Genomic DNA, 72,089 nt, shown 5'->3' on the forward strand with positions numbered 1-72,089 from the left:
CTATGTTATGCTTTAATGCCTCATGGAAAGAGTTAGTCTTACTTTTTGCCTTGCATTTATGGAATGGTTTGCCACGGACTTTTGTTGGATGTTGTAATGCTTTATGAAGGTATGACTTTGATCCTTTTTGCTTTCTATGGATTATTTAATGGGCCATGAATGTATAGCAATACTAAAATATTACACTCTTTGCTCTATTTGATTGAGTGACTATGTTTGTTTTGAGCAAACGTAAAGTTTGAAACCTCGATTGAAAGCCTAGGACTTGTAAAATACAACAAATTTGTTGATGAATTGGCAATGCCAGATTTTGCCCATCCCCCATACTATGCTGGTCCTTTTTACTTTCCATCCATGATGTAATGGCCTATGAATGATATAGTAATACTCTACCTTTGCTCTCTTCGATCCAATGATTAGGTCTGTTTTGAAGTTACATAGACTTTGAAATCTTGATTGAAGTTTGCGATGCGTAAGATACAACAGAGTTGTTAAGCTACTGAACTCTTTCGAGCTTGCCCACTTTTTGGAAGGGTGAATGTTACATATTAATACGACACGATTTTGCATTAAAAAACAAAAAGTACTGGTAGGATTGTTAGGGGGGATTGGCAATTGGAAAAAGGAAAAAGCAATGGGATTGTGATGGATTGGCAAATTCCGAAATTTGAATGGAATGCGATTAGTGAGCCAAATTAATGGCAACGCCAATTTCCAAGGGTTTGCCAATTGTCATGGACATGAGGGTGGAGGGGTGAAAGACTCAAAGTCACCATGCGTGGCACGACTCGTACCGATAAAAATATGATCGCAAGTGTAGGAGGCCCCGACAAAGCCCAAAAAAGCCTTCGCGGGAGGGGGGTCAAAAAAAGGAAGAAAGCTTCGCTTGGATTTTTCTTCTGTAGCACAATTCTCGTTTCTTCTCCTCCTCTTCCTCCTCCTCCTTCTTCTCCATGTGCTTCTCGGAGAGAAAGACGCACAGAGAGGCACACACAACCACAAAGAGACACACACACACACAAAGCCGGCGCCTACCTGCTCGCCTGGACGTCCATCGTGATCTCACTAAGACCTCCTGATCCCCTTCCCTCACCATCCACCGTCAGACTGACCATCGGACTTGGCCTTACCCCATGGACGGCGCCCCCGAGGCCTTCGACAAGCAGTCCGATGGCAACGCCGTTGACCTCGAGTCCAACGGCGGTTCCTTCCTCCACCAGCCCTTACTCCGCCGCGGCTTCAGCGGTGCTCAGCCCAATGAGACGTCCCAGATGGCCATCATCGGCGCCAAATCATCTCACATCGAAAGCTTGGATTACGAGTAAGCGTAACTTCTTATTTCTGATCATCATATCGCCATATAGTCTCACGCGTCGAAAGCTTAGACTGTGAGTAAGCTTATATTCTTTCGTTTGATCAATATGGCAATGTCTAGCACAGGGTTTTGTGCTATTAACATTAGAAATTCTATAATCAAAGCCGGAGTTTTGGACTTATGCTGATAGCATCCCCTTCTTCAAAGAAGATCCTTAGTAAAAGGACACTAGTGCCTACATGCAAGAGGATTTCAGCAAAGGATTTTGTATTTCGATGCAGCTTTTTATTGATTTTGCCCTTCTCACAGCATTAACCGCGGCATTTTAATTCTTAGAGCAGCTGTGCTGCATGCATTGGGATTAAACCTTATCAGTTTGAGGGAGTCAAGCACACATATATAAATGTGCGCATGCACATAGACCATAGTGAACAGGGAATGGAAACGGGGACGCTTAAGAAGGGCAGGGAATAGGACATCAAGATATAGATGAAAGCAATAGTTTCTAAACAATTTAGAGTAAACACTTAACGACACGTCAAAAGCATCACTTTAAAGATCATATTACACTAGTAAAAACAAAAGGAACAGTGCATATTAAGTCGTAAGACTGCTTGATGCTACATATGAGACTTGAATACGTGAATATAGGCTTATGAAATTAAGCTACAGATACAGACAAATCTGGCAGTGCAAATAGAGCATCAGGATGAGAGAGAGAGAGAGAGAGAGAGAGAGAGAGAGAGAGAGAGAGAGAGAGAGAGAGAGAGAGAGTGAGTGTGTGGCAGGCTGCATATACAAAACGGGCATGAACAGTACAAACTATGGTGGACAAGCAAAAACCATGACGAAATGCAGGTGGAAGGCAGTGTGGAAGTGTGACATAACAAAGACATCGTCTTTTTTGGCAAAGTAAGTCTTTTGGTTCAAAAAGTCACCAGCCTCTTCTATTTGGCCGTTCCCAACAAGGGGGAGTGGATTGGAAGCATTCCTAATTAGGAATGGCTATTGGGAATGTTATAAACATAGGAAAACATCCTTTTTTTTTTCTTGATTGAAGATGGCATTCCCTTGTCCCAAGGCTCCATTTCCTTTGTTGCATGCCGTTGTGACACACACACACACACACACACACACTTGGTAAGAAACTGCCAAAGGAGCAAAAAAAGCAGAGTCTTATGTCTAAGAAATTTAACAACTAGTGTTAGGTAAGGGACCACAAGCATGAAATGAGTGGGGAAAGATTCAAAATATCATCTCCGAGTGAAAGCAAACTAGCCTCTAGGCACATTAGACCTCGTGATTTGTTTTGTTAGCACAAGTTGGAGATGCGATCACATTCCATCCATTCTATTTCCTTCGATACTCATTATTACACTTTTTGAGGCTTTTTAAAGTGTTTGATATCCCTTGTTGTTCATCCTTTAGAGCCACCAGTACTTTGCCTTGCATGATGGCCAATTTGCTTCAATCTATGTCAAAGAAAATAGGCTTTTGTTGAATTTTCCATAGACTTAATCATCACTAAGGTTTAGAAATACCAGCTTCCAGTTTTATGAAAAAGTAGCATAGGTTGCTCTCAAGGGAGAATATCTAATATAAGGCTATCAAGACAAGTAGTATGGCCAAACCATTTTTGGAACCCCTTGTAGAAGAAGGTGTTTGAATTGAGGAATTATATATCCCCGATTTACTTACATGTGTAACAACCAGTGAATAAATAAGTCAACTGAGGCAAAAAAGCAAGTATGCTTGTATCCTAAAAACACGAATCTACATGTTTTTCCTTGGTGGAAGATACTCAATTTAGGACCAAAGAGTGCTCTACCAACAAGTCCTATCAATGGGTGCTCATACAGTATGAGATAAAGAAGTGGTGCTTTTAAGAGTCATTAAAACAAATATGATACGGGCAAATTCCTTATGTCCTCATCATAGTGACATGGAATGGGAGAAATGGGGCCTTGGAATGGGGGAATGTTGTTCCATGACACTCTAGGGAATGCTAGGTTTTAGCTTCCCTGTTGCCACCAATTGACCATCTTAGCCTAGTTTGTCTTAATATTTGTGTGTACTATTGACCTTGCTACTTGGGTCTTGGTCTTTTATTATGTATGCTTTAGCCATCAGATATTTATGGCTCTTAAGTCTTTACCCTTTAGACTTTTTTAGTAATATGTACTCGTTTGCAGTGTTGACAGGTCTTAATATATAATGCACTGCTCATTTTGTTTTTAACAGGGCAATGCAATTTTTAGAGAGTGCATTTAGAGTATCTTTGGATGTTTGTGAGGTTGCTTATTTCATACTGATGAAATGTTCCTAAATTTACGGATATTTTAATGTCTTGTTCCCTCCCCGTTCTCAGACTGTGGTCTCCCTGTTTCTGTATTCCCTTGGATTACTGCAGTGGTGTAAGCTTTTGCACAGTTGATGAATTTCATGTGAATTTGTGGACAAAGTCATTTGAGCATTTGTTATGGAGCTGCCCTCTTACTGGGAAATTTGTCATAGTTTTTTAGGGTTTCCATATTTGGCATGTAGTGGATAGGATGATAATTTATTCGTTGTCTCCAAAAGCTCTATGGTCCTTAAATCTGTGTCGCTAATAGAATTGAGTTGCAGATTTAGAGTTTTGGATGCAGGAGAACACGATAGAAAAGACTACTGCTGACAAAAAATAGAAGTGCACATGCAATTGTGTTTCACAGAAACACACTTTATTGAGCTGTTTGGAATGTTTTGAATGTTTCATTCTGATGAAACCTATTATTTAATGCCTTGAGAAACATGTTTTCTGAAAAATTGACTCTTTAAAGCCAAAATTGTGGGTTATGGTTTTCCAAAATGCCTCTTACAAATGATGTAGAATTAAATAACAATCTTGATGAAAACAAAGACTTGGAGATGAAAGCGCCATGTATTTGTACGAGCTTGACATTTTGAAACCGTTTCCCATGTTTTAAACATATACACAATCTCTTGTTTTCAAAAATCCAAGCTACACTGGTGTGCAGAGGAGGAGGGAGGAGAGCGTATTTTTGTGCAGTTTTCTAAAACTTGGATTGTCTGTTTTGGTTTTTCTCTTAGGATTATTGAGAGTGATGTCTTTGTTCAAGATTGGAGATCTCGAAAACCTGTTCAGATTCTCCAGTACATCACCATCAAGTGGGCAATGGCATTCTTAGTGGGCGTTTTCACAGGATTGGTAGGCTTCTTGATCAACCTTTCTGTGGAGAATATAGCTGGTTTCAAGCTGTTGCAAACATCAACATACCTGTTAGAAAGCAGGTTAGCCAGTCTAAGTCAGCTATATTGAACTCACTGTGATCTTAGACTCACTTCTCATGAGTTCCTTGAATTCATAATTCGGAAAGAGTAGTAATTCACTTTTCTGTTTATTTGGTCGAGTGTAGAAACAAGTTAGGCAATCAAATTTATGCTTAAATATACAGCTCCAAATGTGAGAGTAAGTTCCTTTTTTCTTGCACTTGGTAGAGGTTGAAATTCAATAAGCATGCAGTAGGGCTTGGAAGTCCATTTTATAAATAATCATTTACTTCTGTCGAAATTTTGCTGGATGAAGAATAATTGTCTTATAGCTGTTGTAGATGACCCTGATCAGTTATTTGTCAGATCAAGCTAGAGCTCCTTGTTTCGTGCTGTCACAAATTTCACCAGACATCTGATAGCTTGACTTGGCTCACAGATCTGGTTACATGGCAGTGACATGTCTATTGTGAGAGACTATGCTCAAGCTACAGTGTGTATATATGCATGATACACGAGTTCTTTATGCCCCTTGCATTGATAATATTGTGTTTGCAAATTGTTTATTTGGTCTTTGGTTCAAACAATCATTAGGAAGTGCAATTTCAAGGTTGTTAATCTTTCAGATGCATGCCTGTGATTTCAGTACTTAAAGAACCTTTGTGGGAACCCCATGGCATGAGTAAGTAATATCATGTATACATGTATATACTATGCTTATTGCCATTGGTGAGCCGATCAAGACCTTTACCACTTTGGCATTCTTCGTATGATGATGATAATGATGGTGCTATTTTTATATTTGACTTATGGGTCACCCATTCTCCTTGAGAAGATATAGTAGGATAATTTGCTTGCCTGTTGGAGCCCAAGGAAGGTGTAAATGATTTGGGGAGAGAGTCCTACGTGGTTTAGCAATTGGTTCATTTGGGGAGCTGCAAATGAGCCTTGACATCAGACGAAGGCAGCAAATGAGATGACTGTTTCAATTGTCATAGCAAGGCACATTTTGTCCAAACGGGCAGGGACAAGTCTACTGTGGGAGTTGACTGCAACGAGCCTTCTCTTAAGGGTATAAAAACCTGAAGTTGTAAAACGTGCACCCATTGTGGGTGTTCACACACAAAAAGAATCCTTTCTATGCAAGAGGGTGATAGGGTGTGGATGTGTTGATACCAAAACAAGAAGAGGAATACAACGCTGTAACAGATTAGAGGGTGGTTAATAGTCAGGTTTATGAGGATGGCATCACATCTGGCATATGTGTGTCATGCATTCAGTGGTATGAAAGTTATGATTGGACCATGGCCCATGATTCAAATTCCAAGATTAATGACACGTGACCCTGATATTTTTCTTGATTTTCTACATTGAAGAGAGTGGTGTTGAATGCGGTTACAAGTTGTGGATTCTAGTGTGTGAAGCTACACATTTTCATTGAGCCCCCGGGGGGGTGGGGGGATCCACATGCTTTCAAACCCAAGTATTGCCAAAGCATGATTGGCCCTTATCATATGTGTAAAATATGCACAGTAGGATAAGTATGGCGCAACCAGCCATCAATTATTGTTCTGAGTACACTGTACTAGTGCAAGGGGATCAAAATAATATCCTCTTTGTTGTTAGTGTTCTCCTCAGTACTGGTACAGATCTTATGCATCAACAGCTATGACTAAGCTCTTTGTTAAGATCTGGACTTCATAAAGGGTAAATAAAGATGATGTTTTCAATTCAAAAGCCCCTTTCTGGCCTTGTGCATACAATCCTTTAGATGAAATCAGACTTGGGGATCTGTACATTTTGTGCATCTATGAAATTCTATTTGCTCTGCCTTGCACAGTCTGCAGTATTTAGGGTGATGGGCCAATGATATAGCTGTTTTTCAAGTATTCTCATAGATTACGGTGTAATGTGTGTGTGTACATGTCCTTGACAGCATCGGTTTTGAAGTGTCAAGGCCTCATGAATTCTTGTATGAAAGCAACTTCACTCAATCTTATTTTTATTATAGTATTAGGACATCATTCAAAACAATTTGTTGTGACTTTGCAGGTATTTGCTAGCATTTTGCCTCCTTGCTGGAAGCAATGCCTTGCTTGTACTTTTTTCTTCAGCCCTTTGCTCACTTGTTGCACCAGCTGCAGCAGGGTCAGGGATCCCTGAAGTAAAAGCTTACTTGAATGGCATTGATGCTCCCAATATTCTTGGTCCTCGGACCCTAGTTGTAAAGGTAACTATACTTAGCATTTGTTAATTCAAGCGAAGGTTACTCTCAAGAGAAAAATGGTGCATTAATGTATCAAATCGAGAGAAAAAAATGTGGAAGTTAACATGTAGCTTTCTGAAGGAGTGCTTTGTGGGAAGTACAGATTCTAGGAACTTTAGCAACTGTGGCAGGTGGTCTTGATGTTGGCAAAGAAGGACCCATGGTACATGTGGGGGCTTGTTTTGCATCACTTCTCGGTCAGGGTGGCTCAAGGCAGTATGGCTTGACGTGGAGGTGGCTTCGGTTTTTTAAGAATGATAGAGATCGTCGTGATCTTGTCACATGCGGTGCTGCCGCTGGGGTTGCTACTGCTTTTCGAGCACCTGTTGGTGGTGTTCTTTTTGCTTTGGAAGAAGCATCATCTTGGTACCTACTCTCTTTTTCATTCTTCAATGTCTCAACCGGTCTAGATCACTAATGTCATAAGCAAGAAGTTGAATTTAACATACCAGATGAGCCAAATTGTTTACAGCTGTAGACTGATGAACTGTACATGTTGCAGGTGGCGCAGTTCACTGCTATGGAGGGCCTTTTTCACCACTGCAACTTGTGCTGTAACTCTTCGTTTAGCAATTAATTACTGTCAGAGTGGCAATTGTGGAATGTTCGGAACTGGGAGCTTGATCATGTTTGATATGGAAATGGATGAGACATATGTGGGTGCTAGAGAACTGATACCAGTTGTAATATTGGGTGTGATTGGTGGCTGTTTTGGTACCTTTTTTAATTATGTGAACGGGAAGATTGTTAGACTCTACTCTGGTTGGCATACAAGGTATATGCTATGACAATATTCAGCAGCATATGCCTTTTTTATTTTTTGTTTTTTGTTTGTTTGGTTTTTTTTTTTTTTTGGGGGGGGGGGGGGGGGGGGGGGGTATATAATCAAAGATGTGAAAAACACCGTACTTATGGTGTGCAGGTATGGAAACTCGGTAAAAATAGTTCATGCGGTTGGTGTGGCCATGCTCACTTCTGTGATCTTATTTGGACTACCATGGGTGGCCACATGTATGCCTTGCCCTTCTGACCTCACTGGTGACAGTGAAGAGTGTCCCTCGACCGAAGGAAAGTACAAGCAATTCACATGTCCTGCAGGCTATTATAATGATCTTGCCAGTCTTTTTTTGAATACAAATGACAATGTGATACGAATTCTGTTCAGCCTAAATACTCCTGGTGTTTTCCGTTACAGCTCTCTAGCTATTTTTTTGCCTGCAACCTTCTTCCTAGCTCTGATTACCTATGGCACTGCAATTCCTTCGGGTCTGTTTATACCAGAAATTATAGCTGGGGCAGCTTATGGTCGACTTATTGGCAAATTTATGAGATCATTCAGTGGATTAGAGCATCAAGATGAGGGCTTGTATGCTTTTCTAGGGGCTGCTTCACTTTTAGGAGGGTCTATGAGGATGACAGTGTCGCTGTGTGTGATTCTTCTGGAGCTCACAAACAACCTTCTTATGCTCCCACTTACCATGTTTGTGTTACTTATTGCAAAGACCATTGGGGACTTTTTCACGAGTGGTATATATGATCAGATGCTTCATATTAAGCAGGTGCCACTCCTTGAGGAGAAACCAGAAGCCTACATGAAGAATTTAACAGTATCAGATGTCTGTTCCTGTCCTCCAGTAACACTTTCAACAGTTGAAAGAGTAGGCAGCATCTTGGAAGTTCTGAAGTGCAATGAACATAATGGTTTTCCTGTACTGGAACATAAAGAGCTGCCTGAATCACCTGTTCTATTTGGCCTTATACTGCGTTCAACCTTGCTAGTACTGCTGAAACGAAAGGAGTTTTTGAGCACGGAGATGCCAGATACAGGCAAGCATACCACACAGTTTCAGCCTGGTGATTTCTCAAAGCCAGGGTCTGGGAAGGGCATTAAGATTGAGGATATTCAACTGACTGTAGAAGAGCAGAACATGTATGTAGATCTCCATCCATACACAAACACTTCACCATATACAGTGGTTGACAACATGTCGCTGGCTAAGGCCTTTTCCCTTTTCCGTCAGCTTGGTTTGCGACATCTATGTGTGGTTCCCAAAACTCCTGGGGTAAGTGTATTGAATTTGTTCCTAACAAATTTTGGATAATGATTCTGCTTTGCTTTTGTACTTCATGATAACTGAAAATGTTGTGGCTGTCTTTTGCAGCAATCTCCAATCACAGGAATATTGACAAGGCATGACTTCATGCCTGAGCATGTTCTTGGACTGTATCCTCATTTGCAACCCAAGAGTGCACATCTGCGATTCCAGCCGTCATTGTTGAACCTGCCATGAGACTACCAACCATAAATGTTGGGGCTTTCTTATGCAGCAGCCTCCAATCAGAGGAATATTGACAAGACAATGAGCATGTTCGATGCTCGTCATTTGCAACCCAAAAATGCAGGAGTGTGATTCCAGCAGTCGTTATTGAATGGGATGAGACGGCACCAACCTATTTCCTTGCGCATTATTTATTTCATTCATTTTTTGCAAGCACATTGCTTGACATTAGTTCGAAGTCTTGCATTTGCACTGTTTAACCGAAGAATCGAAGCACAAAGTAGGTGGTGTACAGGCTAATCTCGTTGAAGCCAAAGGGGCCTTTTTGTGAATACAAGTTTGTACCCCGATGGGTTAAGATTTTGTGAAGTTACCAATTGCATTCTCTGCTCAATTTTGACAAGAAGGACAGTCTCACATCGTTGTGATTGGGATGATTGTTGAGATTTTATGAAGTCAAAAGTATATGGAAGATTTTGTGGCTATGGGGTTCAAAGATTGCTCGCTACTATGCAGAACAAGGCAAATTGTAATTTTCACTTAAGCGTGTTGCACGTGTAACCTCTCACCAGAACTTTGAGAGATTTGGATTTGTGCTCTTGTGAATGTTAGCAATATTGCGTAGTGTGCTTATTGTAGCTTAGTGAGCTTGTGTACAGAACACTTTGTGATAAAATTGGCCATATGTGTTTGCATTGTTTTTGATGTGCTTGAGGTACACGCTCTTGTTAGTATGGTGATATATTTGCTTTGTGATAAAATTAGTGATATATGCATGGGGTGTTGTATATGTAGCTAACGCTACTTGTGAAATATGCAAATTTTATGATGAGATGACAATTTGAGGCAACTCATTGTGTATCTTGAAATCTTGAGTGAAATTCTTTGATCTTTCCTTCAACATAATTAGAGATCTTTAGGAAGATTTAAGTCTCCAACACTTAATTGTATTTAATGGTAAGTAAGGTGAGGCTATAGAGGAGAGCGTTGGCAACAATCTACAGTAAGACCTAAGTAACATTTCACAAAAAAGGAAGCGAGATGACTTTGTAGAAGGTCTCTAGATTGATACTCTCGATGACTTTTGAGTGGCAAAGCTAGCATTGAATTGTGTTCTCTCGATTTGAAAGAGGATCTTTGCCTTAGGTTGGAGGCCAACCCCATAGAAGCTCTTGAGATCCTTGTTGATATTCTTAGGCGGAACATGGAAGAGAGCTCAAAATGGTTGGCCAAGAAAGTCATTCTTGAAGCAACCAAGCGATGTGGTAATGTCCTTAGATTTCAATAGAAGGGTAGTGTTGGACTTTTTCATTGGATACCCTTCTAAGGCAATGAATGTTGCAATGTGGTTCAACACAATTGTCAAGGATAGCATCTCAATGGAGCAAATCTATTATTCACATACATCTTCCTCAACCACCCAAGGTATTGTGTTTGACTTAAGCATTGGTTATGCATCAGTTACGTGTTGGGCTTTTGCTAGCTCTCGCCTTCAAAATAGACCAATGCCGCCTTATATTTGATTATATGCTTGTCATGGAATTTTTGACAGTGCGAAAGTGGGATATGCTTTGTCTCATGGAAGAGTTAATGCATTGTCTAAAGAATGGCAAGTGATAAGATTTTTTAGTTAGTGGACTTTTTCAACTTGCTCATTGTCTTGATAATATGAGTTAGTCAAGTGGAGTCTTGGGAGTTAATGACCACATGGTTTTGAGTAGTGATTAGTACTAAGTTGAGTGACTTGTTTTGAGGGGGCTGTGGTGAAGAATAAATTGAGATTAAGAAGACCATTTAGTGTCGCCAATAAAACTAATTGGGTGATTGTTTTCTAGCATGGCCACAAAGGTGAAGGTGATGGCATGCTAACTAGTAGAGGATATAAGGGAAAGGTGAGGGGAAGAGCTAAAGAAAGTAAATAGGTCAGAGGCTTATGCATTGGAGAGGAGAGAAGTATATTGGGACTATTTTTGAATAGGGAAGATATAGTAGCAAGTTCTTGAAGATTTTCATCTTTTACAAGGTCTTTGAGGCAAAATTTCACTCTTGGTCTTGAACATCCAAGGAATCTTCCTTGATCATCAAAGAGGAGTTTTGATGGGTTTCTGTTCTTCATGTGGACTATTTTGGGCTATGAATAGCAATCAAGAACAAGGTAGCAAGTTGGAAATGGAGATTTAATGCTCAAACATGGTTTCTCGTGAGTTTTGTTGCTTGATTCTTGATCTCTACCTTTGTTAGACATAGGTTAGATAATAAAGGTAAGAGTTTCTCTTGGATTTGGAGTAGCATTTATGCCATATTTTATTACTGTAATAAAATTATAATTATAGGGATGAAGTGCTTTTGAAGTCCCATAGAGAGTATTTATATGGATTTACCTATTCCAATTTATGTATCTTGTTTATGGTGGTGCTACCTATCATGTTTCATCAAGAGATTGATGTATGCATAAGATTTTGAGGTGTTACGAACTTTTGGATTATGTTCTGTCATTTACCAGTATGTTTTGAGCCATAGGCTTAGTTGTATTGGGCTATTATCCCAAGTATATGTTTCTGCCTTTGTCTTGGTAGTTCTATGAGATATATTACAAGATGATTGCTCTGTTGAGCTTCTAAAATGAAATCATTGGGATTCATTTTTCTTTTGTCTCACTTGATTCTATCCATATTGTAAAATCTCTCTTTTTCTTCTTGTTCCATCTTTGAATCTTCCTATAATATTCTCTCTCTTACCCTTGCTATAGACCTTCAACCTTATACGTTGTGGCATTGGTAAATCTGGCGTGAAGGTTGCTAGAAGTAGTGTAATCATGGGGGATTCATGAAATGTTGGTTTAATAGGAGATATTATGCAGTAAGTGGTCTTGTTACTGCAATCACTTCAACATCAAGCCCAACAACAAGGTGGGATTTTGAAAAACTTAATGCTACAGTTATGCATGCTTTACAAGATGTGAGACATGAGATGAAGTAGTTTAATGGGTAGAATGTATCAGCCTATCTATGGGTATATGCTGACAAGATTATTTTTCATGGGTTTTTTCGGTATGTATAGAGTCGAGATATTTTCTGTCTTACTGTGTATGCATTGCAAGAATGGTTGGTTGAATTATATCAAAGAGATGTTGGGGCTGAATTATATTGAAAAGATACTAATTTGGTTGTCTTTAAGAAGGTTCTCATAGAGGATTTTTTCCTCGAAGACAAATGATTATTTATACGAAAGACGTTTACAGATTAGGTGGAAAAACCTAACAAGGGTCTTGTTGCTACAGTCTTGTTGCATGAATTTGAAAGCTGCCATGCTTAATTGGATATGAATGACTAGCCGTCATTGGAAAGTCAAATACTTAGTCATTCTTGAAAGTTGACTCAATGTTGCAAGAGAAATTGATGATTGGCTAAAAGATGAAATCTTAGAAATTGGACTGAAATTTGAGTGGGCAGATGTCACCAATCTTGTAAATATGATTGTGAAGCGATAAAGGATAAGATTTCTATGAAAAGTCTTAAAATTGCAGCAAAGCCATTTGCTTCTATGACTAAACAACTCGTTATGCCTATTGGTCCAACCCAAAAAAGGAGATGTTATGGATGTATTGGTGAAAAGCTTGCATGATATGCACTTGAATATGAGACCTTCACTCAAAGGTTGTAAAATTGGATGAGAAAGTGGAAGAGAAGGGGCGGGTAGCAACCCAAAGGCTTGTTAGATAAGGGTTTAAGAGGATGTATATGATGTGATAACTTACAGCATGAAAAGTGTGAGTGTATGGCTTATTGTGATGCAGAAGCAAAGAAGGTGGTGTTTTGGAAAGATGGGAAAATTCATGCAATTGAAACAAGGTTGCCTCTTGAGCCAAACTTTAGGAAAGGGAGTATGTAGAAGCGATATGAAGAATTGGCAACAAGAAATGCATTTGTAGCAGTACATGATGCTGCATATGGATTCGAACTTTAGGAAAGGGGGTATGTAGAAGCGATAGGAAGAATTGGCAACAAGAAATGCATTTCTAGTAGTACATGATGCTGCATATGGATTCGAACTTGAGAAATCATATGGTTCTTTGCATGCACGTAAAGATGATGCAAAATCTATAGTATGGTCATGCACTTTGGCCTGTGCAGAGAAGGGAAAGACAACTAGGGCTGAATTGATAGGTGCTAGTTAGAGTATACAAGATAAAACTGAATGGGATGCTCTTGTTAATTCATTTACTGCCTATGTATATTTGGCTAAGGTGCATAATATGGATGCCATTGTTGAGGAAAAGAGAAGAAGATGTAGGTCCTTCCATTGTAGGTTCTTCAAAGCGCATGAGACGAAGTAAGATGGAACAATAGAAGGCTATTGAAAAAGCTAGTGTGGAACATGTTATGGAAGATGTCTCGTATGAAAAGAAGCAAGAGGGAAAAAAGAGAGACAAGTAGGTTGGTTACAAGTTGCAATTTGACATAAAGAACAACAATTGACATAAAGAAAGTGCTTGAGAAATGCATTCTTGGACGTAGGCTTGAATATATGCTTGGTGAAGTTTTTGGCATCACTAAGCATGAATTCCATGACGAGATAATATATATCATTAAGTGGAAAATGCAGTTTGTAGGAGAACCTACTCAAGCATTGTTGCAAGTTGAAGAAGACATGGGTTCACATGGTATTCAATTGGAATCTATTGATGATTTCATTACTGTCAGAAAACATGCTAATGCTGAAAATGGTTATATAAGGTGGAAAGAATGATGTTATGGTTAAAAGTATTATGGTGGGTAGAACTATACATAAGGGAGTTGTGCAGCATTAGGTTCATGAGGAAGAGGATGCTCACTTTATCCCTAACAACCACTACTCTCGTACGCATTGGGCAAGAGGTACAACTGAACTATTGTGCAGATAGGTGAGTGAAAGATGCCATGCATTGCTTTCTTGGACCATCGGTCGAAAAATTAATGTAATGGCATGCAATCTGTATGAGATTGGTGGATGGCCAATGGATGTGTATCTTGGTTGGCATATGTGGGCTGTAAACAACTCTTCTAAAAACCAGCCTAAAAGACAGTTTTCTCTTTTCTTGGAGGCAAAAACATCTTCCAAGCAGCACTGCCATAGTCTCCATTTACAACAATGCTATCTAAAAACCCTTACATTCTCTCGCATTAGACAGAATCTGATAATCTCTAAGCGTATTCGGATTACATCAATGATTGACATATACACTTGAAAACTCAACTGTCCTTCTATCATCTTTACTTCACACACGAGCATAAGAAAAACCATAATCTATCACCTTAATTTCCATCCTTGATCCCACAATGTATGGCTGCCCCAAGATAACTAGATAAGTGTATGAATGCTTGAATCAATAAGCCTTTCGTCAAGTCTAGCATTTGAAGCTTGGGAAAGCTACGACAATTCCATGAGGAGAAAGTTAAGATGCAATTTAGGATTAGCATTAGAGCCTTGTAATTAGACCTACATTTGATAAATAAGCGAGATTGAAGTTTCTCATGTAATTCACATGTAACATTAGTGAAAGGTTGCGCCTTCCATGAGATTAGAGTTGTGTGGTTACAAAATTTTCCAAATTCTTTTCTTTTTGTCCCAAAATTTGAATTGGGCTAAGGTTTTTTAATACTTGTTCCTTGTGTCTCACATGTGTATCTTGATGTGTCTTAAGATAAGACAAATCCATTCTTTGGCAACCATCCTATCAGTTTGTTATGATTTGTCTTCTTTATTTACTTTCCAATCTAGTTGTTAGGTTCATTCTTTAAAAATCAGTGTTGAAGAATTTGAAATATGTGAACAAGGAAAAAAAGTAGCACCCCATGTTTTACTTTATAAAGTCCCCCCAAACTTTCCTAGTTGCAATATAATCATTTTTTTCAAACTACAAGAAGCAACTGTTTCTTACCTGATTTCAATGTTAATATAAAATATTACAATTATGTGTCATCTACCTTAACAAATGGCATCTTCTAAGGGAAAGACAAGGTCCAAGTGCTTGTATCTTCACTAATATGTTTTCAAAGGCCGATGGAAAAGACAGCAATAAGGATGCATTTCAAAAGAATCTACTTATCTTCCTCCTTAATTCCTTTGATAATCAAAGAAGCCATGAATGTTGTCAAGCCTCAAGGGAAAAAATCATCTTGTTTCCACACTTTATGGTTACATAGCCTTCCATCAATATGTGACTTTATTATGCAACTCGGCATTAAAAAATCGGTGTTCCATCAATATGTGACTTTATCATGCAACTCGGCATTAAAAACTGACATAAAAATTGTGATGTTTTAATTTGCTAACAAAGTAATAGTGGAGTGTGAGGCCATATGAAGCCTGTTTTCATGAACAACTCTATCAAATCATTTATGTTCCCTGCAATAATGTGAGTAATAAAGATAAAGTTGCAAAATCTCCTAAAATAAGCAATCCAGGCTATAAAAAACTAGAAATTGAGCTAGTTCTTTTGTAAGTCACCTATGGTTTAGGGTTTAACTACTACAAAGTTAAGAAGGAAGCAATAAAAATAAGGAAGCTCAACCACAAATGTCTTCTATATATAATGAAATTATGAAAGCATCACCAATGCTAAGGGAGCATCCATAGCAAGACCACTTTTTCTTCTTATATACTCCAACTATCTTTCCTCTAATGGCTCTTCTCAATCTTGCTATAGTATTTACTTTAGTTACATTTCTATAGTGAAGAATACTACTCATGTAAAAGAATACCTAGTCCTCCTATAGTTAACATGTATTGCACTTGTATAATAGCGCATATGTTGTAAGCATTGCATTTGCTTCTCTTGAATAAGCCATGGAGTAGAGTATTGTGTTATTCTATTGACAAGATGAAAGATGAGTATTTAGCTATTATTAAATAACATACTCAATTCTTTTTTATGAAAGCATAATTTATCATCAAATTAACTCAATGTAGCTTTTCTTATTGAACTAAATGTCTAGATTTTGTTGATGTGATAAGACATAAGATATTGAAACTTTACACAAAATTGCTGATATTATGAAAAAAGGTGCACTAGAGCTTGTGAGCAATGCTCATTTAGGCTTCTATATATGACTTATTTCAATTCTCATCATAAGTGTCTATGGAAGTAATGTCTTCCTTAAGCCAATGGTGTCGTAGCCCAATAGTTTGTGTGGGGACTGAATTTGTCGGGTGTGTGAGTTCAATTGTGGGCCATGCATCTTATGTAGCATATTGAGATATTTGTTCTTGTGTGACTGCATAGTAGTAGCATGCATTATATAGTAACATGCCTACAGACAATTGAGTCCCACAAAAAATTAGGTTGATGCTCACGAAAAACCAAGGTTTAATGTAAATTTAATTGCAAAGTTTCAAAAAACACCTTCAAAATTTGAAGAAAATAGTTTAAAGGAAAGACCTTAAAAATTCAAAGAAAATGGTTTAAAACCTTGAACTTAATACAACCATGTTAAAATGGCAAATACATATAATTTAATTGAAAAGTCTCTTCAAAGTTTTGGGTCTAAGATTTTTGTATCTCCTACCTAAATGTTATTGTGAACACTTTAGCTTCTCACAACATTCTTCATGCTAATGCAATAACCCCACATTCATGCACTTAGGAAGAGGCCTTAGTTCATTTTTTTCCTCATCATCTTCCATAAGAGAGAATGTGTCATCCATAATTGAAATAGTATCTCCCCTTTTTAACATAGGTCATTAGTCATTATGACCTACCAAAGTTGGTAGTGCATCCATAAACTCTAAAGCCCTCTTGGTTTTGAAAAGATTGAGCAAACCGTCGGGCATGCCTTGGCCTCACAATTCATCATGCGAATGGCAACCTAGGATCTTTGGCCCATCGATCAATAACAATAATAACACAACTACATTAATTACCCTTTGCTCCCTCGAACATTATCATTCTCATCAAATCATCATCTTGTTTTAGCTTACATTAGCTGTTGATATTAAGTGTGAAATTTGTCTAGTATGAACCTTCTATGTGAACAAATCGTTGTATCTGTCACACACACACACACACACACACACACACACACACACACACACACACACACACACACACACACACACACACACACACACACACACACACACACACACACACACACACACACACACACACAATGAACCTTCTATGTGAACAAATCGTTGTATCTGTCACACACACACACACACACACACACACACACACACACACACACACACACACACACACACACACGGTGAAAGGTGGCCAACTAACATGGTTGAACTCTTGAAAATAATTTAGAGTCTAACGTGCTAATCATTATGTGCATAGCCCAATACTTTCACTTCTTTGGTGATAACTCCATCTCCCTCCCAGGTTTCCTCCCCTCATCCTTAATTGACCACAAGGGTGGTCTGAGGGCCCTCATTGTTTGCAATCTCCAACTTTGCTGCCATGAAGTGACAAGCAAGTTGCTATGGCACGCTTAGCAATCCATTTCTCCTCTTTCTCTCTCCTTTTTTCCCTCTCTATTTCTAATTTTTTTCTCCTCTCTCTCTCTCTCTCTACCTTCTATTTTAGTTGATTTTCTCTCCTCTCCTTGTTCTCTCTCTCTCTCCCTCTTTTTCTTCTCTCCCTCTCTCTCCTGGCTTCTCTCTCTCTCTCTCTCTCCTCCCCCCTCTCTCTTCCCTTTTCCTTCTCTCTCCCTCTCCTCTTTTTTCCTTTTATTATTATTATTATTATTATTATTTCTCTCTCTCTCTCTCTCTCTCTCTCTCTTCATTCTCTCTTTAAATCATTTTCTTTTCTCATTCTCATTCTCTTTTCAATTTCATATTTTCTCTCTATTATTCTCTCTCCTTTTCTTCTCTCGTTGTTTTTCTTCTCTCTCTCTCTCTCTCTCTCTCTCTCCCCTTTTCTTTTCCTGCCTCTCTCCTCTCTTTTTCTTCTCTCCCTCTTTATTTTCATTTTCTTCTTCTCTCATTTCAAAAAATTTTCTTCTCTGTTAAATTTTATATTTCCTCTATTATTCTCTCTCTCTCTCTCCCCTCGCCTTTCTTTTTTTCTCTTTCTTCTCTTTTTTATTCTCTTTTAAATGTTATATTTTCTCTCTATAATTCTCTCTCCCGTTCCCTCCCCCCCTCTCTCTCTCTCTCTCCTCCTTCTTCCTTCTCTTTCTTCCCCCCCTCAATCTCTCCTAAAGTATATAAATTTTATCTTTTCCCTATCTATAATTCTCTCTCTTTATGTTCATATTCTCTCTTCTTCTTCTTCTCTTCTCTCTCTCTCTCTCTCTCTCTCTCTCTCTCTCTCTCTCTCTCTCCCCCCATGTCTCCTCTCTTTTCTTTCTCTCCCTCTCTTCTTTTTTTCTTTTCTTTTTCTTCTTTTTCTTCTTCTTCTCTCTGTCTCTCTCTCTCTGTCTCTCTCTCTCTCTTTAAATTCTTTTCTTCTCATTCATTTACATTTTATATGTCCTCTCTATAATTTTTTTCTCTCTCTTCAAATTCTCTCTCTTCCCTTTTTTCTTCTCCCTCTTCTCTTTTCCTTCTCTCCCTCTCTCAAATTTTGTATATTCTCTCTCTATAATTCTCTTTCTCTCTGTTCCCCCCCTCTCTTCTCTTCTTTCTTTTTTGCTCTCTTTGTATCTTTTGCTCGGTTTTTTTGTTCTCTCTCTCTCTCTCTCTCTCCTCATTTTTCTTTTTCTCTTTTAAGTTTTTTTGTCGCTCCCTTTTTTCTCTATATATTTTTTCTTTTCTCTATTTTTCTCTTTCCTCTCTTTTCCCTTTCTCCCCTATTTTCTATCTCAAATTATATCTTTCCTTTCTCTCTCTCTCTCTCTCTCTCTCTCTCAAAAACGGTAAAAAAAGGTTTAATTTAAAAAAGATTATTCTCTTTCCTCTTTTTCCCCCTCTCCCTCTTTTTCTCTTTCTTCTTCTTCTTCTTTACACATACACACTCTCTCCTATTCTTCTCTCCTCTCTCTCTCTCTCTCTCTCTCTCTCTCTCTCTCTTTGTGTTGCTCGTAGTATTATCTCTTCTTCTCTCTCTCTCTCCCCTCTTTTTTCTTTTATTCTTTTTTCCTTTTAAATTTTATATTTTCTCTCTCTATTCCCTCTCTCTGTATCTTTCTCTTGGTTTTTTGTTCTCGGTCTGTCTCTGTCTCTCCTTATTTTTCTTTTCCTCTTTCTCTTTCAAATTGATTTCACTCTATATTTTTTCTTCTCTATTTTTCTCTTTCCTGTCTTCCTCTTTCTCTTCTCTATTCTCTCTCTCTCTCTCTCTTGCATTCAATGAATTTAACAATATTTTCCTTGACTTGCCTACCCTACAATGCTTAATGATTAGATTCTACGACTTATCACTAGAAAAGGCACAAGGAATGGCTAGATTTGTGGTTAAACTTGATAAAAGTGAGATTCTAAAATATACAAAACTAGAGAGGGTCTCTATTACCTTGATGAATAGAGCACTTTCGTCAGATTATTACAATCACTCAATGTCATTCAATGTTCAATCGGAACACAACATCTGGTGGCTAGAAGCATTCGAAGTAGATACAGAGGATTTTTATATATTGTATTGGATTTTTCATCGAACACCAATACCTGATGTTATTAAGAGACAACAAGTAGGAGAATAGCTATTTGTTGAAGGATTTGGAAACTATAAGATTGAGTGGCACATAGCTGGTGACTTAAAGACACTTAAATGTATGTGCAATGTATCAAAGGGAGCCAACTCTAGATCTCCTTGTCTATATTGCATGTTCCCAGCCAAAGAGTTGAACTCAAGCAATTGGAATAGAGCTCCCTCTAGGCACAACAAGGATCCACAGTTTAAGCCAGTCCTAGATATTCCTTTAGTGAATGCCCATATTTGTATACTTCATGCACTTTGTAGGATAATTGAAAAGCTTGTTCATCTTTATATAGGATTTTCATGGAAGTTGAAGCCATTATCAGCTAGAACAGATGCTATAACAAAGATTAAAAAAGTCTTATTTGCAATTGGTTTGCATGGTGGTAATGTTGTTATTGAACCAAATCTTCAAAAGTCTAAGGATGGCAATTGTGTCCCCAAAAAGCCATCTATTGGTGGAGTGAAGGCTAGACGGTTCCTAGACTTTCATGGGAGACTTGGTAAGATAAACTCTAGGAATGATGGCTCAACTATTAGATATAATCAATGGAAGTGCCTACATAATGCAATTAAGGATCATGCTGATAATGGACAAGCTCGGAATAAAAAAGCCAATGTTTGAGAAACACTAGACAAAGTATTATTTATTGTGATAAAACAGAGTGGAATGATGATGAACTCAAAGACTTCAAAAACCAATTGAATCTTCTTAAAAAGGCAATGACAGAAGCTTGGGATAATCAACACTTCACTCACTATATGGTAAGAAGTTTGCATATGTATGTCTCTTTATTGTTTGACTTATATAGGGTTTTCTTATTGAATTTCTTTATTTGTTAACTATGTAGCATATTTTATACAATTATGTTCTATATTTTTTTAAGAAATATGGATCTCTATCTATTTGGTTAACCCAAGGTATGGAAAAATCACATTATCAAGCAAGAATAAAATACTTTAGATACATAAGACATGGAGGTGGAAGATACAAAGCGAACAGTTTATTAAATGTCTTTCAATGATTCTACATATAAATTTGGCACAAATTCAAGCTCAAAGACACAATAGCATCATGTAATATATCATCGTTGGCAAGGACTATATCCATTATTATCCAAAGAAGAAAAGAGGGATATTTAAACTATTGTGCAAAGCAAAGTATTTTGAATGGTTACAAACTAGACAAAGAGATGGAAAAAGATGGGTTTCAAGAAACCCTTAACATATTTTAGTTTGACTTTATTACAGAAGAGTCTTTAGTTTCAGGGAATTCACTGGGTCCTCTAAGGGAATCCATTGTCTCATCCCACTCGATGAGACCTCTACATTTCCGTAACTCTTGTTTCCTATAGCCTGGAAGGAGCTTCAAATTCTTGACACCTCCTACATGGGAGAGCAAATAAGAGGCAAGAACTCCAAAGTATCATGCCCTAGATCCACTAGATCCAGGCATGAAGCCAAACACTCTAACAGCTTTTTCATTCTCCACCAAAATTATCTTGTCTGAACCTCTATTGAAAGCTTGGGATCCTATCACCTTGGAGATAGCTTTCAAAGCCATTATTGGTAAGCTTGGAGAGCTTGACAACCTGCTATGATAAATTGCAATTGTTTGATTATTTAAGCTTCCAGTATAATGACCAAGGCCTTGACTTTTGCCAAGCTTCAATGGCCTTGAGCCCTTGGCTCTTCCAAGAAAGTTGTCTGCATCTTCAATTTCTACCTGCACAATAAACCACAATAGTATAAGATGTGACGACTAAGAAATATGTGCAAATAAAGGCACCAAAATGTGCTCAACATGGAAACATCCTTTGCAAATTGATACTTTGCTTTTGTACTCTCTTGTAAAATTTCAAATACGAAGCAATGTAAAATGTGTAGTCCAAAAGGCTCACATTTAAAAAAATATTGAAAGGAAAAGGGAAGGTCAAACACCTTTTGTCTCATTCCAAAAATAAAGGGTCTTTAGACCTTAGCCAATGTATGCAACTTGATTTTATAATTCAAGAAAGGAAAAGGAGGTGGTTGCAATAGTGGGATTTGGGGAGGTGGGAGGTTGAGGTGGTTACACCCTCTCTCTTCCTTTTTCTCCTCTCACGCTTCATTCCTCCCTCTCCCTCATTTGGCACAACACTTGCCTTCTTGTTCTTGTCTCTTTCTCTTATGCTTCATGCTCATTTTTATGGAGAGTGAGGAAGAAGAACAGGGTGAGGATGGTTCAGGTTTCTCAATTTCTTGTGTGCCTTTTCTCTTGTGTGTTTTGAGAAAGGAGTTCTTGGTGAGGAAGAAAGGTTTCTTGCAAGTTTTCATGGCCAGCAAGTGTGCTTGCAGCCTCTCTTAGCCAGTTCGTGGTTCTATTTATGCAGTTGCAGGGTGCTCTTCATTTGGTGCACTGGCCGGGAAAGAGGTGGCTATGGAGCTTGTAAGAAACACAAATTTTGAGATTCAGCTATGGAAGGTTTCAGATAGTTTCTCTCTTCAACAATGAATGATGATATTTAGAAGAAAGAACAAGAATATGATGGAGAGCACGATGCCAATATTCTCCCTCTCCCCTTTTGTTGAGAATCTGCCAATCACACCCTATGTATGCCCCTTTGTATGGAACAGCTAGGCTAGGAAGATGCAGTCCATTCTAAGAAGAGAGACAAAATCCCATATGCACAGTGGATGTTAAGTGCTACCAAAGAACTCTATATAATGATGTACTTGAGCTATCACTTTCATATGATGATAATGCAATAGTACTTGTCTCTTTCTATCAAGTGTCTGTGTCATTGTCAGTACTACAAAAGAATGTCTTTATGAGTCCAAGTCTCAATTTTGGAACCTAATTCACTTGTGTAATAACAGTTGTCTTCTTTGTCAATGTCATCATGAGTTCTCTCTTCATCTTCCATCCTCCATAGCTTTCGCAGTTTGCCATGCTCTAGATCCTGCATCGTTAACATGGCATCAAAGCCCAAATGGGCATGGCACTGCTCCTCCAACTCCAGTTCACTCTCATCTAGCTCAGTTTGAGCTCAGTCCAGCTTAGGCCAAGTCTAGGACCTCATCTCCTACTCTTTCTTCTCACTGCCCTGCTTGGCAGCCATAGCTACACAGCACATACCCTGCTTTGAGTACTCATATCTCCTCATAGAGACCATATCTCTTCATGATTCCTTCTAGGGGAATCTTCCCCAACACAAGGCACTCCTCCCTGGCACCTCAGACCTAAGCATTGCACACCCTGGAGCTCAACGTTGTCAATCTTCTCAACTTCTGTTTTGGGTGTCCTCCATAGCCAACAGGACCCAGCTCACTTGGAGCTTCTTGATCTCCTCATCCAGGCGGAGATAGCCGACATTTTCTTCTGGGGGTTTCTTCCCTTGCTCAGGGCGTATCACTGCATCACGATACAGATCAACATTACACGCTCCCTGCCCCGCCATTGCATGTTTCCTTGCTCACTGTTCAGAACTGCGCACTTACTGGTCGTACGCTTTGTGTGATCAGCACCGGCCGCGAACAGTCCTGCGACCATAGGGCTTTTGAAGAGCCATATCTAAACCTTTTTCCACTCAAAGGGATCGTCAAATGCCTTCTTCTGCGCGCTGCTACGTTGAAAAAACCAGTCAGGTTCAAAACCCTACTGTGGAAGCCATAGCTTTTCTACTTCAAGCCTTCATTTCACTTGAATTTCTCACTTCTCTAGAGTCAGCAAAACCCTTGCCACTATGATTTGATCAACTTTCCCATCAAATCATCAAGGAGGGGAGATTTATGCTTGGAAAATTTGAAAGAGTTGAAGAAATCAAGCAGCTCAAGCAACAACCACATCAAGCTCCTTTTCCAACTCATCCTTCTCACTCTTCTCACTCAACTGAAGGTTTTGCTACTCTGATCTACTCCAAAACTCAGTCTTCTGCAAGAAATCAAAATATTAAAATCAACAAGAAGAAGGGTCAAGAAGATCCAGCATCAACATCAGGCTCATCAAGAACAGTATCTATTGATACTTATCAAGTGTTATTTGACACTATTCTTCTTGTATCCTTTGATACACTTAAGTACAACACTCTTACTGATTTATCTCAGATTTGAAGCTGATTCTTGGTCATATCAATGACAAGCAAGAAGATTTCTATGTGGATACACTTCATGAAGAGTAACATGACTTGTGTTGCTTATTTACATGACATAGAAGATGTTCTTACTCTACCTGCAGAAGGAAATGGAGCTGCCTACACCAAAGAGAAATCAATGAATCCATTTGAAGATTCTGAGGACATGTCTACCACTTTGCTTGAGGGGGACAATTGAAAGAGCAAACTCAAAAATGCTACAAGCAAAGTCAATAAAGGAGTAGACCAAGAAGATCATGAAGAAGAGAAGAAAGACAAGAAGATTTTTCATGCTGACAAAGAAATAGCAGATGCTGAAAAAGACCACAAGGGCCTATCGGTCCTTGTCTCTCATTTTCTATTTTAAAAGCATTGTACCTGCCTTAATGTTCCTTTCATAAGCTTGTAAAAACTCCTCATGTAGCCTTGTACTATAGCCTCTGTACACTTTGTGAGGCCCCTGTTACAGCCTCTGGATGTCCACCACGTTTATGGTATCCACACTTAGCATTTTCTGCGATAGCCTCTGGTGTTTTTGCCATGTTTGTGGTATGCCCACACTTTGCAGGTGTTGCTCTCACTAAAGCCTCTATACACTTTGTACTTTCAGGTCGTGATTGAGGAGGGGTGTTGAGAATCTTCCAATCGCACCCTATGTATGCCCCTTTGTATGGAACAGCTAGGCTAGGAAGATGCAGTCCATTCTAAGAAGAGAGACAAAATCCCATATGCACAGTGGATATTAAGTGCTACCAAAGAACTCTATATAATGATGTACTTGAACTATCACTTTCATATGATGGTAATGCAATAGTACTTGTCTCTTTCTATCAAGTGTCTGTGTCATTGTCAGTACTACACAAGAATGTCTTTATGAGTCCAAGTCTCAATCTTGGAACCTAATTCACTTGTGTAATAACAGTTGTCTTCTTTGTCAATGTCATCATGAGTTCTCTCTTCATCTTCCATCCTCCATAGCTTTCGCAGTTTGCCATGCTCTAGATTCCGCATCGTTAATACCTTCTTGGTTGCATCTTTACCAAAAAAAGATGTGTTGTGTCCAATCAGACGAACAAAACATTTCAATAAGAAGAAGATGGGTTGCTAGACCCTATTCCCATTGTGTAAAAGAATAGTTCAAACAACTCAAACCACATGCGGCGGCCAACAACCTCTGGACATGGAAGGTGTGCCAATAATGACTCCCTTCCTTTAACCCATTCTCAAAAATACTATGCCTCTCAATCGCCATGCTCTTAACTTCCATCTAGCCTTCCAAATTCCGTCTCCTTTCTGTGGCAATACTTACAATTTTCTCCTCTCGTCCAAATCTTCTTTAATTTGTTAATTTGTGCCATGCTTTGTACATCTTGTCTGCTCCTTTCCCCTCATCCATTTCTACCAGTCACTTCCTCTTCAATCCTTCGCATCGTGCCTTGTTCAATGCCCCACCCTCCATACCTTGTCTTGGCCTATACTCGTTCGCCAACCCTGTGTGTGTCTCCAAATGCTTGTAACTTTCGATAGCCATCATCAGCAAATCGTTAACTCACCTCTTCTTCTACTCACTGTTGACACTGCTCCTGTACAACACCTTGCTATCCCCTATCTACACGAAAAGTCGATATCTCTGGCGGTTAGTCGTCATGGTATTTTGTGATCACAAATTGATTTATCTTGAGGCGGGTTCTTTTTCCTTATCCTCTCACAATGAAATCTATTTTTCTCATATAAATTTGTGAACCTTAATGCATTAACCTTATGAAAGTACACTTATTAAAGCCTATTCATATGCAATATCTATCCTAACATAACTTTCCTCACCAAGACATGCCTTCCTCAAACATACATACCAATTTTTATCCTTTTATTTCATGAATTTTATTTCTTGTTGTTTCTCTTTTTAACATTTGCAATAAAACTCGCCTCTCTTTTCTTTCCAATATGAGTCGGGTGGGAGAGCTCCAAAGCATTATGTCTTGGAAGGGTGTGCTATGTAGCGATATCTTTTTTAGAGTATTTATATGCTTCATGTTTGGTTGTCTTTCACTCCATGTTAAGTGTGTAGCCATTTCTTGTGTTCAATTTGTTGAAGAGCTCTATCTTTCGGGTTTTACTTGTGATGTTAATTTGGTGTGCCTTATAACCTAGGCTCAACGTCCTAGTTGTGTATTTCTATTTTGTGTGTTATTCCCTTCCTTATCCAATGGAAATTCAAAGATCCAAGAAGAAAATGAAGATTGAAGAAAGAAGATGAAGTTTTTTCAAGTGCTGATTGTGGTTTTTCTTCAAATTTGTTCGTGGGGATGCTTCACACTTAAGCATGGGAGGAATGATGACTAAGCAATATGTGCAAATAAAGGCACCAAAATGTGCTCAACATGGAAACATCCTTTGCAAATTGACACTTTGCTTTTGTACTCTCTTGTAAAATTTCAAATATGAAGCAATGTAAAATGTGTAGTCCAAAAGGCTCACATTTAAAAAAATGTTGAAAGGAAAAGGGAAGGTCAAACACCTTTTGTCTCATTCAAAAAATAAAGGGTCTTTAGACCTTAGCCACTGTATGCAACTTGATTTTATAATTCAAGAAAGGAAAAGGAGGTGGTTGCAATCGTGGGATTTGGGGAGTTGGGAGGTTGAGGTGGTTATACCCTCTCTCTTCCTTTATCTTCTCCTCTCATGCTTCATTCCTTCCTCTCCCTCATTTGGCACAACACTTGCCTTCTTGTTCTTGTCTCTTTCTCTTATGCTTCATGCTCATTTTTATGGAGAGTGAGGAAGAAGAAGAGGGTGAGGATGGTTCAGGTTTATCAATTTCTTGCGTGCCTTTTCTCTTGTGTGTTTTGAGAAAGGAGTTCTTGGTGAGGAAGAAAGGTTTCTTGCAAGTTTTCATGGCCAACAAGTGTGTTTGCAGCTCTCTTAGCCGGTTCGTGGTTCTATTTGTACCGTGGCAGGGTGCTCTTCAAGATGTTAGTAGATAAATATTCAAAAATATTTGTGTATAATGCATAACATACTCTAATAGAAATCATAATGGATGTCTTAAAATTATCTTTCATACCTTAGGATTTTCATCTTCTTCAAGAAGACTATCATCATATAGATTTATTGAACTTTTTGGTTTCTCATTTAATGGAGACTTCAGTTTCTCTTCATACCCCATGTTATCAATACCAAGTCTCTGTTAAATTTGTAAGTACTCTTCCTTTGAAGGTATCCCCTCCTTTTCATATTTCATGATCTGATTAATATAAGAATGCAAGGTTACAGAACTGTCTTGAAAATTCTCTTCCTCAACATCAAGAGTTGCTAGAAATTCCTCTTCATAACCTGTAAAATTCTTATCATTTTGACCCCATGCAGCAAGGATTGCCAAGCACTAATCTTCTCTAAGATAAAGAATATATTGAATATCATTTAGCAATACATATCTCTTTTTGTTGATGAGATAATTGGAAAATGTTGGGACACATTCAAGAGGACCTGTTTCAATCTCTGCACTCAACTCTATCTCATTTTCTTCCACTTTTGTAATGTTTTCACTTTTAAACAAAGCAACATCAAATCCCTGCACTAACTGGTTCTCAATATCCTCCTGAAACATTTCACCCTTCTCTTCAACTTCTTTGTCTTTGCATGCAATATCCTCCATCTTCTTCTCTTGTATAGTATCTGAAGAACAACTATCCATATATTGAAGATATACAAGAAATCCAGCATCCTTCTGTACAAGAAGACATTGTTGCTGATTCTAATGAAAAGGGCAATCCACTTTCCACTTCTTGAACTCTTCATCAATAAGGCTAAACCTTGTTTGCAAAGTTATTCTAGCAGCATTAGAAGCTTCCATTACAGCGCTATAATGGACAAATCTCTCAATCTCTAGGCCTTCCACATGTCTATCATAAAATACCTTAAAATCATTCAGTTTATCTTCAAGATCTTTCAAAAGCTCTTACAAATCAAAGGAAACATTGAGCATATCTCTGATGTAAATAAATCTAGATGAATTTTCAGTTGTATGAAGAAAATCAAGCAGCCTTTCATCACAGGTGACCTCTAGATCCTCCTCCTCCATTCCCTCTGATGAAAACTTCCTTTTAGTCATCCTGATTACTCACAAAAGAAAATCCAGAAAATAAAAATAAGGGTCATAATATACAAATCCACATTTGCTCATATACAGTAGACTAAAGAAAGATTGCTAAGAAAATTAAGGAAATACAAGATGAAATAAATAAATTAAAACTTCATGCAACAAAGAAAGCATGCAATTCCAAGTCTCATCGATCAAACTTTGTGTAACATTTTCAACTCATGAAATGCGAAAATAATGATTCAGATCGCCTCACAATTCACAAAATCACGATTCATACGTCACTTATAAAAAAACTTGATGAATTCGCGTTTTATACATATGGAGAATTTGAACAAAACAATGCCTCAAAAACATAAAAATCCCATCGTTTTACATGTTTACCAGACCAAGATGATACAGTAGAGAAAGTATGAAATTCCAAGTCTCATCGATCAAACTTTGTTTAACATTTTCGACTCATGAAATGCGAAAACAAGGATTCAAACCGCCTCACAATTTACAAAATCGTGTTTCACAAGTAACTTATAAAAAAACTTAACGAAATCGTGTTTTACACATTCGAAAATTTTGAACAAAACAATGCCTCAAGATCATCAAAACCTCATCTTTTTGCATGTTTACTAGACCAATATTACTAGAAAAACAAAGTAAAATCAATACAAAATTTCTAAGTTCCTAATGTATCTTTCTCCTTTTAAACCAACTAACATCTTCAGCCTTAAAATTCAAGATTGCAGAGAAAAATATTAAGAAAAGTGTAATACCTGATATTTGCAGGCCTTGCTCCTGAGAATAGATGGTTTCTTGTAAGCATATGCTTGGTTTGGCTTGTGATGCTTATGAGATAAAAGCTGGTCGAAGACAAGACAAGATACATGAGAGAAATAGCAACCAAGATCCGGATCTAAGTATTCATATATATATATACCAACGGCCACCACACATTTGATCAAAAAGTATGTTGCACTAATTCGGAGGACGTTCTCTTTAAATGAAAAAGAAAAATAAAAAAACATAAAAATCAGAGCTATAAAAGCGCTATCATGTCGAAAAAGTAAGTGACACGTGGTACAACTTCCCAAGCAAAACAGTCTTCAGTCGCACATGCGAAATTAACTACGCATTATAATAGCCACACGTGTAAACCAACATCGTTATAAACTCGATTTCTAAACCGCAAAAGAGTTTTTTTAAAGACAAAACCCTCTCTATGCTCAACCACACAAACACAACACTAATTTGATTGTAATACAAAATTATTCTTCCGCGCAACGCTACCAAAGAAGGTTTCATCGACAACATATGCACTCAGCACTTAAAAATATAAGTTTTTTTCTAAAATATGAGTAAGTTCTAAATCACTTGAACACTCCTACTAAATCATCTCTAAAAATGCCAAACGTATGAAACACAATGGATACTAGATTTCTCTTGTCCACATGATGCCTCCTTGCGTTTCATACGACTAAGGCCTACAAGTTTCTGTTGTAACATGGGTGCTAAGTTTCTTTTGTCCATTAAATTCATACTCACGTTTCATGTGTTTAACTTGATGTAGGTTATAGAAATTTGAGGATAAATTTCGACTGTGTAGTAAATTGAAAGCATAGAATGTACCTATTGAAAGCTATGAATGAGAAAAGGAAGGTAGATCCCCAAAATGGCTATGGATATGCCTCTTAAGGGTTATGAATGAGAATAGGGAGGTAGATCCCATAACTGGCTATGGCTATGCAAGCTAGGGTATGAGTTGCAATGAAGGAGAGATTGAGGACAATCAGAGGCAAGGATATTCCAATGTCTATAAATGTAATGACAATAGAATTCTTTATTCTTCATTAATGTCATGCCTCTTAAATAGCCATATATATGATAGGTAGGATCATCAGCATGTCTTAATGGACAACCTTAGGGCATGGATACCTTTCTCTAAAAGTGGGGAGTGACTTCATGAGCTACTTCACCTCCTTAACACTATACCATTGCTTCTTAATCAACAAAATTGCAAATTCCAAACCAAGCAAAAAATCGAACTCACTTCATGAATCAAGTTTGTTTCATTGTATACTAATGGGTAAGAGTGCATAGCCAAACAATATCTCATGTTAGCTTAAGTTAAGGATAAATTTCGACTCTGTAGTAAATATAATGTGTAATGGTAGATGAGTTGAACACGACTAGGATTACCATGTTTGTCATGTAACATATGAAACACGAATGGTGTTATGTTCTTTTTTTCGAGTAAGACCATATCGCGTTTCATCCGTTTTAAGCCTACATTATTTCCCTTGTGCTGTGTGAAACACGATATGATGGGTTCTCTCTGTCTTCAAGGCCTACTCACATTTCATATGTCTTCGTACCGTTTTATTGAGATTGTATTTAGACTTTATGATTACTGTTTGCCTACTGCCTTGTGATTGAAGATATATTGATACGAGAGATTAGGAGATCTTTCATAATTTATTAGTATTGTTTGTTTTTTTGGAGGTTCTAGATGGCTAGAACTAAGTCCATTGCAAGGAAGTAGAAAGTTGATCCTAGAGGTCTTACTTCAAAGATACATAACTCCTCCAAGCCTTCCAAACTTTCAAGAAAATCAAAGCCAAGAAGAAGGCTCTCATAACATGTGAGGTGCCTTAAGGAGATTAGAAGTGTAATTAAGGCTCTAAATAATATAATTTCAAAGCTGTCTTTTCAGAGGCTTGTCAGAGAAATCTGTTAACAAGCATAGTCTACAGAGTTTTAGATGGACTAGGACGATCTTGATTGTATTCAGGAGATTAGATAGGACTTTTTTATTGAGTTTTTTCAAGATTCTTATATCTGTACAACTCATGCACATAGACTTTCGCTTATGGATAAATACATAATTATTCTCAAGAGATTGAGATACAAGTTTTCAAAGGTCTTTGAGCCAATCTCTCTTTTTGATGTTAAGGCTTTCAATATTTTAAATGTGCCTTAATGTAGAAAAATAACAATAATATTGGTTTGAAAGTTGAAGATGTACACATGAAAAAGACACAAAACAACATAAGAAAGAGGAAAAGGCCTCGGTCCATAGTAGAGCAGGGAGATAAACATAGGGAGTTTAAAAGAAAGAAGGAAGAAGAAAAGGAAGTAGAAAATCTCCCATGTTTTGAAGAGTTATCTACCCTTCTTGAAAGGGCTAACCCTAAGGGCTTCAATGTTTTTTGCTTATTACCTTCTAATATTAATAAGAGATTTGATATGATATTTTTAGACTCTGATTGTGTTCAAATCCTCCAAAATAAAGTAAGAAGTAAATGACTCGATTCTTCTTGTTGGGATGAGGTATAGTTTACCAAAATTTGTTTAAACTTCCATATTTCTATAGCAATAGACTTTCATGTTGATACTTACTATCTCCATTCCTTTGCTAGGTATGTAATGCATGAGCTCCCCTTCGATATACAACAAAAGATTGAAGTTCTTGATCTATCAATCTCATACTATATGAAGAGTGAGCTTGATACAAGTGCTTTTGACCATTGGTTCAATTTAATTGACTTTGAATCTTTGAAGCTTCTTCTAATTTCATACAATGAAAAGTAAGTAATTTGATATTTTTAAAGATTTTATGAGATCTTGTTTTACAAGATTATTGAAATATTTTTGTTTTCAGTTCTCATTGGAGCCTAATTGGAATAGACTATGTGGAGAGGCAATGTTTCCTCATCAACTAAAGGAGGGAAAAAAATACATGCCAAGCTTTTTACTAATTTGAATTTAGAGTAAATATGTAATTATCATTAATTCAAATATATCATTAAATAAAAGAGACAGGGACTATATATTATTAATGCAAAGAATATTGTAATCACGAATATAAGAGGCTAAAACTAGATATTGATAATACAAATTAGTAATATTATTATATGCGTATCTTTTTGTAAAATAATTTTTTGCTTTTTATAAAATAAAAGTTCCGTTACGAAAGCTTTGCTCCTATTGGTCTAGAACAATCTCTTTCTATCTCCTAAAAGACATTTTCGCAACCTCAAAACTCCCCTAATGATCACGATAATGATGATGATTATTATTATTATTATTAATGGGTGATGCGATTGATTTATTAATGTGCCAAGACCCCCCAACAGGTGAGGCAAATTAAGACTGAGCTGTCCCTAGGAATTGAACTAATTCACCATAGCCATAGCCTGTTGAAAGCTTCTTCATCTACTTCTTCTCCTGTTCTTTAATTCGTCAATGTCATCAAATCAAAAGACTTTGTGAATCTTCCATTACAACAAACACAAATTCCTTCATCGGCCAACTCTTATAAACATTGTGAAACAACAGAATTCATGTTAAGGCCAGTACATGTCCATATGAAAACAGTAAACAGCCATCATATCTCGCTATTAACATTGAATTTGGAGGCTAAGTAAACCGCAATGGAGACTGATGGATCGCCATATGCAAACAAAATGGCTCGCCATTCTGTTATATGTCCCTGAAAATCCCCAGACGATGTGCATCTTTCGCCCTGGCTCATGCACTGTATCTTGGCCTTTCGACCATTGTTTGCCTTATGCATCAGACCCTGAAATGGGAAGGCCTTCGTGTATCCACTGGTTGAGACCATCTTTGAGATGATACACACGTTTGAACCCAGCTTCTTGCAATTCATAAATAGCTTTCAAAGATCTAGAAATGCCAATCCATTGAACATGGCTATGCATCAGTTTGATAATCTCCAAACCATCCATACATTATCTTGGGCTAGGTGAGGGTAGTCACCAAATAAACCCTTGTTAACACATCTGACTTTTATATGCCGTCAAATTTCTACTTGCATCATCATACTTATTTGACATCATACCTCAGGATTTCACAAATGATGGAAACGGAATGCAATTTCCTACAAAAACCAAGGTGTCTAAAACACTTACATGAACCTATGATGCATGGTTTGAGCCAAAAAGTCTAAGATAACCCCTTCACTCCTTCCTGTACTGATTCTGACACGACTTAGTTTACTACATTTTGTTGTTTACTTGGCTGTCGCATTTTGGGCCCTGTTGTAAATGTATAGGTCCTTAAGAACATAGCTATATTGAGAAATATTCCCCTAATTTGTACTGGCTGCACATGTAAAACAAAGATGTGTACAAAGGCCAAAATCAATAAACAAGAGGCAACTCTGCACATGCAAGACAGAATCCACACAACAGCTAAGAGTACAAATACTAATCGGTAAAATTCTGACGGCTGAAAACATTATGTGCTAAACATTGCATAGTATCAGGCATGCCTGCCATGCAATGCAGTGTAGTAGAGTGCTGACGATGTGATATTTAACCTGTCATAGCAATCCAGCCTCTTTCAAGCTGCTAGCACTATTTCTGCCCGTGTACAAAATTAACAGTGTCCCCATAATCAGCCTCCCTCCCTCTGAGTCATGCTGATGCTCATGAGGGTGAACAGCATATGTTATACGGCAAGCTCATAGAGGATGATGTAACTTTGGTGCGTGATGGCTAGGCCAACTTCTTCCTGCCTTCGGCTCATTGGTTGTACATCATTCGATCCGGATTTGGATTCATGGTATAGCATACACATGCATCCACTTGAATGCACACACACTACTGAGGTGTTCATGGTGCATATTGATTCCTAGAGATGGTGTTAGAGGTTACTTTGTAACCTCATGTGCACACACTAGTTGGACCACTTTTGCTCCTCATGGGACCCTCATTTTGGGTTTTCCTATATGTACCAGTTCTGTGTTCTATACTTCCACAAGTTTTTGGCATCTCATGGTAGAGACCTTGTACATAAGAGTTGTTATCCTTGACATGGATGGGAAGTTACTATTGTCGCACCTCACTATGGTGATGGTTATGGTATCTTGTCATATTCCACACTAGTGGATTCCACTCCAAGTATGTTTATGCAAAGCCATAACATGTTTAGTCCCTATGCTCATTAATTTTGCTCCTACACTTCTGCATTGCATCATTAGTACAGTCTAGAGGTGTTGGCCTGGTTTATTTCATGCTGTCATTTCTTTGGTGTGAGCACCATCAGAGTCTAATGGAGATGGAGGAGCTTTAACTGCATTTGAGCGCATTTCAGTTCTAGATTGTCTAGGAGTGTGTTCACACTGGCCGATCATTAAAATTTCCAGCCATGTGCATAGTGATTTTATGCTGCCCACAGCTTATGTTCACACTGTGATGTTGGCAATCATGTTTTGCTGCATTAAATGCAGCGATCAGCATCAGGCGGCCACTTTTTGGGCCAACCAGTGTTTGTTGACACTGGTCACTGGTCAGACAGGTTTTCAGCATGCTCATGCAGCAGGTCAGCCAATTTAGGGGAGGATTGCCCACTTAAGGTGGCTACCCACACTTGGCTAGTCATTCTTCTATCTCCCCCTTTGCAGGTGCTGCACACTCTCCATCACCCAGTGGATAGTCTCCGTCATCCGATGCATTCTCCATCGTCAACCTGAACTGGTGCTCTCATTGACACTTCCGGCTCCGTGCAGGGACTGATCAGCTGCTTTACTTTGTATTCAGCATTCTATTCAGATGACTGCAGTTCTTTCCTTCTCTCTTCTACGTTTACATCTCTCTCTCTCTTCCCTTCTCTCTTTGCGTTCATGTTATTCTTCCATTGCCATTCTCACACGTTATCATCACCAAAAGAGAAGACCTAGAGGTTCTATATGTGAGAGTGCACAAAAGAGAAACACAAACATGGAGAGAACAAAGAGATATCACGAGAGAAGAGAATGAAGTGATAATCTACATTGAATCTGAATGGAAGGCTGAATACAATGGCGGACTGATCAGTCCCTTGTCAAAAGACAATAGACAGTAGGGTTTGTGGGGAAGAACATGGAGTGAACTCAGCAAACATTGAGAAGAGAAGAGAAGAGAGAAGAAACTTTGATGAATGGAATGATGAAGATCTGAATCGTGGAGTGAATGTGATACAAGGGAACAAGGGTGCTGTTGCACAAGGAAGATGATGAAGACAGCCACGAACCACGAACCGCAATGTCCTCCTGAAGGGGTGTGAGGGCAATGGAGAGGCTAGAGAGAAGAGGTGACGGACTGAATGAATCAGTCGTAAAGAATGAATGAGAGAGTGGCCTATAAATAGGCACAGTCAATCTAGGATGGCACCCCTTTTTGGGGTTGCAAGCCCTAAACACAAAACGTAGAAGCGTAAAAAAATGCAAACTGCGGATGAAGGGTTTCTCAACACCTCCTCTCAGGCCCAAAAAGGGAAAGAAGAGAAGAGTGAGGTGGAGATGCAATGCTATATGTTGAAGAATGCTCATGCAGCACGTGCCACTTGGACAGTGTCCCTCGTGGGAAAATTGTTCACTTGCCCAAGCACCCTAGTACAAAGATGATGAAAACATGCAATGCAAGGAATGCCGGGCTTTGTGTGGTGCCGAGAACCATAAGTATATGCCCGTACTCGATCTCAGGAGTTGGCTCCATATTGACCAAGTGACCAAGGCAAGAAGAAGAGGAGGAAGAAGATGTAGAGGATCCCTAAGATTCAAGATTTCCACCTAAAAGGTAACTTGTAGGAAAGAACAATAGACAGAGTGAACTAGAGAACCCAAAACTCAACCTTGGGAGAGAAGCCACTAGCTCCGTGCATCCATGCAAGAAGGAATACGAAGGCCTCGTCACTGAGTCGTGGCTGAACCTCCAAGGCCCTGATCTAGGTGGATCCTCGAGATCCTGGGTATCAATAGGTGAGATGACCATTGGAAGGAAGCCACCCCATTCAAGGGTAGAAGAAGAAGGTAAGAGGCCTCCTCTAGAGTGTGCGAAGGATGGACCGGTGGGTGGGAACCCCCTTTGAAATTGATGGAACGGACTACAGAATTGTGGGCCGTGGTAGCCACTGTATCCAAAAATAGGTGGGAGAAGATTGCTACTAGCATAGCGACGATCTCCAGGAGGTCATAGTGCCAATCGATTCTCCATGTGCTCGAAAGGAATTCTGATTGCCGATGCAAAACGATCTTTGTGGCCTAGAAAGGAGAGGTGGAAAAGGTAGTGCCAGGTGGGAGACGTATATACTCTCGGGGGAGGGGAGCAAAGGTCGAAGTCAGCAAGCATCGGTGGTGTGTCCGGTGATGCCACAGTAGAAGCACCTAGTAGTTTGGTCATCTCTTGGTAAAGAAGCCATGGGTACCAGTATGCCTTGCTGAAGAAGGAAGAGGTCAGCCGCGAACCATGAACCGCAATGTTCGCCTCAAGGGGTGTGAGGGCAATGTGAAGCACGAACCGCAATGTTCGCCGCAAGGGGTGGGAAGGTAGTGTAAGGGTTGAAAGTGAGCTGCCAATGGGAGGAGGATGCTACTAGCAGTAAGAGGTTGCAACCAATAGAAAAACGCAGGTGAGGTGAAAGAAAGACTAAAAACGCAAGTGAGGAGAGAGAAAGACTAAAAATGCAAGCTATAGGAGAGAGAAAACAATAAACGCAAGCTGCAGGAGAGAGAGACTAAAAACGCAGGAAAAACCAGCAGTAGCAGTCAACATGCTGAAATCAGCTCCGAACAATGTGTGGTAGGCTGAAAATAGGCGCCAAACTATTATAGACAACAATGGCCAGCTTGGACCGCGATGTCCTCCGCGTCCGAGGTGTGGGTAGCAAGCTGTAATACCTGAAATCTGCAAAAACGAGATTGTTTTCTGAATGGAGAGTGATCAACAACAGTCGCTCTGTTGTAAGCAACTATAAACTCCGGGTGGAAGCCTGGAAACAAGCGCCAGACTGTAGATGACAGCAAGGAACAGCTGAGACTGCAATGTCCTCCGAGAAAGGGGTGTGGGCAACAAGCTGAAAACACCCGAAACAACAAAAATGAGATTTTGATGCAGCGGAAGAAGAAGAGAAGTAGATGCCAAACCTGCCACCGGTCTTTGCGGTCACTGGAATGGAGGATCTTTGCCGTTGTTTGAGCAGGTCCAGCTCTAATACCATGTCAAAAGACGATGTACTAGTGAGACAGTAGGGTTTGGGTAGAGGAACGCGGAGTGAACTCGACAAATGCTGAGAAGAAAATAGAAGAGAGAAGAAACTCTGATGAATGGAATGATGAAGATCTGAATCATGGAGTGAATGTGATACAAGGGAACAAGGGTGCCGTAGCACAAGGAAGATGATGAAGATAGCCACGAACCACGAACTGCAATGTCCTCTTGAAGGGGTGTGAGGGCAATGAAGAGGCTGGAAAGAAGAAGTGACAGACTGAATAAATCAGTCATAAAGAATGAGTGAGAGAGTGGCCTATAAATAGGCACAGTCAGTCTAGAGTGGCTTCCCTTTATGGGGCTGCAAACCGTAAATGCAAAACGCAGAAATGCAAAAAAACTCAAACTCCATGCAGCCCAAGGTGTTAGTAAAGGCACTAGATCAGGCTGATGATGATGGCTGAACTAGAGGTGGAGAATGCCAGACATGGAATGTGCTGAACCTGCAAAAGAAAGATGAATGAATCTACCAAGTGGGGGCCGGTGAAAAATATGCAATAGTTGATTGCATTTAATGATGGCGGATCAGCTGTTTAGCGAAACGGAATGCCGGCACAAACTTCAATGCAGGCTGCCCAGGACACAAAAAATCAAATTTCCTAGCCACCAAAAAAGAAATGTAGATAGCTGGTGCCAACGTGAACACTCCTAACACACTGAAAAAGAGATGCACACACCTAGATTGGGCTAAAACATTCAGAGCTCCTCTATCTCTATTAGACTTTGATGGAGCTCACCAGCAAGAGATGTCATATTGATAAAATACGAGCTAACACCCCCTCTCAAATCATGGGAGTGTTTGAAGACCCAAAGACCTCATGTGATGAAGCATAGAAGCTTGAGACAATGGCTTTGTAAAGAGGTCCACAACATTGTCCTCTGTGCAACAGTAAGCTACCATTAACCCGAAATCCACAATCTGTTTTTGTGCAGAATGATACTAAACCTTGATGTGCTTTTTGTGAGAGCATCAAACACACGGTTCTTCACTAGATCTAAGGCACTTTGGTTATCCACATGCAATAGGGGGGTCCTATCTTTGGAAAGCCTATCTCCACCAACAACCAACGGAGCCAAACTACCTCCTAAGTGGTAGAACAAAGTGCTCAATACTTTGCCTCTGTAGAAGATGACACCACAGTAGGCTGCTTATTACTGCTCCATTTTATAGCTCCTAATCCAAGGGAGAAAGTAAAACATATACTTGAGCATCAAGACTCCACGTCACTTGCCTAATTTGAGTCACTCCATCCAATGAGAGTAGCATCCTCTCTATAAATGACCCCATAGAATCGAGTTCCCTATAAAATAGTGCAACACCTACAAAGTAGCTCTCCATTGAGCTTGAGTAGTAGAAATCTTCATAAAAGAAGACAGTAATACCACCACAAGAGAAATGCCTAGCCTAGTATGCATAAGCTAGATCAAAGATCCAACAAGACACTTGTACTGAGTAGCATTTGGCATCTAGGATAGGGACTCCCTCTCACTAGTTATAGCTACATCCCCCGGGGGTGTTGTGGGAGTGTCTTAGTCGAGGACAAAGAAGCACCCGTATGAGCACCATCAATCAAATAATTGGAGGTACTTAGCACATATCCAAAGAATAGAACTTGTAGAAGAGTCCTCAATGGTCACATCCTGGGTGAAGACCACATGAGTACCTAGCTATGCCAAACCATGGACAAAAAGAAGCTTGAAACCTAAATCTAGTATATAAAGCATTTTGGTAGATGAAGCATGTCTATTTGGCAAAAGGGGAATAGTTTCCACTCCACAAAGGTATGAAAGAGTTGTTACCAAAAGTGATGAAACCCCATCTACAATGAAGATCCTAAAGCCAATCCTATCGGTAGGTTATATTGTTGAGCTAAAAATGCATTCTAAACTTAAGTAGTTCTTGTTGGCACCTCTCTACTGTCCACACCCCCTTCATGGGGAGGATATCTCGGTTCAAATTGTTCATTGCTGATCTACACATGGAGCCTGCTGCCAAAGCTCTCTCATCAGTTGGCAAACTTATTCCAGCCTGCTGTCATCAGTTGGTTGGTTCCATTTACTGCTGATCCTGGCTTTCTAGCTTGTGTTTGGACCTGCACAGCTGCTACAACAGCTGATGTCACCATTCTAGCCTGTGTTTTGCTGTTCTGCCCTGCCATACAGCTACAAAACATCATCTACTGCTGTGTTTAGGTGCTGCAGCTCTCACCTCCACTTTTCATGGCAGAACTCCACTATTAGCTGCCTACATGTCACTAATCCAGCTCCCTACTATTGTGTTTGCTACACTAAGCATCATATATATATTCAGCATTCAATATTCACCCATTATCTTCTTCAATGTTTGAGTTACCCTAACCCTAAATGTGTTCTTTATTAGTCCATGCTTTGTCATATGATTGTGTTTGTTATCTATAGACAAGCATAACTTTACATGGCATCAAAGCTAGGTACTCAAAGAAGAAACCCAAGCTTTTGATTGGAGAGCTCGTTCATCAGAAACAAGTTCATAGAGGAAAGATGACTTCGAACATCACTTCAGTTTCTAGAACCCTCCATGCAGAGACCTAAGGAGGAGTGACCTTCACAACTTGCTCCACAAGGATCCAATACAATAGGAGAGACATCGGACAACCAAGTGCAAAGACCATATGAGATTACATGAGCCGAGTATGATCTTATTCTTATGCATAAAGATCAACAGTTGTTAGAAGGCAAACCATTCATTTTTCCCTTTAGATTCAGTGCACAAATCTAGATTTTTCAGGAAGGAAGGACACTTAGCGTGGGATAGGCCATTCCATTAGAGAAGCCAACATGGGGTACAAGCCTTTATTTTCTACCCCTCCATTCACTCCTCTGCTAGGTATGCCTATTTATAGTTCATCTTATCCAATTTCTACTTGATTGCAAGGTTTTGGTGATACTCAAGAGGATGAAGGAATTGTTCGATTGATACACAATAGTTTGAGTCCTGAAGAGGACCGTTATCAGCATGTTAATACTAGAAGAGATGCTTATAAGAAAAAATCTGTTAACCCTTCTATAAGTTCTTCTTCTCATACTTTTCCTTTACATTTTGCTTCTCAAGGTCAATTTGAAAGAGGTAAATGAATTCATTCTTCGTTTCCATCTTCACCTGCATTTCATTTTCAAATGTTGAATTCAAATATTCAATTTAATTCATTCACTCACACATCATCACCTAAATTAAATTTTCCACGTATCCTATCCACTTTATACACTACATTACCATTCACACCATTCATCTTTCTTATGCATACACCACCAATGAGATCTCACATCATACCTAAGGGATCATTAGACATAGACACATCCTTTAGAACCTTTTGTTTTCCGGGTGGTGTAAATTCATCTATGCTGGAGGCTAGACCTCTGTCTTACACACTTTTAGGCTTTATGCTTTCTCGAGTATGGATCAATTTGTACATGATTTACCCAAATGGCTTTACCTAGTGGACCAACTAGTTATGTCCCTGTGCCTTAGCTTATAGTTGGCCAAGGCTATTACCTTGCTAGTACTAGCAAACCATGCATGACTTTTTGATTCTTCCATAGAATTCCATCTTGAAGAGCTCGAGAAGATCTACTCGGCTTGCATCTATTGTCTCATTTGCATCTGTCTTTATGGCTCATTACATAGTGCACTTTGAGCCAAAGAGTTGGCAGGAGGCTCTAAAGCATCCCCATTGGCATGAGGCCATGGCAAAGGAGCTTGAGAGCATTGGCTAGAATGGAACTTGAACCTTGATGGACTATCCAAGCCACAAAAAGGTTATTGAGACTAAATGGATCTTAAGGACTTAAATGAAAGCTAATGGAACTTTGGATAAATATGAGGTTCACCTTGTAGTGCAAGGTTTTTAACAAAAGCATGGCATCAATAATGAGAAGACCTTTGTACCCATAGTGTGCTTGACATCATTCCACTTGTTAATTGCACTAGCCACTCGCCACAATTCATGATTTATCAAATGAAAATCAAAAGTGCCTTTTTGGACAGTTTTCTCGAGGAGGAAGTCTATGTGGAGAAACCTTCCAAAGTTTCTCCTGTAGACCATAAAGATAAGGCCTTTTGTTTGTAGAAAACTCTTTATGGGTTGGAGCAAGCACCGCAATTGTGGTTCCATAGGATTAACAAGTTCTTACGAACTCACTTATAGTCATGGTTTGGATTTGCAAAGTTATACCGATTCTAATTGGCATTGAGCACGGGAGACTTCTATGGGATCATGTATGGAGATGGAGCCACTCTTGCAATATGGAGTGACTCAAATCGTACCAAAGATGTTGACACTTAAGATCCACTGTAGGTTTTGTCTTCGCACTTAGATTGGAAGGCATCTCATGGAGCAACAAAAAGCAATCTACCATGTTATCTTCAATGGAGGTTCATTATCATGGCCTCTACTCTTCCACTCAGAAGGTAGTTACATAGTTAGTCGTTTTTATTTTCATTGTTGTCTCCAATCAAGATGACGTGGTTAGATGTACTCATTTCTTTATCTCATAGGCCATTTTGGCTTTTTGGATACCCAAATACATCTCTTTCTCTCTCTCTCTCTCTCTCTCTCTCACACACACACACACACACACATACACACATAAATACAAATTAAACACAAACAAGTATGTTACAAGGCTTCATGAGATGTTTTCAGTTGTGACACAGTAAGTTGTGAGAGAGGATACAATCGAAGCTCAGCATAGAAAACCAGTAGACAATAGAGAGTGAAGCACGATACCCAATGCAATAGACTGAAAGAGTGTAAACTGAAAGCACAAGGTACAACCCTTAAACCTTAGGGTTGTATGGGGGTGTTCACACCCGAACACGGTAAGTGTCTGTAAGTGTGTGTCATAAGCACATACGAAATAATACCATAAGTCTAGGGGAAAAAACCTCTCTTACCGAGAGTAAAAAGTACCCTAGTGTCCTACTGATCACCATACTCCTATGTGAACATAGGCGTAAGTGAGGCGTGAGTGAAATACCCAACAAACCTCCTTGGAGTGAAGAGTGATCAAGAGTACAAGGATATTTTGCCACCAAAGGAGATCAAATTTAAAGCATGGCGAAATGCTTCAAATTTTTCACGAGGAAGAGCTTTGATGAATATGTCTGCCACATTATTGGTGGTAGGACAATAGACAAGGTTGATATCACCTGCATGTAGCCTCTCTTTGACAAAGTGATAATGTATCTTAATGTTTTTCGTGCGTGCATGAAACACTGAGTTCCGTGCTACTGCAATGGCACTCTGATTGTCAGTGAATAAAGGACTAGGCTCCGTAACAAATATATCCAGATCAACAAGCAAGCGTCTAATCCATACGCATTCAACTGTGGTAGTGAAAACTGCCTTGTATTCGGCTTCACATGACAATGTGGCAACAATGGACCGTTTCTTGCTAAGCCAAGATATGCAAGAAGAGCCAAGACAGAAACAATTGCCACTAGTGGAGTGACGTGAATCATAATCACCAGCCCAATTAGAATCACTGTAAGCATGCAACTGCAGTGGTCCCCCCTTGGCATAAAGCAATCCAAGAGATCTAGTACCCTGCAAGTAACGGAAGACACGCTTAACAACTTGCCAATGTGACATGCGTAGCTGATGTGTATATCTGCTCAGGGCTAAAACTGCAAATTGTATGTCTGGCCTAGTGTTGCATAAGTAAATAAGACATCCAACTGCTGGAGCATATGTGTGTATATCATGTAATGAAATCACTATCATCATGTAATGACAGTTTAAGTCCAGGTTTCATTGGTGTACAAATTGGCTTGCAATCCTGTAAGCCAAACTTCTCAAGAAGTTTACCAATGTATCTTGACTGTGATAACCCAATACCTCTAGCATCATGTATAAACTGAATGCCTACGTAATAATGCAAAGACCCCAAGTTTGACATGTCAAAAGTTTGCTGCAAATTTTGTTTAAATGCTGAAATCTGATCAGCATGTGTCCCTGTAAGCAAGAGATCATCAACATAAAGACAAATGATTAGCATGGATGCCCTCTCTTTACATACGTAAAGGGTAGACTCAGATGAGCTGTTTATGAACCCTTGGCTAAGCAAGAAAGCATCTATGTTTGCATACCAAGATCTAGGAGCTTGTTTCAAACCATACAAAGCTTTTTTCAGCTTGCAGACCAAGTGTTCCAAGCCCTCAACTGCAAAACCAATGGGCTGCTGTACATATACTTCCTCATGAAGTTCCCCATGTAAAAATGGAGTTTTAATATCCAATTGATGCACAGTCTATCCATAATGAGCAACCAAAGCAACCATAGACCTGATGGTCGTCATACGGAAAGTAGGAGCAAATGTCTCCTCATAGTCAATGCCTTTTTTCTGTGCATAGCCTTTAGCTATAAGCCTTGCCTTGTGTTTGTCAATGGATCCATCTGCATTCCGTTTCAGCTTGTAGACCCATTTTGTTCCAATGGCTTTCTTTCCAAATGGCAAAGACACCAAATCCCATGTTTGATTCTTAGTGATAGAGTCCAATTCAGCTTTCATTGCTACCATCCAATACACACTCTGTTGTGCATCTTCAAAACATTCAGGCTCCTCATCATCAAAGGTGCTTATTGCCATAACGAACTCCATGGTATGTGCAATATCATGCATACGAGCTTGCCTTCTAGTACGACCAGCCATGGGTGCATCTAGATGACTATCTTTCATAGTCTGTAAATACCATCTAGGCATTTGTCTTGCCTCCTGACTCTGTGCATAAGCTCTTGCTGAATTTCAGTTTCAGCACTTTGCTGAATATTCAGATCAGCCAATGGCTGATTTTCTGTATTTTCCAAAGGAGCAGCTGGCTGAAAATTGAGTTCACTTGCTGAAACTTCAGCTCTGATTTTTCATCAAATAGTACATCCCTACTGACAAACACCTTTTAGAAACAGGATCATAGAGTCTATAGCCTTTACTCTCACTGCTATATCCCATAAAAATGCATTTAACAGCCTTGTTATCCAACTTTTTCCTGAGTACCTTTGGAATATGTGCATATGCAAGGCACCCAAAGGTATGAAAGTGTCGAATAGAAGGTTTCTGGCTGTTCCAAGCCTCAAAAGGTGTAATTTTCTTCAAAGCTTTGGTGGGGCATCTGTTCAAAACATGGCAAGCACACATGACGGCTTCCATCCAGAAACTGTGAGGCAAGCTCTTTGCCTTCAGCATACATCTGGCCATCTCCATGAGTGACCGATTTTTTATCTCTGCAACCCCATTCTGCTGTGGAGTATAAGTAGTAGTGTACTGATGGACAATGCCCTTCTGCTTCAAAAAGAAATTCAGCATGAAGGACATGTATTCCCCCTCTCGGTCCGAACGGAGAGTCTTAATTTTACAACCAGACAGGTTTTCAACAAGTGCAATAAAAGCCAAGAATACATTATACACTTCTGACTTTTTGACCAAAGAGTAGACTCAGCAAAATCGAGTAAAGGAATCAATAAAAGTCACAAAATAGTAACATCCTCCCAATGACTTTGTCTGCATAGGTCCACTTACATCTGAATGTACTAACTGCAACCTGGCTGTTGCTCTAAAAGCAACATCATGGGGAAACGAAAAACGATGCATTTTTCCCAAAATACATTCTTCACACAAGTGCTCAGGAGGTCTCTCCAGTAGAGGTAATCCATCTAGCATCTACATATGCTGTAAAAGCATCAAGCTGCCAAAGTTCACAATGCCCTATCCTAGCATGCCATAACTTTGCCTGTATCATAGCAGGAGTAAGAGTGGATGTCAAATATCTTGACTGATCAACTGAAAGAGCATCCAACTCGTATAACCCATGACATAAAGAGCCTGTCAAAACCAAAGTCATGTGTTCTTTGTCTCTCACCATGTATCTATCATCATCAAATGTGACTTACAAAATCCATAACGTGCCAAAGAAGAGATAGAGAGCAAATTCTTCTTTATGCCTGGCACAAATAAAGCATCCTGTAGGCGGATATTGGTTGTGAACACAATCTCCCCAATATCTCTAACAGGGTATGATGCATTGTTGGCACACTGTACAGACTTACCAACTGGAGCTGTATGAACAGATGCAAATAAATCTCTACGAGATGTAATATGCCTAGAAGCATCACTGTCAAAAAATCAAGTGCCTGCATCCTCAATAGAGCTGAATCCTTGATTTGCCCAAGAGGTGTCATAATTGCATGTGTAAAAATAATAGTCCTTGTCTACAACAAAGGACGCGGACTTAGTAGCAGTGGAAGGAGTATCACAAACAGACATTCCTAACTTCTTTTTCTTCTCTTTGGCAATGCGCTTTCTGCACTCAGTAATGTAGTGGCCTGGCTTCTTGCAATAATGGCATTTTGTCCTTTTTGGCTTGCGTGCATCATTGTTTTTTGTTTGCCTCTGATGTGCCAGAAGTCCTAGAACTCTGCGGAGCATTCTTCACTTGGCTACCTTTGCCCTTCTCTCTAGCCATAAAAGCTTGCTCAGAGGCTATAGCATCCACACCACTATTTCTCCGTGTTTGCTCCTTCTCTAGAAGCAAACTGACTAACTGAAGAAAAGTGATTGACTGCGCAGAAATCCTCATGGTGAGGTTAAGGCCGTATGAAAGCCAATACGAAGGAGGTAATGAGTTCAAAGTGGTAGATATCATCTGTGCATCCGAATAGTACTCATCAACATTCATGAGTTGCTCTCGCAAGTCCTGAATTTTGTTCAAGTGATCCTGAATAGAATCACCTTCATCCATTTTCAACGTCTCTAGCTCTTTCTTTAAGAAAGAGATGCGAGTCTCATTCTTGCCTACAAACATCTGCTCCAAAGTTAGCCAAGCTTCTCGTGAAGAAGCTACTGAACGAATGTGGGGGATGATTGACTGCTGAACTGCCAATGCAATTAGCGACAAAGCATCCCATGCTTTTTGAGCTATTGTTCTTTGGGGAAGTGGTTGAAGTGGAGCAGGTTGAGGTGCCCGTGGTGCACGTCCTCTTGGAGAAGGAGTACCTGGAGCCACAACTCTGGGTCGAGCTTCTTCTCCACTGATATAATCCCAAAGATTTTTGGCCACAAGTACATTCTTCATCATGAAGGACCAAAGTGAATAGTTATTTCCATCCAATCTGTCCTCCTTGGATACATAGGTGAAAACATCTCCTTCCTGATTTACCATGATTTTCAATTACCAGATAAAGATGCAAAAGAGTAATGTCAAAGTAGGACTATACTGGAAATCTGAAAATTTTCAAAAATTGCAGGAAATAACTTTCTGCAATTAGTGTATAGAGGTGAACTCTGTCAAAACTATCTGTTATGCACGTAGTCCAACAATATCAGTGTTCAGCAATACTGTACCAGCAAAATCCCCAAAAATTCTTGCCTCCGGTTTGTCAAAACAGTCTGTCAATGGACTGCATTGTAGTGTGTATGCCAATGTTCCCAGAAAACATAACAGCCCTAAAAAATTTTGATGAATGTGTCTAGAAATTGCATTCAATGTGTCCCAGACACGTTTCCTGAATTCTGTGTCTGTGGCATGGGAACCCCTGCTTCCAAAAATTGCAACTGAAATAAAAAATAAAAAAAAAACAAAAAAATTACGGGTTTACTGGCGCAGAGCTGTCAAGCAGGTGTTCGATGAGTTGACTGGCTGTGTTTCAGTCGGGCACTTCAGTAGCGAGCTGAGCTGGCGATGATTGACGACTAGCGGGCTAGCGCTTGACTGGCGGCGCTTCAGTTGGACGAGCTGGACTTTTTCAAACAAGAACGACGCAGCATGCAGGGGCAGGTGCTGGTCCAGGCAGGCACAAGTGGGTGTGACGTATAGTGGGTGGCACAAAGGCTGTATCTGACAGGCGGCGCTAGAGACGTTTACCACAGACGAGCTGCTAAGGCGGGCAGCACTAGCGAGCTGGCGAGCAGGGTGCTGCGAGACTGACGGGCTGTGTTGTCAGGACGTGGCCACAGTGGCCCGTACAGCAGACTGGCGTGTCAAGCTGAGCTGAACAAACACAAGCCAGAGTTGGATTGAGCAAGAAGCTCCCGGAGGCTGAGTGGAGCTAGGCAGAACCTGAGCTGAGTAGAGTAGAGCCAATGCTCTGATACCAAATGTGAGAGAGGACAGGAGCGAAGCTCAGCACAGAGGACCAGTAGATAGTAGAGAGTGAAGCACGATACCCAATGCAATAGACTGGAAGAGTGTAAACTGAAAGTACAAGGTACAACCCTTAAATCTTAGGGTTGTAGGGGGGTGTTCACACCCGAACACAGTAAGTGCCCGTAAGTGTGTGTCATAAGCACATATGAAATAATACCATAAGTCTGGCGGAAAAAACCTCTCCTACCGAGAGTAAAAAGTGCCCTAGTGTCCTACTAACCACCGACACTCATATGTGAGCGTAGGCGTAAGTGAGGCGTGAGTGAAATACCCAACATAAGTCTTGTGAGCTGTAAGCATATGGAGATGAAGATGACTCATGGCAGCAGAATTGACTGGTCAGCTGCAGGAGACAGCAAAAACTAACCTAGCAAGCTGAGGTCATAGTCACAATTGTGAAGGCTGCTAGAAATTTGATTTTGAGTTAAGATCAAGCTTTCAGAAAATCAGCATCTACATCATTCAACCCCATTTTTCAAGCCCAACCTTGCAAAGTATCCATGTAAAATTTCATATTGGATGGATGGTAGGTGTCACATAAAGAACTGTACTGCTTTCAGCCAATATCAATTGGTAATTCTGCAAATCTGACCCTTTACTAGCTTATTTAATGATCAAAATCATGATTGTTCTTGGGCCAAGCCTCCTTACAAGCATGTTTACCCTGCAACCGTTTATTGTCAAAAAAGCTTTCATAAACGTTGAGTTTTAAAATCTATGCAAACATACCGAGATTGCCGGCCAAACATTCGTTCAGGATCTGCAAATTTTTTGGCTTTTGACCCTTTTCGTTCAACATACGTCAGTAAGGTCCCACCAATACTGCACATGACGATGACCTTTTTATTCTTGTCATCCTCTACAGCCTCTAAAGCTTGTTCTATAAACTGTGGGTTGCGCTCTGTAAAAAGTGGTGATTTTCAGGAAAAGGTATCAATAACATGTACACTGTTACGGTAACCACATTAAAGTCTGGTGAAAATCAGTATAATAAGCCAAAAAACTCAAAACAATATCTTGAATCTTTGACATTGAACTAATGATTATTTACCTGTGCCAGCAAAGTCTGTGAGCATTGCATAGCCAAGCCTCCTGATTCACAAGCATCCAAAGAAATATATATACTAATGCCATCTCTAATGGCTGTTTCTAACATTTACACCAATAAAAAAGCTCTTAAAAACATTTGATCTATAATAAAAATTATGTCAGCTGCTCTCAAAGTGCTCATGCATCGGCACATAGACAATATACAAAATGTATCCCAAAGGAACATATGACTCTACATTCTCTGTCCTTTCTCTATACAAATATAACTGTTTCTTGACTTCAGCATAGGTATATCATGAGAACAGTTAGACAAATTCAATAAACAAGCACTCTGTTTGACACTCTACATTGTTGAAGCTGCAGTTACAATGAGAATTAGGGAATCTGAGTAGTTATCAACTTGATTTATTTTTACTTATTAAAGAACCTTTTGAAGCTCCACCATAAACGATGTGAAAAAGGTGAAATTATCAGTATGTGGAGAAAAAGCAACCAGTGAAAATGTGTCATTTTTTTTCTCATGTAAATGAATTGTTACATTGGCAACTTGTACGACTTTTTGAGAGTTCTATTTTGGTTATAGTACACCAATCAGTTTCCTATCTGACTGCCCATTTGGAACCACTTACAATGGTTTACTGTTCTAAGAATACGGGCTATATAAATTCGATTTAGAGAAGTCTATTGAAGAGACATCAAAGCTTGGTGAATGATTGCACTGGAAATCAGCTCAACCAAAGTGATCATCTATCAGATCATTTAGGAAATCAAAAAAATTAGAAGCACTTCACTGGTCGATCAAATCCTTGTTGTTCTGTGTTGGTGCAACAATGTCCTTCATGGAGTTGATTGGAAGGGGGATTCTGCACAAAAGAAGCTAGCACATCTAGATTCTAGGAAGAAGCTATCTGTTCAACTTATTCGGTTGATTTCAAGGAATTGTTAAATGATTTCAACATGCATATGTTTTCTTGAATTTGTTAAAGGGACAATATATCAAAGGCATGGAGATTGTTTTCGAAACATATACCCTGGTTTTTCACCATGACTTGATGGAGATACTTCTACAATATAATTGAAGAGACGTATCCAAAAGTGAGACTAGAAGTAATTATGGCTTAACTACAACATCCCCAAAATTGGACAAATAATTGAAAATGTATACATAATGCTATCTATTATTTGTTGCAAAAACTAGTATCAAAATTCAAACAGAGATTCAAAAATGATTCAATCAATAACATATTCTCCAAAATAGATATTTTTCTTGTAAATCAAATGAATAAAACCAAGGTTTCATTGTCGATATGGTCAACAGTTAAACTCCCATATCTGTCTATCCTATTACCTCACTCTAAGGGTACTCTTTGTTCATGCATCTTCCAGAGCACTTTTAGCCTCTTGTTTCAGGTTTTAATCCCTAAGGCACTAGACTAGATAAATTCTATTATCACTAGGAACAAGCACCTAGCCTATTGAAAGTCTCACTATATGGGGATCGGATGGTGAATACCTCTTCAGATAGATACGAAATTTTTGTTATGTGACTAAAGCCTTCCAACTGGCCTTTTTCACCTTAGTTGCAATCTAATATTTTTTAGTTGGTGTCTAGTCATGCTACCTTCCCTCATGGATGATCTAGTAGCAAAAACCTTGTTTTCTTAGGAGCTTTGTTATGGATCAGATTGGCTTTTCTTTTAAGTATGCTGAATTATTTTGAATCATGAGGAAATTAATCATTAGAACTTCTTGAGACTAAAGAATGATTGTATAGATAATCTCCTGCCTTTTTGGCTGGTATGATGGGTGACCGTCGGGAAATGCAGGAAATGCAACTTACGACATAAATAACTATCCCATGCTTATCTACAACACAGGATGTAAAGGATTTCAGGGGGCAACTTGCAAATTGAACCACAAAGGCCCCCCCACACCCTGGCCCCAAACAAACAAACACACACAAAGAAAAAATGCCCAGAAATCAGGTAGGAGATTGCAGAACAAATTGAATTTGAATATTGTACATAAAGAACCAGTGGTAATGATTTTGCAGGGCTAAGTTACCTCATGTTTGCTTTTAAATCATTTCCCTGAATCAAGCGGAAAAGAGGGGCATTTTTTGCTTTTTCTGCATGGACCTACAAACACCCTTGCGAGTATTTGTTAAAATAGTTATAACATATTTTGAATGTTGTGAGTACAACCTACAAAAATATTGCATCAAAGTTCTTTCAGTGAGAAAGTAACAATGTTTCCTTTTGACATGATTGGTTTCATGATTAAACCCACCAGCATCACAGCACTGGTTTCCTGAAAAGGATTAGTGTATACAAAGAGAATGAAACTCTGTATCTAGTAAATTTTGCATTTCACCTTCTCAAAATCATCAGGCTCTCGCACATCAAGAAGAACAGCTCCACCTGAGTTCACAAGGTTATATGCTTGTTGACATTCAATACTTTCCAAGTTCCATTCTGTCAACTTTCTATGGACCTCTGCATGACAATTTATACGATCAATGATGTGCAGGCCCCACTGTTAGTAGAAAACAAAATAGAATGAGTTTCTTAAAATCATACAGATTACACTGACCATACCCTGGATGCTAGAAATGCATATTATCTCAGGTTTTATAAACAAAGAGATGGCTTTTAAAAGCCTGTGCAAAAGTATTGGGTTGAAATCTAGTAGAAGTTGCAATTTCTAAAGTGAATTTGTAGAAGGATCACTTTCCAAGAAAGAAAAACTACTACAATGCAGTTATCTAAACACTGTTCTCTGTTCCTGCTCCAGTCTTCCACATGTGCATGCATGCATGTATGTGTACCTATGAGCCCAATTGAGTGCCTGCATGCATCTGTGGAGGCATGCAAGTGGCATCCATCCATGCACACATGTGCATGTGCATATGCATACATACATCAGTGCATGCTATATGCGCATGTGCGCACACGTGCATGCATCTGTCGCAGTTGTCATGTTGCATGATCAGACTATTGCTGCCAGCTTTAAGCCTGCCCTCCTCCATCACATGACTGACCTGGTACTGCTCATCAGGACTGTTCTCCTGCACAGTGGTAAAAATAATGACTGCCTTGTTCTAGCCTGGGCTGGTGCTCGCTTGTGCACATTGAGGAAGGTTTTTTTTTTCCCCAAACCTCTGTGTTTCTAGAGGGCACAATCTTGCTGTTCTTTTCAGGCCAAGGTTCTACAGCTTATCTATGCATCCATTAGAACCCTATATGCTCAATAATCATTAGAATGGACCCAGTATGTTTGATGCTATATTTGATGGAAGCCAGGTGTGTAATGCAACATGCTAGTCTCTTCTCTTTATTTGCACTTCTTGTACGAGGATCAAGCTGATTTTGCAGAAAGTCATACCCACCAACCCATGCGGTGTACTTGAATGAATCTTCAAACCAAGATCCCACAAAGCCATTGCGGGCAGCGACATCAGCTTTGAATTTGTTCAATTTGGCCTCCATAGTGTTGTCCTTCACAAAAGTGTCATAGAACCATCCGCGACGAGATGATTTAACCCCATCCTCCTGTTGAGCTGCTGTAATGAAGAAGGGAGTGCGAGAGGCGGGCCTGGACAAAGAGAAAGTGCTGCCTGATCTAGCTGCTGCAATAAGAACCGAGTGGCCATTCAATCCATCCCAGCATCCCAAGCATGGACCTTCATGCAGGGCCATCCTTCTGAAAGGTATTTGGAACTCGCAAGCTCTCTTTGATGATGAGGGCAGAATAATTCTGAGCCGTGATGATGATAATGATTCTGGGTGGTCTTTTGGAGCTAGCAAGCTCTGATCTTTGATGGTAAGAGCATAAAAATTCTGAGCGATAATGATGATGATGGTGGTGATTGTATGATCAAAAGAGACCTTAATCAATGGACATTGCTAATCATGTTAGGTTTCTGCGGGATCTCTTCCTGTCTTGATAAGAAAATCTTCTGGTTAAGCGATACTTCCACTGGTCAGTAATCCGATGGAGTGTAAACTCAGTGACACAGTTAGCTTTCTCTCCGATACTGCCAAGACAGAGACCCACAATGACACTAATGCTTCTGTTTCTGGTAGAAGAGTTGGAGACACATACACGATACACAGCACAATAGTATTATGGCAGCCTGTGATTCTTTCTCATGCCCGGCCACCCTGAACCACATGTATTGTGATGGCAGTTTATTTTCACCCATTCTCATCAACCACCTAAATGTGGACATTATTTGAAGATTTTTTGGTGGGATCCACGAGTTGCCCTAAGGCTGAAGAGCACCTAGTTAGTTATGTGGTGCCTGTCGCGTATAAGCTCATGATGTTAAACATATAGGTATTTAGGTACCTCTCAAGTAGAAACTCATGAGTTACACACTATAGGTACTTAGGTTGGGTTCACATGTGTGGAGGGAAAAGAGAAGCATAGGGTTGTGCTATGATTCTTATTTGACCCTCCCCCCCTTGGAAATAGCTCAGCAATGCGAAAAGCACTCTCTCACCTACTCTGTCCGCTTCTTGAAAAGATGCTTTACCTCTACCAAGGGCGTTCAGATGTATGAGGAGGAAGGCTTCTCACCTTTGCTTTGCCTCCACCTCTATCTAAACCTAGCCTTATCTAGGTATTCAATGCCTCATGAGTGCTATTGAAGTCGCCTAGGCAAGACGATCTTGCAACTACATGCAACACACACTAAAATGTCCCACAAACTAGGTTGCCAGGGATCATCAAATGCTTGGTTGAGCTTGACCTTGTGAGTGCATGCAACAATTGGGTAGCCACTTGTGAGGTACCATCCAACACTTGGTTGAGTTGGTGATAGCTTGGAAATTGTCCATGAGGGGATATTGCATTATTCGAATATCACAGTTTATATTGAGGCTTGTTATCAAACAAGGACCACCCAATATGTTGGGCTTGCATCAAGACTTGTTATCAAGGGTCATAATACCCTTGTTGAATATTGAGTGTTGCATCAAGACCTATTGTCAAAGGCTAGCCAATACCCTTAACTACTAGCTCAACATTTGGTCCATTTTACAATGTTGACCTTGGTGACCATCCAATTAGAACAATGTCCTTAAATTATTCGACATTTCCAAGAGGGAACACTTGACTTTGGCTTCAATGTGCACCCTCCTTTTTGTTAGAGCTACATGTAGTAGTATGTCCTTAGCTTGGCCACAAAGGCATTGGCAACCTTAAACTGTTAGGGATACTTGTCCTCAACTCTCAGAATATAATATCTAGCTAGGGAGGTATTGATGTTAGTCCCTGAACCAACCACTAGTTTAGGATGGATTGTGATTTAGGGTGAAACATAACATGGCCTAAGCAATGGGAAACTAGCAATAGTTGTAGAAATTTAGTGGCTAAATGAAATGATTCTAAGTATGGTGTATCAAGGTACTAATTGTTCTATATAAGAAGTTGTCAATATCTTTAGTATGACTTTTAGCCATGTGTGGTTTGTATATAAACATGGTTGAAAAGAGTGTGGTTTATACATAGATATGGTTGAAAAGGGTACAATAAAGCATTTTATTTGAGCTTAAACTTGATGTAGATAGTGAATCTTGCATTGGGTCTTGCTAGAGCACTATGCTCTCCTTCCTTTATCTTGTTTGGAGACTACTAAGGTCGTCTACAAACTAAGCTTCATGAAACTATAGGGTTGTCATAGTAAAAGCTAGAGTGAGGTTGTTGCTGGAGCAAGTCTTGTTAGAGCAATAACTAGAGTAAAAAATAAGCCACTACAAGTGCATAGAGTGAAATGCAAGTATGGTGTGTAAAGGTGTCAAAAAGAGGGAGGAATATATATGAAGGGAGTGAGCCTGGAGTGGAGGCATGCGAGCAGAAGCAAGAGCTATGGTGGAGAGAGAGAGAGAGAGAGAGAGAGAGAGAGAGAGGAAACTCCAACAGTCACAATGTGTGACCAACCTTCCCTTCATTCAAATGTCACTGAAAAAATAAAGAATACAATGACAATGATGGGCTCCTGCCACTTGCAGTGTACATGTGTGCAGATACTATCATTATAGTAATACACTGGCGGCTAGGCACAAGTGCCTTTAACCCCAATAACCTCCCACTTAAAGGCGAATATGTCCCTAGTGGGGAGAGAACAATAAAAAAGGTGACAAAGTACAAATGTACATAAGTACAACAAGATGAGGAAATACATCATCTCATCCAACATCTATCAACCTCCTAAGGAAGGGAAAACACTTTGTTAAGAGATTTTTTGTGAGTAGATCTACAAGATTTTGGCCTATTGAGATCTTGACAAGGGTAATAGACTTGTCTTCAATGACCTCCCTGATGAAGTGGTAATGCACCTAAATGTGCTTTGTCTTCTCATGGAAGATCAGATTCTTGGCTAATTGGATAGCACTCATAGAATTTGAATGCAATGTAGGTACCACATCAGTAATACCAATATCTACCACTAGACGACCTAATTAGAGAGCCTCCTTGCAAGCCTCAGTGGCTACAATGTACTCGGTCTCAGTAGTAGAGAGAGCCATGCATTTCTGCACCCTGGACATCTAAGAAACAACACCTCCAACAAAGGCAACTACATAGCCAGAGGTGGACTTGCTACTATCTGCATGTCTTGCATAATCAGAGTCAGTGTATCCCATGACTCTTGTATCTTGGCCACCATAACATACACACATAGCTATTGTGCCTTTTAGGTACCTCATGATACCCTTGACGGCATCCCAATATTGCCTACCAAGTGTAGCCAGAGTGCCACAACTCCTATTGATGAGCAAAAGACAAGTGGCTATCATGGCATATATAAAGCTGTCATTGGTAGATGCATAACAAATCTTTGCCATCTTGGCCTTTTGCTCATCAGGCTACTGTAGGCAATCAGCATGACTAATTTTCACATGAGAAGGTAGAGGATAGCCAACATGCTTACCATCCCGCATTTGAAATTGCTCAAGGACTTTTTGGACATACTCCATTCTATGACATATAAAGGAGCCCCTTAGAGCGATCATGTGTAATGCACATCCCAAGAATATGCGAGGCTTGTTCCATGTCCTTCATCTCAAAGCTCTTCTTGAGTTGAGTTTTCAAGGGATCTAGCTCATCATGAGTGCTCCTAGTAATAAGCATATCATCCACATAGAGTACCAAAATCACAAGGTTGCCATCACGAGCGTTCTTCATATATAATTACAGATCCATAGCACTACAACTATATCCTTGTGAATGCATAAAAGCATCAAAATTGTGGTACCATTCCCTAGGTGCCTCCTTAAGGCCATAAACTCTCTTTCTCAACTTGCACATTAGGTGTTCCCTGCCTTTTTCTTCAAAGCCCTTGGGCTGCTGCATATAGATCTCATCATGCAAGTCTCCATGTAAAAAAGCCATCTTTACATCCATTTGATAAAGGTCTAGGTCTAGCTGAGTAACCAATGCTATCATCAAGCATAGGATCATCATTTTGACCATAAGAAAAAAAACATCATTGAAGTCAACACCATATTCCTACTTGAAACCCTTAGCTACCAATCTGGCCTTATAAGCAGGCTTGGGGTGTCTAGGGATGCTTTTTAGCTTGTATACCCACTTGCATGGCAATGCCTTCTTGCCATTAGGTAAAGGAACTAAATCCAACATATGGTTAGTCTACAAGGAGTCAAATTCCGACTATATAGCCATGTCTCATTAATTATTATCATCTCTATGAATGGCCTTATCATAAGAGAGAGGCTCACCTGCATCTATCACTATAACATTATCTATGGAGGGAGTAAAGTGCTTAGCGGATGTCTAGCTCGAGTAGAGAGTCTCAAAGCAGGTTGATCCTACACAATAGGCGGGGCTTGGACCGCCAAAGTATCAATTGCTATAGGTTTTCTAGCTAGTTATACGAAAGTAGGAGGCTCCTTTTGAAAGATCACCATGCGTACCTCAACCACTTGCTTAAGCTACTTATGCATATATTTCTCGTGGAAAATGACATCATGGCTGCAAATAACCTTGTGAGCATGTGGATCCCATAGGTGATAGCCCATCTCACCTACATCCCCATAACCAAGAAAGATGTATTTCACGAACTTAGGATCCAGCTTATTGCACTTGTCCTTGGGAACATGGACGAATGCCTCACAACAAAGACATACAAATGATCATATGATGGAGGTTTTCAAGTCCAATGATACCTCCTTTGTCACCTAGCAATCAATAGTAATGCAAGGGGACCTATTAATCAAGTGTACGGTAGTAGTAACTGCCTCAACCCAAAAGTGATAGAGTAAGCTTGCCTAGCTAAGCATAATGTGGACTCTCTCTTGAATGATCCTATCATGTGTTCGGCAATACCATGGGGTGTAGGGGGTAGTCAACTAGCGCTTAATACCTCACTCATCACAAAATTGCTCAAATTTCTTTTGAGACATACTCAACCCCATTATCTAACCTTAGATATTTTAGCCTACACCCAGATTGGTTCTCAACAAGAGTAAGCCAATGCTAAAAGGTAAACAAGACATTCAATTTTTGCTTAATAGGAAAATCTTAGACCTTATGTGAGTAATCATCAATGAATGTGACAAAGTACTTTACACCACCTAGCGATTAACAAGGCATGGGGCCACATACATCCAAATGAACAAGATCCAAATGCTCATCCATGTGCTACATGCTAGACTTTTTACACATACTATGTATCAGTCAACCATATAAACAATGATCATAAAACTCAAAACACTTATAGTTTAGGGGCAAAAGATACTGTAAACTGGTAAGCATTTCCATTCCTTTCAAAGATATGTGCCCAAGGTGATGATGTCAAAGAAATACATGTGGAACTTTAGCCACAGCCAAAACATGGTCAATTGATCCACATACACGTAAATGATAAAGGGTATTAGACTTAATGCCATATGCAATAACAAAATTCCCACGGGTAATTTTCCATGAGGAATCACCAAAAGAGACAACATAACTTGTACCATCCAAGGTGCCAGCACAGATAAGGCTCTTTGTGAGAGCTGGTACATGACGCACATAATGAAGAGTGAATGTGTTGATTGAACCAAAATGCAACTTGACATCACCAATACCAACTATCTCCAATGCCAAGTCATCACCTAAATGAATAGACATAATCATACTATGATAGGAGTGAAACCACTCTCTATGGGGGGGTCACATGAAAGGAAGCCCCTGAATCTATCAACCAACATTGGGTATATCTTCACAAAGCATCAGTCAGCTATGAAGCATCCAAGGAAGAAGCTACCAATATAAGATTATTAGATACATCAGGCTACACCACATTAATTTTCTCAATCTTAACACATAGTTTCTAGGCACAATGTTGCGATCAACATTCTTTTCCTACACTTTATCCTTTCGCTTTTCCTTGCACTTATCTTTGCGTATTTTATGGACTGTGACCGAATATGATCTTTTTTTCCACAATAATGACAAGTAAGACAAGATTTATGGCCATAAAACTTATTGCGAGACTATCCATGCGTCCTAGACTGAGACTTGTTAGAGTCTCTATTGTGGCCATTGCCATCCTGTCGACCTCTCATAGTCAATGCATGTGACATATGTGAAGCATCCACATTCTTTTTGTTCACCTCTTCTACTAAGAGAGCACTCTCAATATCTTGCAATTTTAGCCCATCCTTAGCAGCGTAGAGAGTTATACGGAAAGTGTTCCATGACTTAGGTAGAGTACCAAGCAGAAATAAAGGGTGTAAAGTATCCTTGAACTCAATCTCTTGCAAAGCTAAATTGCTGATGGAGTGAAACTCATTCAAGTGTGCAGACACAGAAGTCCCTTCCTTCATGGAAATGTCCATCAACTGTTTCAGCCAGTACATTTGAATTACAGGACTCTGCTTGTCATGAAGATTCTTAATATGTGTCCAAAGCTTATATACACTCTGATATTCAATTACAACATTGTAGTGAGCCTACTTATAGAGCAATAAAATGATGGTGGACTTGCATAGCTCATCCAATTTATCCCAATCCTCAATTGCAATGTTTTTAGGTTTGGCATCCCCATTTTTGAGTGGTCTAACCTATAATTTTTGCACAAAAATATTGAAAGACATGACAAATGATGTCTTCTCCAGGAAGAGATGCCTTGAATCCCATATACACAATGAGGCAGAATGTCACTACCCAACTACTATAAAGCATTGTACTTGACTATCACTTTCATGAGTTGAATGCAATATATCATTATGCTTTCTTCTTTTAGTTAGTGTCATTGTCAATGTCTTACACAAGATTGTGTTTATAAGTCTAAGCTTCCATCTTGGAATCTAATTCAATTCTGTAATAGTTAGTCCATTGTCTATGTCATCATGAGTCTTGTATTCATATTTTAACCTCCATAGCTCCTACCATGCTCTAGATCCGTATTTCTCAACATGGTATCAGAGCTCAGTTGAGCATGGCTTAGCTCTTCTCTCTATCCTCCAGCCTCTCTCCATCTCTAGTCAACTTGGTCCCATCTCATGATCTCATTTCTTCATTTGAATCTTGCACTCAGTGCATGGCAACCATAGCCAACACGACCAACACCATTTGGAGTCTTCATAACTCTCTCTATAGGCCATACCTCAACTTGATTTCTTATGGAGAGTTGTTCTATAGTCCAAGACACTTCATCCCATCACATAAATTGAGCTAATTGATGCATGGATCAGCCATCATTGCATGATTTCATTGTTGTAATTTTGCGAATGATTCTAGTCGTATAGCTTGTTCTCCTTCTGCAGGGTGCCATTACTCCTATGAATAGATGCCATTTGAAGCTTAGCTTATAGGCTTTTTGGACATCAAATATTTCGACACATTATTGTGTCTACGAGCTGCAGCGACTAAAAAACTAGTCTAATCCACCATAGCTTCTTTATCTCAAGCTCTTTTCCCACTTCATTTTCTCACTAATTCCATCACACTGGACCTACTGTCACTATTTTCAGTTATTTGAAACTAATTTCCATCATAGGAATGACCAAAATCAAGTCTTTTATGAGGATGCTTCTTATGAAGAGTGACATAATCATTGTTGCTCACTTCAACTACATGGAAGACTTGTTTAACCTACTTGCAAGAAGAAATGTAGCTACCCATACTAAAGTGCAATCAATGATCTTATTTGAAGACATTATGAAAAGCTCAAAGATGATGGTACATTTTCTTGAGGGGGACATGAAGACTAATGCAAGCAAAGTCGATAAAAAAGAAGACCAGCTTATTGAGCACTCTCTATTGGATGAAGAAAACAAATATAAAAATAAGGATGCAAAGAGAGTTGTCTCAACACCTAGAGATAATCTCTTGTCCACTAAAGGAGCTTATGGAGCAAAAGGCAAGGGCTGAGGATTTAACACCAACAACAAAGATAAGATGACATGTCATTATTGTGGTAAGATTGGCCACATAACCAGTGAATGTTTCTATTGTAAAAGAGTGTTGGGGGTAAAGGTGCCTTTATCTAGCCGCCCGTGTATTACTACACTGACAGTACCCGCCAGTGCACACTACAGGTGGTGGGCACCCATCATCGTCACTTTATTCTTTATTCTTTTAGTGACAGTTTGAATAAAGGAATGCCCGGCCACACATTGTGACTATTGGAGTTCCCATTTGGTCTCTCTCTCTTTCTTGCTCTTGCTCTCCCGCCATAGCTCTTCCAAGAAAGCTCCAATCCTTCTCACCTTTCAATTGGTATCAAAGCATGGTTGCTCGAGCATTCCAACTTGGTTTGTGACTCCTTTAGCTTCCTATCGATTATCTACACTCATTGGGTCTCCTTCTCGGCAGCCATAGCCGACTCTCCCGAGCTTCCGTCACTCCCTGGCTTCTCGAGCACCTACCCGGCCCATTTGGGCATGCTCAAGGCATTCCTTCAGAGGTATTAGAGCTCTCTTTTGTTATTTTACTTCAAATCCACAGGTTTTGTGAAGCAGGGCAGCCATGTCCTCTTGCTTCTTGTGATGCCTACCCTCTACCTGTGACTTTGCCCTTCAAGAGGGAGCTTCTGGGGGTCCTTGACTACTCCTCCAACCTTGCCTTGACCTTGCCCAACCCTTCCACAAGCCTTAGATCAGTTTGGGACAACTTGAATACCTGTAAAAAATTCATTTTTTACTTCAGCCCTCCGTTGGCACTCATTGGCAGCTTGAAAACACTTCATTTGGCACTTGGGAACACCCCCTTAATGCTCGACATTGGTGGTTATCATTAGAATTGATTTGTGGACCAATTTACCTTAGTCTAGGACTATTTTCCATAGTCCACAGGCAGCCACAAAACAGTGTTACATTAGCACTTTATGCTTATGCTTTGTTGGCATTGACATTGGTTGCTTGGTTGGTCCCGAACACTGGTCCCAAATACGCCCCGAATGCTAATGGAATGTATGCCTATGATGTGAGATGCTTTTGGGGCTGAATTTACTCAGTCATTGACTATTTTACACGGTCCACATGCAGCCCAAAATAGGACAGCCCTCTGTCATTACACTTTATGCTCATGCTACATAGTCATTTGATGCCCGATTATGCCCAGTTGGTGCCTATACATACGGGAAAGTATGCCTATTGTTTGTCTACGGTTTTGAGCTTGAATTGAGCCACTATTTGCTCAGTTTTGGACATTTATTTGCTGTTGGAATATTTAGGGTTGAAGCTTATTTGCTTATGTTTGGATATGCCTGTTGGATTCGGGCTATGTCTTGGATGTATACATTGATGTAGTGACTCTCGGGGATCAACATAGAGCTTGAATCATTAGTTGAGCTTGAGCTCACTTTGCATAGCATTTGGATCTTCATCTCTCATGTACTTATGGCATGCACTTTGCTTATGTCTGACCCATCTTGACATGCTTGGACTATGCCACTACTACATGCTCGTTACATTGTTTGGAGTTGGATGCTATTGAGCCTTGCTTTGGCTTGACATTTGATTGCCCGAAGCTAACTTTGGCTATTTCTCAGCTTTCTAGAGTTACAGTTTGGATGTAGTTGATGTCTATGGATGCTATATATGGATCCTACACTGCCTATATGCTTATGAGGTCTTATTGATGCTTGATCTTGGATCTTTTGGCACTAGTGCTATCATATGCCCTTGTTGAGCTTCTTTGCTTGATATTTACAGCTTTTGTGCCAGTGGAAGCATCTTGATACGCTTGATAGACATTGAGCAAGCGGTTTATGCTACTTGAGCATTCAGATACTTGAGATTGGGATCTTCACTTGGATGTTGCATGATTGATATGCTGTGATCCTCATAGATGTACTTGGGCTGATTTGGGCTTTACACTCCCTGAGTATACACCTCTTTGTGTCAGGTCTTGCCAATGTTGTGTACACTTTTTCCTATTACACAGGGGGTGTGCCCGCTTACTAATGGATTCATTTGACATACTTGGGTGTTTACTTGATGTCCGTATGACTGTCACATGCTGATTTATGCCTGCTTGATGCTGGTTATGCTTTGACAGTCAGTGGTTGACTTGGTGCATTCATTTTGCCTATAGTTTTCTCTCATTGTATCTGGTGTAATTTATTACAGCAAGCAGTTAAGCATGGACTGACATGGAATTTCCATGCTGAATCATCCCGATTTTATGTGCTTTTGATGGTATTTGGTAGGCAACATCATTAGCTATCAGTTCATGATCATTTTGCCTTGGTTTTGGTGGTATTTTGGCTGTTTATAACATAAAACAACAAGCAATTTTGAATTGTTTGTACCATTTTGGAGTGCAGTATGGCATCTTCTTCCACTAATAGTGCTATCTTTAACATAACTAAGCTTGATGGTACGAATTATGCCTACCGGAAGAGCCAACTTTGGCAGGTATTGGTGCAAAAATCGCAAATAAAGCCACTAAGGATGCATGGCGAGCAGCCTGAAACTATGACTGATGACAAATGGGATGAGCTTGATGAGTTATGCAAGTCCACCCTCATCTTGTCTCTCACTGAACATGTGCATTACAATGTGGTTGAGGATGCACAGAGTGCCTGGCAACTTTGGGATAAAATTAAGAACCTCTATGACAAGAAAAGTCTAGCAAGTCAGATGTATTGGCTGAAGCAGCTTATGGACCTGTGCATGAAGGAGAATATGACAATGTCTACTCATTTGAGCCAGTTCCATGCTATTCTCAAGAACTTAACTTTGCAGGGTATTACCTTTAATGATGTGGTTACACCATTGTTTTTGCTTGGGACTCTGAGTGAGTCATGGGATGTATTCCGCACTAGCTTATGTGCTCCTGCTACTATTTTGAACTTGCCTCATGTAGAGAGTGCTCTTCTGCAGGAAGAGATCAACCGTAAGAACTTGGATGCCTCTCGTGTGTCGCATGCTTTGATTGTTAGAGGCAGAGATGGTAATGGAAAGAATGAATGTGGGTATGGATGTGGCAGAGACTCGTAGAAGTCTAGGTCTAAGTTGCATAGTAAGTCACGTAGCAAGTCTCGTGGGAGAAATGCTAATGTGATATGCCATCATTGTGGCAAGAAGGGTCATATACGCCCACAGTGTCATGAGTTATGCAATGAGAAGCACAAATAGAAGGGGAAAGACAAAGTGTCCTTTGATCGCAACATTATGCTTGCAAAATCTAGTGTGAAAATTGAGGAGATAAATTTCATGTAGACTGATGACTCCGATGGGGAGTACATACTTGCAGCTAGTTCTTGTGATGTCATTTTGTTGATCGAGGTTCACTCTATGTATGCGCAGTGTTGGCTTTTGGATTTTGGTGCTTCATTTCATGATACACTATGTCATAAGTAGTTCCATTCCTATCGCACTGTTTCTGGTTCATTTCACTTGGGTGATGACAGGTCACTTGCTATTGTTGGCATTGGGAATGTATGACTGCAATTCTCTATTGGCAGTACTTTTCTGTTACATGATGTACATCATGTACCTGCGCTTACACACAATCTTATATCTGCAGGGCAACTTGATGATACTAGATTTCATGTTTCATTTGGGGATTCTGCCTGGAAAATCACCTGTGGCAATTAGAGGTGCCAAGGCTGGCAACCTCTATCCAGTTGTAGTTGATGGGTCCTCTATTGACCATGTTTTGTCAGTCAGTTCCATCCCACATGTATCTCTTTGGCATGCCCGTTTGGGCCATATGTCCTTGAAGGGAATGAAAACACTTTCTGGTTTTGCATTACTTACTGCCCCTTGACTATGCATGTTTTGATTCATGTGAGCATTGTCTTTATGGCAGATAGATTAGAAATACGCATAAGAAGTCTAGTAGGATACACATGAATGAGCCCCTAGCATTGGTACATTCGGATATCCGTGGGTCTATGCCCTATCAGCCTATGGGTGGTGCAAAGTATTTTGTGACATTCATTGACAATTTTTCACGTAAAGTCTGGGGTTACCCCATTAAGCTTAAGTCAAATGTCATGGCTGTGCTTTAGAGATGGCTTGCATTGGTTGAGAACTAGACTGGGCATAGGATGAAATACCTTAGGACTGACAATGGGGGAGAATATGTATCACGTGCCTTTGAGCAACTATGTTACGAGAGGGGTATTAAGTGTCAGTTGACCACCCCCTATACCTCACCCAAGAATGGTTTGGTTGAGCAGATGAATAGAACCATCCAGGAGCATGTACGCAGTATGCTTAGCCATGTAGGCCTACCATAGAGCTTTTGGGTTGAGGCAGTCAGTACATCTATGCATATCATAAATAGATCACCTTCCAATGGTTTGGATTTCCAAGTTGCAGAGGAGATATGGACAGGGAAACCTTCTTCTTATGCGTATCTACGTGTCTTTGGATGTGAGTCATTTTGCCATGTGCCCAAGGACAAGCGTAGTAGGTTGGATCCTAAGAGTGTCAAATGCATTTTTCTTGGCTATGGAGATGGGTTACTGCCTTAGGGATCCGTAGACACAGAAAGTCATCCGTAGCCATGATGTAGTCTTCCATGAAGACAAGATACATAGGCAGCCTGAGAAGGTAGTAGAGATATGCAAGGTTATATTCCAAGAGGAGCCATGCGCTCTTGCACAGCGAGTTGGAGAGCCTGCAGCAACAATTGGTACACATGACCAGGGTGTTGGACAAGATGCTAGACATGCAATAGAGCCTGCAATGAGAAGGTTTACTAGAGCTAGACGTCCACATGATAGATTTAAGCCCTCAATGCATTATATCTTGGTTACAGATGCAGGAGAGCCTCTTACCTATGATGAGGCTATGCGCAGGGGTGACAATCACTATGAAGTCTGAGATGGACTCCCTAGATAAGAATATGACTTGGGATTTGGTTGCATTGCTTAATGGCAAGAAGGCTTTGCCATGTAAATGGGTGTACAAGCTGAAAAGTACCCCTAGGCACCCCAAGCTGGCTTATAAGGCAAGACTTATTGCTAAGGGTTTTAAGTAGGAGCGTTGACTTTGATGAAGTCTTTTCTCCAGTGTTATTGGGGATAAAGGCGCCTCTGCCTAGCTTCTTTTAGTGACAGTTTGAATAAAGGAAGGCCCGGTCACACATTGTGACTATTGGAGTTCCCACTTGTTCTCTCTCTCTTTCTTGCACTTGCTCTCTCGCCATAGCTCTTCCAAGCAAGCTTCGATCCTTCTCACCTTCAAAGAGCACAACAAGTGTAGAATGGTAACCATTAAAATTTGTTCATGAATGAAGAAGATGCTTCTGTTATCGACAACAACTTTGACATATTGTTTTGAAGAAATTATATTTCCCATAGTGGATCTTATGTTTTCCCATAGTGGACCTTATGTTTTCCCATAGTGGATTTTGTTTCCCTTAGTGGATTTGCTTTGTAAAAAAAACCCTTGCCAAAGATGTAAAGTTTCAAGCTTTAACTTGATTAGCTTGCCTATGAGCTAGTCTCTTGGGCCATGTCATCATGTAGGGGGACAAAAGCCAATAAGTGTAGGAACTCATCATTTGAGGGGGGGGGGGGGGTGTTGAAAGATATGACAAATGATGTATGCTCGAGGAAGAGATGCCTTGAATCCCATATGCACAGTGAGGCAGAATGTCACTACCCAACTACTATAAAGCATTGTACTTAACTATCACTTTCATGAGTTGAATGCAATATATTATGATGCTTTCTTCTTTTAGTTAGTGTCTTACACAAGATTGTGTTTATGAGTCCAAGCTTCTATCTTGGAACCTAATTCACTTATGTAACAATTAGTACATTGTCTATGACATCATGAGTCTTGTATTCATATTCTAGCCTCCATAGCTCTTGCCATGCTCTAGATTCATGTTTCTCAACATAAAAGATGCAATATATGGGTCTTCCGATAGCTATACTTAGTCACATCCAATTTCACAATATTGAAGATAGCATTGTCATGAAGACAACTAGACATAATGAAACCAAGTACAAAGAAGGGTAAGATGGGCTATTGCAATAGATATATATGTTCATAAACACATATGTATAGAACAAATGGGAGACTATGTTACCAATATAATACCATACATATGAAAAGATCATTGTTATAGCTATACATATAAGTATTGGATCATTTTCTCAAAGCAAACGGATCTATGTTTTCTCTGGGTTTGATATTTTTCTTTTAAACCCAAGTAGATCCTTTAGACAATATACTGTTTTCAAGGGAGGCTATTGATATTGAGACATAGGGACTTCTTTTCCATAAGACTATGACAATTATAGATCAAATTTTTAAATATCAAAGTAAAGATAATGCCCTAAGTACCACTCATTTCTCTCTCTCTTTCTCTCTCTCTCATCAAGTTTAGTATATACAATACCCAAATCATTTAATAGAATGGAGACAAACAAGCTAGAATGAATATGTTAATGTAGCAAGATTTAGTAAGAAAACCAAGACCTAAAATAAAACAGTGGGAGAGTGGAAAAGTGGTAAGCCACATTGAAGAGGGTGGATCGTCCCCTTTTATGAGGGGTGTTTTGCATGGGTTTTGCCTAGGGCAAGAGTGAAGAGGTGGTAGAGCAAAACAATGTGTTGTTAAGACACTATCTTGTTAGAAGAGGGAGGCAATAGATATTTTACACAAGAGCAGGTGCACACACGAGAGAGAGAGAGAGAGAGAGAGAGAGAGAGAGAGAGAGAGAGAGAGAGAGAGAGAGAGAGAGAGAGAGAGAGAGAGAGAGAGAGAGAGAGAGAGAGAGAGAGAGAGAGAGAGAGAGAGAGGTGCTACCTTATCTATCCTTAGTGGGTTCACACTTATTGATTATTTGTATATATATTCTAGTACTTTCATATTAGTCTTTTATCATGTTGTAGACTAAGTTCTTTTGTGTGGAATAAGAAAAAAGAAGAAGAAGAAGATTTCAAACCCTACTACTCTATGTGCTCAAGTCTCCATTGTGTGTGTATGCTCTCGATTGCTTCATCTCTCTCTCCTCTTCTCTATTTACATAGTATCAGAGTAATCTCATGGTTGCATGGAGCTCAATCAAAGGTTGAGGTGACAACGAAGGAGAGTAAAAGCAAGAAATAAAGTAACTGGTAAGAAGCTCTTCTATCTTATTCGATTTGCTTTGGAATAGCTGCATGAGGCTCTTGAGACTAGCAAGGCTGTAGTCTTCAATTATAGTGAAACTTGGTGAGCTCAAAGAGTAGTGTGTATACTACAGATTGACACTTTAGGGCTTTCCTACAATGATTTTTACTGTTTGAGGTCATTTTGGTCTTCATTCTAGTCTTGCAAGTTGGTTGGAAGTAGTTTTTGGGGGTATACTATAGATTCAATTGTGTTTGCTGCTTATAGGTGCTGAGGTTACAAATTTCATATTTGTAAGATTTGAGATGTTTATTGGCTTGTAGGTAGAGAGGATATCTACATATAGTTTGTAGATTGTAGCTATTGTTGTATAGTCTATGAAAAAGGTTGTGTGTTTTGGTTATAATGCACCTGGTATTGACTTAGTTGTAGATTACATGTCTTGCAAGGTTTCTTGTCTTATCAAAATGTCTAAGGTCTACACTTGACTATGCCTTTGTTCTATGTAGCATGTGTACCCTTCGACTTGCATGGTTACATAGATGTATATTGGGTTGGTATATTTTAGATAGAAGGTCTACCAATAGATTTATATTTTCCTTTGGGAGTGATACTATTACTTGGAGTAGCAAGAAACAACATAGAGTCACACTACTTAGTGTTGAGATAGAGTACAAGGGTGTTGTGGTTGTAGTATGTGAGGTAGCTGGGACACACAAGCTACTTGATGTTTTGGGGTTGTAGATGATGGATAAGAAGGTTATCATCTATTGTGATAACCTTAGTAGCAAACACAATGTATCATGCATGATTAAACACATAGAGGTCCATTACCATTTTATTCGAGAGTGGGTTCTAGCAAGTGATATTGACTTAGTTTATGTTAGTATACATGATCAAGCTACGTATATTTTCACTAAGGTGTTGGGAGCTAAGAAGCTTCACTACTTCAAGACTATGATTGGAGTACATAAGCTCATGATGATCTTGAGAGAGAGTATTGAAATGTTGAGCTTCACATGAGCTGGCAGCATCCACTACACACCTTAGTGATGTGGCACAACTCTACTCACTGGTATGTTAGGTAATTGACGTGGAGGATATGCCAGTGATTCTATAGCTAGACTACACCCATGTAGTCCACTCTTGGTTATGACACATTTGTTGTGCCACCTCATCTATCCTTAGCTACATACATTCTAGTATTTTCATATTAGTCTTTTATCATGTTGTAGACTATTTTTTTTTGTGGAAGAAGAAGAAAGGAAAAGAAAGAAGAATAAAAAGATCTCATCCCTACTTCTCTATGTGCTCAAGTCTCCGTTGTGTGTTTATGTGCTTCACCTTTCTCTCCTCTTGCCTATATTACACACATAAGGTGAAAAGTCCTAAGATATTGAAGAGTTGAACGTTATTGCCATAGCCAGAGATGAAGAATTGAAAGTAACGAGGGCAAGATGAAAGTCCCATCTTGGTAATTATTTTTTATATTTTTAAGGGAGAAAATACATTGGGCTCTTCTTTGAAACCCCATCAATGTAATAGTGGTTAGCCTTACTTGAGTAATTGTGGTTAGCATTACTCATTTACAAATAAGGATAATTTAGGGTAATGTCATTGTAGGTATCATCCTACTAATATATGTTAGAGTGTAGATTTGCGTGCATGCGCGCATGCACGCATGCATGCACACACGCACGCACACACGCACATGTAGCTATCATCCTACTAATATATGTTAGAGTGTAGATTTGCATGCATGCGCGCACACACACACACACACGCACGCACACACGTACACACGCACGCACGCACGCACGCGCACGCACGCACGCACGCACGCACACACACACACACACACACACACACACACACACACACACACACACACACACACACACACACACACACACACACACACATGTAGAAGTCTAGCATGAGAATGTAAAATTGCATTCAATTATAGCTAGCACACTCATCATAGTATGCATTATCATATCATAGATAATTGACATGATAGCATTATTTTTATATTTGCAAATTATCCCTTCTCTTGTACTTGGTAGCTTTAGCTACCTTTCTCCTTTGAATAAAGAGGGCCATCATTTCCCTTATATTGTGATTGTCTTATTGATTGTAATTTTATCTCATTTCCTCTTCCTCACCAAGTCTTCTCATGGTATTAGAGAGGGCATATTAGGATCTTGAATATTGATGTTTTTGTATATACATGAAGTTTCCATTGATTTGCTCAAAATTGAAAATGGCACCTAATCTGCATAGTCTACACTTGCAAGGAGTTGAACAATAGCAAAAAAATAGTATAACGCTTCTCAAATAAATTCCCATAAGAAAATCCATTGAATATGGAATTGCTCCTATTCTTTCAATGTTTTTGGAAGTTGGTTTCTATGAAGAGACCAAGACAAGTGAGCATAATGAAGAAGCAATGCCACACAGCAAGGAAAACACATCCCTACCATCCCTCGGCCTCGAAATTCTTCGACTTCTCTGTAAGCACCAATTCCACCAACCCCAAGTGATAGCTCATGGCGGAGCCATCCATGGCACTAGAGCAATGGAATGTAGAAGTGGTGGAGTGGATCTAGGTGCTTCAACATGTAGTGCTAGACCTAAATTCGGACTAGAAGGTTGAATCCCTAAAGTGGCATCAATGGGATGATTGCCTTGAAGGGAGTGAGCCCAGAGTGGAAGCACGCAAGAACTATGGTGGAAGGAACAAGAGCAAGAGAGAGAGACACACAAGATGTGAGAACTCCAATGGTCACAATGTGTGACCAGCCTTTCCTTTATTTAAATATGATTGGATGAATGAAGAATGAAGTGACAAAGATGGGAACCCACTACCTATAGTATATAGGTATGCGGGTAATGTCAGTGTAGTAATACATGGGCAGCTAGGCATAGGTACCTTTACCCCCAACAACCTCCCACTTAAATGCGAACATGCCCCTTGAGAGGAGAGAACAAGAAAAAAGTGACAAAGTATAAATGTACATAAGTACAACAAGATGACGAAAGATGCCATCTTATCCAACATCCCCATCAACTTCTTAAGGAAGGCAAAACACTCTGTTGAGAGACTTTTTGTGAGTAGATTTACAAGATTTTAGTCAATTGAGATCTTGACAAGGTCAACAAACTTGTCCTCAACGACCTCTTTGAAGAAGTGGTAATGCATCTCAATGTGTTTCGTCTTCACATGGAAGATTGGATTCGTGGCTAACTGGATAGCACTCATAGAATCTAAATGTAGTTTAGGGACCACATTAGTAATACCAAGGTTGGCCTAACCAAAAAGCCTCCTTGTAAGCCTCAATGGTGGCTACAATATACTTGGCCTCGGTAGTAGTAGAGAGGGCTATGCATTTTTTCATGCAGGACATCTAAAAAACAACACCTCCAGTAAAGTTGAAGACATAGCCAGAGGTGGACTTCCTGTCTTGCATAATTAGAGTCAATGTACCCTATGACTCATGTATCTTGGCCACCATCACATATGCACATAGCTATTGTGCCCTTCAAGTACCTCATGATACCCTTTATGGTATCCCAATGCCATCTACGAGGTGTAGGCATATATTGTGCTACAACTCCCACTACAAATGTTATGTCAGGATGAGTGGCTATTATAGCATACATCAAATTGCCCATGGTAGATGCACAAGGGATCTTGGTCATCTCAACCTTCTACTTATCAAACTATGGACAACAAACTGCGGACAATCAGCCTAATTAACCTTCACATGAGAAGGTAGAGGATAAAAAATAGGCTTACCATCCTACATATGAAACCACTCAAGGACTTTCTAGATATACTCAATTTGTGATATATAAAGGATCCCCTTAGAGCGATTGCGTGTGAAGCGTATTCCAAGAATATGTGAGACTTGTCCCATATCCTTTATCTCAAAGCTCTTCTTGAGCCGACTTTTCAAGGCGTCCAGCTCATCAAGAGATCTCCTAGCAATAAGCATATTGTCCACAGTACCAAAATCATAAGATTGCCATCACGAGCCTTGTTCGTGTATAAACATAGATCCATAGCAGTACAAGTATATCCTTATGAATGCATAAAAACATCAAACTTATGGTACCATTCCCTAGGTGCCTACTTAAGGACATAAAGTCTCTTTCTCAACTTACACACTAGATGTTCCTTGTTTTTTTCTTCAAAGCCCTTAGGCTGCTACATATAGATCTCACCATGCAAATCCCCATGTAAAAAAGTTGTCTTTACATCCATCTGATAAAGTTCCAGATCTAGTTGAGCAACCAATGCTAGTACCAAGTGTAGGGTCATCATTTTTTACCACAGGAGAAAAGACTTCATAAAAGTCAACACCATATTCCTACTTGAAACCCTTAGCTACCAAACTGGCCTTATAAGCGAGCTTGGGGCATCCATGGATACTTTTAGCTTGTATACCCACTTCATGGCAGTGCCTTCTTGCCACCATTCAAAGGAACCAAATCCTATGTTTGATTAGTCTCTGTAGGGAGTCAAACTCTAACTACATAGCTCTGTCCCATGAGTGACTATCATCTCTATACATGTCCTCATCATAAGAGAGAGGCTCACCTGCATATGCCACCATGACATAATCTATGGAGCGAGTAAAGCTTAGCAGATGTCTAGCTCTAGTAGAGCATCTCAAAGCAAGTTGATCATGTGTAATAGGTGGGGTGTGGGCCATCAGAGCATCAAATGTTGCACGCTATCTAGCTAGCTATATCATAGGTAGAAGGCTCCTCCTGAAAGATCACCCTATGTACCTCAATCATCTGCTCAGGTTGCTTATGCATCTTTTTCTCATGGAAAAAATGACATCATGGCTATAGTAACCTTACGAGCATGCAGATCCCATAAACAACCCTAGCAGGGCAGGAGTCAGTCAGAGAGCGAGAGAGCACTAGAAGAAGATCTCACACTCAGCAAGCTCCTGAAAAGGGGTTGCTAGATAACATGACCGCAGAATGAAGTGTTGTAGCATTGGCAACATCGCTACTGACAGGGTTAGGAGTCAACTAAGGCTCTAAGAGCCAATCGAAAATCCTTGTGGTAGCAAAACAGTTGGACAAATACAAAGCTATCGATGACCCATACAACTTCGTGGAACAGTTCGAGTAGATCTACGTGACCCACGTGAGGAGCATTTGGACTGTGCTGAGGCGACAAGGGTCGGACCTGGTACATGAGTCTAGATGCTACAGAGCATACCAATTTCAATGTCTTGAAAAGTCTCTTCATTAAGAGATTTTTCAAACCTGGATACTTTGATAACTTGCTAG

General features: G+C 39.6%; 2 protein-coding genes across 4 annotated transcripts; one reads left to right on the plus strand and one right to left on the minus strand.

The window, feature by feature from the left end:
• Positions 1-840: 840 nt before the first annotated feature.
• Positions 841-9,773, plus strand: LOC148024627 (chloride channel protein CLC-c-like). The gene is made up of 7 exons (XM_087694249.1): positions 841-1,321; positions 4,406-4,606; positions 6,638-6,815; positions 6,955-7,217; positions 7,354-7,626; positions 7,774-8,914; positions 9,014-9,773. The coding sequence occupies exons 1-7, from the start codon at positions 1,134-1,136 to the stop codon at positions 9,140-9,142; spliced, it is 2,373 nt and encodes a 790-aa protein (XP_087550375.1). The 5' UTR covers positions 841-1,133; the 3' UTR covers positions 9,143-9,773.
• A 17,542-nt stretch (positions 9,774-27,315) lies between these two features.
• On the minus strand, positions 27,316-52,450 carry LOC148024628 (rhodanese-like domain-containing protein 14, chloroplastic). Of its 3 annotated transcripts, none has more exons than XM_087694252.1 (6): positions 51,624-51,763; positions 50,613-50,734; positions 50,304-50,377; positions 48,241-48,281; positions 47,919-48,090; positions 27,316-27,984 (listed from the first exon to the last, which is right to left on the minus strand). In XM_087694252.1, the coding sequence occupies exons 1-6, from the start codon at positions 51,694-51,696 to the stop codon at positions 27,831-27,833; spliced, it is 636 nt and encodes a 211-aa protein (XP_087550378.1). In that variant the 5' UTR covers positions 51,697-51,763; the 3' UTR covers positions 27,316-27,830. The 3 variants fall into 3 exon arrangements, with proteins under 3 accessions (XP_087550378.1, XP_087550376.1, XP_087550377.1); XM_087694250.1 differs by having other exon boundaries at positions 27,341-27,984; positions 51,628-52,450; XM_087694251.1 differs by lacking the exon at positions 27,316-27,984 and adding an exon at positions 32,211-32,648 and having other exon boundaries at positions 51,628-52,440.
• Positions 52,451-72,089: the final 19,639 nt, after the last annotated feature.

Source organism: Lygodium microphyllum, chromosome 15 (assembly GCF_053477565.2).
Source record: "Lygodium microphyllum isolate KBCC chromosome 15, Lygodium_microphyllum_v1.1.10, whole genome shotgun sequence".
Lineage (NCBI taxonomy): Eukaryota > Viridiplantae > Streptophyta > Polypodiopsida > Schizaeales > Lygodiaceae > Lygodium > Lygodium microphyllum.

Excerpts from the sequence above, each read along its gene's own strand:
- LOC148024628 (XM_087694250.1), bottom strand. The coding sequence starts at position 51,937 with ATGGCCCTGCATGAAGGTCCATGCTTGGGATGCTGGGATGGATTGAAT. Across the intron at positions 48,091-48,240 it reads CACAGACTTTGCTGGCACAG|AGCGCAACCCACAGTTTATA; the intron begins GTAAATAATCAT and ends CACTTTTTACAG. Across the intron at positions 27,985-47,918 it reads ATGTTTGGCCGGCAATCTCG|GATGACTAAAAGGAAGTTTT; the intron begins GTATGTTTGCAT and ends GTGAGTAATCAG.
- LOC148024627 (XM_087694249.1), top strand. The coding sequence starts at position 1,134 with ATGGACGGCGCCCCCGAGGCCTTCGACAAGCAGTCCGATGGCAACGCC. Across the intron at positions 6,816-6,954 it reads CTCGGACCCTAGTTGTAAAG|ATTCTAGGAACTTTAGCAAC; the intron begins GTAACTATACTT and ends TGGGAAGTACAG. Across the intron at positions 8,915-9,013 it reads TGGTTCCCAAAACTCCTGGG|CAATCTCCAATCACAGGAAT; the intron begins GTAAGTGTATTG and ends TGTCTTTTGCAG.